The sequence below is a fragment of the Gossypium raimondii genome, chromosome 5, assembly GCF_025698545.1.
Source record: "Gossypium raimondii isolate GPD5lz chromosome 5, ASM2569854v1, whole genome shotgun sequence".
NCBI classification, from domain to species: domain Eukaryota; kingdom Viridiplantae; phylum Streptophyta; class Magnoliopsida; order Malvales; family Malvaceae; genus Gossypium; species Gossypium raimondii.
In genome coordinates, this window is record NC_068569.1 from 31,325,117 (window position 1) to 31,397,205 (window position 72,089).

Here is a 72,089-nt window from a genome sequence, read left to right on the forward strand (position 1 = left end):
CAAATGAAATGGTAAGTTAAGTTTGGTTTATATGAGCATACTAAGCATTAATTGCTTACATAGTTCCGTTCCTATGTTTTATAGATTATCAAAAGCTCGATTTGGTTGGAAGCTCGTTAGAGATCTACCACACTATATAGAAGTCAATTCGATAGTTTTTTGAGTATTTTGGCTAAGGTTTATAATGGTGTATATAGGGTGGCTTATTATGATGTTTTTGATGAACATGTAAAATGGTAACTTGATATGTTTGTACTTGGATGTTTATGGATTGTTGATGAACTTACAATGCTTGCTTAGGTAAGTCATTTTGGCCACTTATAAGTTTATGTATATATGGTTTTTTTGGAATGTTTGTAATAACTTGGTAATGGTCTCTTATGGTATAAATTGTTGGTATGAAAATGGTCAAGTTTGTGGCATGTTTTGGTAAGTTTGAATTAGAATTTGATGATTGAATTATGGTAAAATTTACATGTTTAGGTAAGAGTTATTGTGTGCATTTGAGGTGCCTTTGAATGGCATATTGGTTAGTTTGGGTTAGGACCTTGAAATGGCATTGGTATATGTTTTGGTCATGTTTAGGTTCCTTTGAAGTATGCTTAAATGAGTTGGAAGGTCATGTATGATATGGACTTGGGAAATGGCTTAATTTTAGGTAAATTTGGGTCCACAAGGTCGTGTGTCATCTAATGATTTCTTAGGTTGCTAGACAGTGAGTTACACAACCTAGCACACGGGCATGTGACATGGCCGTGTGGCCCTACTCAGAGAGTTACACGGGTGAGGACATGGGCTAGGACACGGCCGTGTATCCCTAGTTTGAAGGTTACACAGGCGAGTGTCTTATCCCTGTGAGGCATACGGCCGTGTGACCCCTATTTCCAAATTTTTGTAACTTTTTTCTATACTTTCCAAATGGTTTAAAATTAGTCCTAAATCACTTCTAAGGTATTTTTAGGGTCTCGATGGCTTGATTTAGGGACGGTATGTATGTATATGATTAGTTTATGATTTGATTAGGTTATTGGATGATATTAAGCTTAAATGTTCTTAATTGTACGATAATGTTCCGTGACCCTAATCTGGCAATGAATACGGGGTATTAGTGTTACATTTAATGGTATCAGAGTTACGATTTAGTCAGTTCTCGGACTAAACGTAGTATGTATGGAGTCTAGAAATACATGTCATTATATAACTTGTGATAGTGTGATAAATCCTTATTCAAATTGAACTATGTTTTCATATAGATAAAAATGTCATCCAACCGAGCTGATTGCGATAAAGTGGAAAGTAATGCACAAGCCTCCATTCTCAGAGTAGCTTCTAGTGATAGTAGGCCTGTGATTGAGGGCCAGGGAAGAAAGACTAAATAGCTTTCTTTCAGATGATGTACAAATGGTTTACTGAGTTCATGAGAATGAACCCGTTGGCTCAACGACCTCCACCCCTACCTGTACCCTAACCTGTCCCTGTAGTTCTTTAAGGTTTGGAACAAATTCATGCAAGCAAGCCTCTGTTTGATAAAATTTGAAAATATGAGGCTGAAAAGTTTCATGGTACAGCCGAAGATCCAGAAAAGGCCGAATTTTGGTTGGAAAATATAATTAGAGATTTCGATGAACTATCTTCTACACCAGTTGAATGTTTGAAATTTATTGTATTGTTGCTAAAAGACTTGGCATATCAGCGGTGGAATAAATTAATTGCAGTAGTGTCTAAAGACTGTGTGGATTTGGAATTCTTTCAGACAGAGTTTAGAAAGAAATATGTAAGTCATAGGTTCCTTGACAAGAAACTCAAAGAGTTTTTAAAACAGAAATAGGGTCGTATGACTATAGTTGAGTACAAACAAGAGTTTGTGCAACTTAGCAAGTACGCTTGGGAATGCATACCATCAGAGGCTATCACGTGTACACGGTTTGAAGATAGTTTAAATGAAGATATTAAGTTGTTAGTTGGGATTCTTGAGTTGAAAGAATTTTTGTTTTTAATCGATAGAGCACACAAGGCAAAAGAACTTAGCAAGGCTAAAAGAAAAATAGATTCAGAGGCTCGTGATACGATAAAATGACCTATGAGAAAATCATTCCCGTCTCCATTGAATAAATTAAAGGAATTTCACAGTCGTTTATTAGTTTCGGGAAGTTATTCTAAGAAAGATAGAGGAAAGCAGCATTCGAGCTCGAAACCTCAGGCTATGCTTGTAGCAAGCGTGGGTAGTGTTAGAAACAACAAACCCTAATGTCAACAATGAAGTAGATGACACTTCAGAGAATGCAGACTGAAAGATGGGTCATGTTTCAAATGTGGTTCCTACGATCATTTCCTTAGAGGTTTCCCAAAAAGGTCTGATAAAGAAAAGGCTCAGAATACTTATTTGAGTAATACAGCTGCGAGAGGGAGACCACCCCAAAACACTAGGAATGCGGGTAACAGTCGAAGTGGAATAAAAGATTCTAATGTTAGATCTGAGGCACGGGCATCAGCTAGGGCTTACACGATTCGTGCTCGAGAGGAAGCTTTAGAAACTGAAGTGATCATTAGTACATTTTCTATCTTTGATACTAATGTACATGCTTTGATTGACACGGGGTCAACGCACCCATATGTATGCACAACTTTAGTGTCGAAAAAGAAAATATCTTTTGATTCTACAAAATTTGTGGTTAAAATAATGAACCCTCTAGGTCAGTATGTATTAGTTGATAAAGTCTATAAAAATTGTCCTTTGACAATTCGAGGTTGCAATTTTCTAGATGATTTGATGTTTTTACCTTCTGATAAGTTTGACATGATTTGGGGTATGGACTGGCTAACTCTGCATGATGCTATTGTAAACTGCAGATGAAAGCATGTTGTTTTAAAATGTCAGAATAGTGAAAGGATCTATACTGGTTCAGATAGATTAAACGGTACCTCTAATGTAATCTCAACTATGACGGCACAGAAACATGTTAGAAAGGGTTATAAAACATATCTCACTTATATATTTGATTCTAGGATTTTGAAATTGAAGTTAGAATCGGTTTCGATTGTATGTGAGTTCACAAATATATTCTTAGCAGAATTACCAGGGTTACCGCTGATCAGAGAGGTCGAGTTTGCTGTTGAACTAGTGTCGGGAACATCTCCGACATCAATAGATCTATATAGAATGACACCTACAAAATTGAAAGAGTTGAAAGCACAGTTGCAAGAGTTGACAAATAGGGGCTTTTCTCTGCCTACCTTTTCTCCTTGGGGTGCTTCTGTGTTGTTTGTCAAGAAAAAGGACGGGTCTATGCGATTGTGTATCGACTACCGACAGCTCAATAAAGTTATGATCAAGAAAAAATATCCCTTGCCACGAACCAATGATTTGTTTGATTAGATGAAAGGTGTGATAGTTTTTTCAAAGATCGACCTCCGTTCTAGATATTATCAGCTATAGGTTAAAGATGAAGATGTCCCGAAGACAGCTTTTAGAACCAGGTACGGACATTATGAATTTCTTGTTATGTCATTTGCTTTGACCAATACACCTGTTGTGTTTATGGACTTGATAAATAGAATATTCAGACCATAATTAGATAGATTTTTTGTTGTGTTCATTGATGACATTCTGATCTATTCCCGAGATGAGACAGAACATGCCCAGCATTTGATATTGTTTTGCAAACTTTACGCGACAAATAGTTATTCGCTAAGTTTAGCAAATATAAGTTCTAGCTCCGAGAAGTTGAATTTTTGGGACATAATACCTTCTACAGAAGCACAAAAGACCTTCATCATTAAACCCACAATCCTCAATTTTGTCCTCTTCCAATTTCTTGATCAACAACAACAAGGATACATATAAGGGTTGTTTAGCTTTGATCTTATTGGCTAAAGTGGGTTTCACTTACAGTTCAGCTAGCAAGCCTCCATCATCTACTAGACTTAGCCTAGCAAACATTAATCTTAAATTGGTTACATGTTATATACTTAGAGCGTTTGTTACTACTTTGGCTTTTCTGGGGTGGTATTCAATTACACAATCATAATCTTTTAACATTTTCATCCACCTTCGTTGTCTTAGGTTCAATTCCTTTTAGGTGAGAAGATTCTTAAGACTCTTATGATTGGTATAAATGTAACACTTCTCTCCACACAAGTAGTGCCTCCAACTCTAAGTCATTAATAGGGTAGTTGCACTCATGTTGCTTCAATTGCCTCAACACATAAGCAACTACTTTAACGCTATGCATCAACACACATCCAAGTTCAGTGTAATATGCATCACCATACACCACAGACTCTTTCCACAATTTGTGTTGAATTAACACAGAAGCTTGGGCTAGCACAACCTTTACCTTTACAAAGCATCATCCGTCCACCTAAATTGTACATTCTTCCTCAACAACTTGATTAGGGGTGTGGCTATTAAGAAAATCCTTCAAAAAATCTATGATAATACCCGGCTAAACTAAGGAAACTTCAAATTTTGAAAACATTTTTGGGTTGTTTCCATTCTAGGATAGCCTCTATCTTTATTGGATCTACCTAAATAACCTCTACTAATACCACATGTCTTAAAAACATAACCTTCTTAAGTTAGAATTCACATTTACTCAGTTTGGCATACAACTTTTTTTCTCGAATGATTTGTAGAAACTTCCTAAGGTTTTTCTCATATTTAGGTTTGATTTTGGAGTAGACTAAGATATCATCGATAAACACAATAATGAACTGATCAAAAGTCGGAACACTCGATCCATTAGGTCCATGAAGGTGGTAGGAGTGTTGGTTAAACCGAAATGCATTACAAGGAATTCAAGTGGTCATATCGGGTTCAAATGCAATTTTGGGCACATCCAACTCCTTTACCTTAAGTTGATAATACCCCAATCTTAAATCTATTTTGGAAAACACAATTGCACCTCTAAATTGGTCGAGCAGATTGTTGATCCTAGGTAAATGATATTTTCTTTTGCGATTATTTTATTTAACTACTGGTAATCCATGCACAGCCTTAGGGAGCCATCTTTCATCTTGACAAAGAGGACTAGAGCTCCCTACGGAGAAACAATGGGTCTAGTAAACTTGCGATCTAAAAGCTTCTGAAGTTGGATTTTTAACACTTGTAGCTCCTTTGGTAAAATGTGGTAAGGATCATTGGACACTGAAGTCGTTCTTGGTAATAATTTGATTCTGAATTTTACCTCTCGATCAGGAGAAAACCCTGACAACTTCTTGGGAAATACATCTAGAAATTCCCTAACGATTTGAATGCTATCTAAGGCAGAGTTGTTAGGATTCTCATCAATTACATAAGCTAAATAAGCCTTACACCCTTTTAGAACTAACTTTTCGACAACCATAGCAGAAATTACATTGGATAAATAATCTCATTGCTTCCTAACCATAACAATTTCTCTACCCTCAATCATTTTCAAAGTTACTCTTTTAGAGACACAGTTTAGGTTAACTTGGTGTTCTACTAACCAATCCATACCTAGAATTAAAATAAACTCCCCAAAAGGTAACTCCATAAGATCCGTTGGAAACACTACCCTTTAAACCTCCAATGGACATCTCCTATAGATGTTATTTATAATAACTAATTGTCCTAAGGGACTTACTACAATAACATCAATAGTGGTTTCCTCTATCCCAACACCCAATTTATCAAACATACTACATGCAACATACGAATGGGTGGATCATGTGTCTATTAGGGCAAAATATGGTACTAAATGGATGGTAAAAGTGCCTGTGATAACATCAGACGCATCCGTCTCTTCACGACCCCTAACGACATCAAAAAGGTAAGTTGTCTAGTCTAGATTCGATTCGCGCCAATAGCTATGGTATTTACAATCCTATTCTACCCTTAGCCGCTCGGAGGTAATTGACTCACTCTCTAACTCTATGTCTAATTTTGGGCTGGAGCTTGTACCTTTTTATTCAAACAAGGACAATCTTTCAGCAAATGCTTCATTGACCCACATTTCAAACAAACGCCCATTTTCTTTCAACACTTGCCTGAGTGGCTCTCTCTACAATATTCACAGTGGTAGACCTCATCCCTAGAGTCAATCACTATGCCCTTTTGTTACGTCTACCCTCTCTAACTCATTTTATAGGACGAGCATTTGAACTAGTAAAATTGGAATCTCTCTTAATCGAGACTTTACTCTTCTCCTGTTTATCACGTTCCACCTATTTAATCTCTTTCATTACTTTGGCCTTCTCCACTAGGGTATCAAACACCCGTTCCTAGTATAGAGAAACCAGAATTTTGAGATCGAAATGCAGCCTATTTTTGGACCTCAGGCATTTGTCCTAATCTGTGATGACTATACCTTGAGCATAGCAGATTGGCCTTAGGAATTTAAACTCATATTCTACCACAGCCTTATCCTCTTAAATCGACTCGAGTCTGCGAGCCTTCATATATCTAGTGCCTACGTATTTCTTTTGAAGGGCCTCTTGGAAGTATTCCCAGTTTATGCGTTTAGCTTGTGTACCCCTTACAACAGACTACCACCAAAGATAGGCCTCCTCTCTAAGCAAAGACACAATGCCCATCATCTTCTATTTTAAAGTACAGTCTAAATCCTTCAGCATCTTTTTCATCGACTCCATCCAATATTCATCCACAATGGGAGTCATTCCAGCAACACCTTTAAACATTTCAGCCCTATTCAATCAGAATCTCTCCGCAACGGATCCACAACTCTTTGATCCAGTTTGGGCTCTAACAACCCTTTGTATCACTTTCAACATTGCGTATGTCACAGTGTCATCACTGTTCTCATATCCTGGACCACCATTGGTGGTGGAGTTCTCCATTTAATTTTCTTTAGGATTGGATTCTCTCCCTGGATAGTGGGCGGCTCTACAGGTGCAGCCCTACTTTGGGCTTCAACAACCCGTTGTAACACTCTCAATATTGTCTGCGTCATAGCGTCATCACATTCTCATATCCTCTGTCACCATTGGTGATAAAGTTCTCCATATAATCCTCCTCAGGGATTGGGTTCTCTCCCTAGACAGTGGGCGACTCTACAGGTGTAGCCCTACACGGCCTACCCCTACCACGCCTACCTTGAGTGTTCATAGTGTTTCTTTTAGAGTTTTAAAATCTAAAGTATATCTACTGTTTTCAAACAAAATTTCAAGCATCAAGGATTTCCCCTAAGTGTTCACATTTCAGAATTTACAATCTACTCTAGAGTAATGATAGCTAAAGTAGGACTAACATTGGAGTTCTTGATTTTAATTTCTTGTAGAAATTTAATTTTTCAAAAACACGTGGCTTAGATTTTTCCAAAATACCCCTTAAATGCATGCATGTAGACTTACACATATTTTCACGATCCGAGTTTAGAAAACATAGGCTTTGATACCACCAAATGTAACCTTCACAACTCGGCCAAGACATTAAACCAAAATTTAGAAGACTACATTAGCCACCGAAATATCCCGATAAGCTATCGAAGATTTAAAAATAGTCATTTTAAAACATCCATTTATCTTTGGAAAAAAACTTAGTTAATTACTAGTTTATTTACTACTCAAAATTCTTAAATATAATTTAGCAACGAAAAAGTGATAATTGGTTGTATTTTTAATAAAAATCGTAGTTCATGCTTGGCTGATTAATATTCATATTTTGATATCTTAAAATGAAATTAAATTCATACGCGCTAAAAGAAAACAAATCCTAAGTCCCACGCCAAAGCTCAAAATAAAATAATATAGTCTCTAAATAATTAAAAGATCAAATAATAATTTTAAAATATTTTATTAACTAAAATCTGAACTGAGACCCTCCGGATGTCGCGTCTGCATCCTAACCTGATGGGTTATCTGTAAGGATAGAAATAAATAGAAGAGTGAGCTATGACGCTCAGTGTGAGTTTAATCACAAGATAATCAGTGCAAATGATTAAGCATACGAAAATATGTCACACAGAAATAATTTACAGTGGCATTATCAGAATATACATGTTTTTATATCATTCAACAATACACACACATATATATTTTTCATGCAAGATATTCCAGTTTCGTATGCATATGTTTTTGTGGATGTCAACAGTTTCAGATTTAATAAAAAAGATCCCTACCCTATTGCTGCACACCACAATGGGTGTTCCTTTGAACTCCAACCACCAACATATTAGAGTGTAGTTTAACCACCAATGGTTTGTAGATTAACTACCAATGGTTGTGGATAGATAATAAAACACCGTAAATGGAATCTACCTATGGCTATAGATTCACAACAAAATAATGCAGCTAAAATTTGTCACTGATTGTGGATGCACAGGAAAAATGTCGTAGTTGGAATTTGCCTATGACTGTGGGTATATAGCAAAACTATCGCAGATGGGATCTGCCTATGGCTATGAGAACACAGCAAAATAATGCAGATAAATTGCCAATACTTCCTCCGTTCATGACGTCCCACCCCATGCAATGCAATATGCCATGCTCAAAACAAATAAATACAGTAGCATTTAATAGGTTATTTAACAGTTTGATATTGTGGCAAATATTATGCTTATAACAGTTTGATATAGTATCCAAAGGAATGCTTATCATGTGTTCAGTTTAACGATAACATAAGGTAGGTTGTACGTACAATCATAACTACAGATACAATATATATCATTCACAATTCATGCAAATATATATAACATTAATTCAACCAATTTGACCATGCACTCTAACATTATTTGTGTTATTAGGGATGTAATTGAATAGCTTAAACACACAAAAAAAAACAATTCGGAAAACATTCAGGAACTAAACTGAACAAATTTTAAAATTCTGGATAAAAACTATAAAATTTGAAAAATAGGGAAGACACAGTCCTGTGGCTAGGCCGTGTGGGATGCTATAGATCGTGTGGAGGGCTTACGCAACCTTGTGACTAGGTCGTGTAATAGATTATGGTTATGTGGAAATTGAAAAATCAACCTACAAGGGAGGCACAATCGTGTAGAGGGTTTTTGACCATGTAAGATTCGAACTATCCTAGGGTTTTAGAGGTACATGGCCATGCGTGGGGTAGTGTGGTCAACATGTCCATGTGGCAGACTGTGTGGCCCTATCCTAGGCACAGTTTTTCCCTGTTTCACTTGTAAAAGAACACACACCTTTTACTGGTGTCCTGAACAATGTTCCTCAGGTTCAAATTTGATCTGATGTACCTAAATCAAGTCCTTCAAATGACATTTTTACACGGGTTAATGTTTGTTTTCAAGATTATCAGGAATTTTAGTAAGTTTCGTAAAAGATTTATTAACTTAAATGAAATATTAGCATTGGAAACACGAAAATTTACACATTTTTACATAAACTTTTTAACTTAAAATCATACAATTTCGATAAAATTCTTGTCGAAAAATAATTAATTTTTACAAAATAATTAATTTTTACAAAATAATTAAAGTGCACTTAAAATATGAACATGTTTAATTTTAGTTAATTTTATAATTAATTTTGATGAATTTTGGTTATTTTCGACAAATTTGCACAAAGGGCGAAAAATGGCTTGGCAAACACTACTACAAGCACAAAATCGAGAAGCAATTTGAAGGATCGAGGCAAACTAAATTTCAACCTAAGATGGTCCAAAATTATATGAATTAATTCATGATATAATTAATTTTAATTTATATCCAATTTAATTTGGGTTAATAAATTATTACTAATTAATTATGAAAAAGTGGTCAGTTGAACTGAACCGAGTGAACTGAACTTACCAAAAATGGACAGCCCAAAAACCGTCCAAAGAGCTGACCCAAATCAGCTTATTAGCTGATAATTTAAGCATGCAAAGAGGCCCTTGAATAATTCTTCAAGTTGCATTCAAACCCCTCCACAATTGGTAGCTTTATAGATTTGCCCCAAGCCTAAATTAGCAAAGTTGAAACTATCAACCTTGCCACCTGTGTGGCCGGATAAGGGAGGCCTCTTTGGCTGATAATTTTAGATATTTTTAGCAGCCCTCCTCAGCTATAAAAACCCCCTTATGCTGGTCATTTTAGAAACACACCTCAAGCATTCACATCTTTCCTCTCTTCTCTCCACTTTCTCTCTTCTTTTCCATTCCAAAATTCCCTTTCTCTCTTGTCAATTTCTCCTCTTGGGAAAAGGGTATTCATCAGCTATTTGGAGCAGCAATTAAGTGTTCATAGAAGCCTATTAAGATTTGTTTAATTGGTTGAATTGACATAGGGATATAGTCAAGAGATAAATGGATAAACATGAGTTTAATAATTTTAAGTTAAGAAATGTAATTAATCTAACACAATAATATCATCTTGATTAAAATTGTATTTTGAAATCGTGCATTTGAGATTTATTTATTTATTTTACTTAGTTTAAAATCTTAGTTTTTAATCACCCTCTTCAAATAAAGTATTTTTCTTCACCAAAGTGTTTTAAATAGCATTCATAAATAATTCTTTTCACAGTCCCTGTGGGTACGATAACTCGGCATTTACTTGTCACTTTATTACTTGTTGCGATTGTGTACACTTGCACATTTCCATCATTCCAAGCATAGGATGTAAATACTACAATAATTTGGGATTAATTATCGAGATTGAATTGTACTTACCAATTCTTGGCAAGGATTAAGAATGTTTCCAATGGCGATTATAAAACCGGTTGGAAAATGACTTGAATCGAGAATAGATTTTGATACAGGAAGAAATAATAAATTTAGTAATAAAGAGAAAATATTTTGCAAAGAAAAAGGAGAAGAAGTAGGGAGAGAAGAGAAAATTTCTAGTTAGGGTTTGAAGGGAATACAAAATCCTTGTCTAATTGGGAAAATTTCTAGTTGTATCAATAGACCCTTAGCACCCAGATTTATGCCTAATTTAATTTGGGTTTCATGTATTTTCTAAAAAAACTTTCTCATTGAGCTGCAATATGTTATTTGCTACTTCGTGCATTCCAGCAATATACACAAGATTCTAATTTGAATTTGGGAACTTGGCAGTGGGCATTATCTAGTAGCAACTGATTTAAACAAATAGGTGGTGTAAAAAACGCACAAGAAATCATTAAAAGAACCAACATCCGAGGAAGGAGGCTGAAAATTATTTGTTGAACTAAGAGAAGTCTATAGCAAAGAGCCCAAAGTTCTACTTCGACACTAGTCACTCTAGGAATATGTTTGAAAGCCACTATAACCTAATTACCGAGATGATAGTGTAAAAGGGCACCTACTCCTGTTTTACCTGGACTACCCAAAGATGAACCATCTGTATTAAGTTTATACCACCCAAGTTTAGGAGGTTTCCAAGAAACCTAGATAAATTCAGGAAGAGCAATTCTTTTAACAGAAGGAGAATATGCTACAATTTCTTAGCACTTGATAGGACACTATGCATAAAACTCTATAATGGTCTCTGCTGGCAAAAATCACAGGATTACAGTACAACTAGATATCTCATAGAGTGAAGTTGAAGACAACTATCCAAGGTAATGGCAAGTTCTTCACCCAGACTTCAGACGAAATATGTACATCAATCCAGTTTTCTCAAGTACTAAAGGTCAGAGGTGCGTACTAGAAGTGATCAAAGATAGATGTCCATAGTTGCTTGGTTATGGGGTAGTCCCCAAGTAGATGTTGAATTGATTTCAAATCAATAAAAGAGAGAGGTCAGAGATCTAATATCTCCATACAGCAACGTGCCATGAATTGTCTAGTAGGGTAAGTTTGAAAGTCACATTTCCAAAGGAAGAAATTAAGCTTGGGAGGTCGTTTAGATTTTCACACTGAATTCCACAACCTATCATTTGATACTTGAGGAGATTCATTCCAGCCAATAAGAAAAGAATAAGCACTCACTAAAGAGAAAGACCTTGAGTTCGATGGACCTTAACATATGAAATCTGCACCTAGTAAGCTACGATAGAAAGGTGTACTTAAGAATAAGTCCATCACCTCAGTGGGTAGCAGATAGGAGATTGGAATTGAGCCAGAGTTGACCACTGTTCTCTAACATGTAAGAAGGTCCAAGATTCTTCCGATAGCATTAAGGGTCCTTGTAAAAATTTCCTAATAAGGCCTCTCCCCAACCAATTATCATTTTAAAAATTGATGAACCTTCCATCATTGATAACCCATTATAGTCTTCACTCCAGAATCAAATTGATTTTTTTGAGGGAGGACCAAATTAGAGAGACATTCTTCAGCCTGTGAGGGTGTCTAAGGTCATAAAGATATTTTTCAATAAAGGTTTTAGCTCAAAGCGTATCCTTTGCCTAAATTAAACACCAACCAAGCTTAACCAGGAGAGCTTGGTTTTTGGGTTTGGCATAAGGGTTCCCATACTGCCTATAACTTTAGGACAGACTACCCTCTCCCACTTAACAAGGTGGCCATGATTGAACTGGTTGGTGTTGCCCTATAATAAATTTTGCTTGATGCAATCCAACTGATAATGGATACTAAATGGGAGCATACAACATTGCATGTAATAATTGGGAATAGTGACCATTGTAGACTAGATGAGAATGAGTCGCCTAACGAGAGGAAGGAAGTTCGCTTTCCAAGAATTCAATTTATGCCTCACTTTATCAACAATAAAGTCATAATCACTCTTTGAAACTCACTTAGAGTGCATAGAAAACCAAGATACTTTCCAAGGCAATTTTAAAGTGTTAGCAATTTCAACCTTGGTGAAAATTAGGCATTTGGGAGAGAAAACTACTCGAGATTTGCTAACATTGATCATTTGCCATGATTCCAACATAAAAGTTTGTAGGATATGTTTTATAGAGACAACATTTTTCTTATTTTCCATGGTGAAAAGATTAGCATCATTCGCAAAAAGTAGATAGGAGAAGAGGGGACTGCTCTTTGAGGCATAGATGGGGAGCCACTCACATTGATCTACCTCTTTCATAATCATCAAACTAAGAAATTTCATGTAAAGGGTAAAAATATAAGGGGAGAGAAGGTCACCTTTCCTAATATCTCTTAATGGTTTGAAAGTAGATTCAGAAGTACTTGAAAAAGGTGAGGACTTTCCGAACGAAGCTTCATTCAATTTTTTTCAAATGCTTTTTCTAGATCTAATTTAATAATTATCGTATTTTTCCTTCTCTTCATACACATAAGAGAATGTAGGATTTCTTTGATGATTACAGCATTATCCGGAGTTTGACACCTCATGAGGAAGCTTCATTAGAATAGGGAGATTAACTTACTGAAAATAGTGCGAAGCCTCATAACAAGGATCTTCGTGATAATCTTATACAAAGTATTGCAAAGATTAATGGGTCTATACTAAGTGATAGCAGCTGCTTCTTGAATCTTGGGGATAAGGAAGATTAACCAACTTTGTTTTCACTTCTTGCCAACAACGTTGAAAGAAAAAAAAAACTTGTAACCCATTCAGTCCAAAGGCTTTAGTAGGTTTAAAAGACCAAACTAATTTGGCTATCTCCACACTAGTAACTCCCATATACAGACATTGTACATAAAGGTCAGAGAGCTTTGACCAATTAAGATCTCGATAACTAGAGTGAGAGGTGGAAGGAAACTATGAAGTTGTAAACAAGCTAAAATTGTAGCTAAGAACAAGAGATTTCTCCTTCCTATTCATCCCAATCTACCTATGGAATCATTCAGGCCAATAATTCTGTTAAAGTTTCTACGAACCATGGTTGAGAGATGAAAGAATTAGGTATTGTGTTCTACATCAATAATCCAATTAACCTTCATCCAATTGCTATATTGATAGTTTGAACCACTCACCCCTTGGATCATTTCGTGTTTTGAACATTTTTAGGTATTATGACCGATACATCCACTGTAATAACAAAAAGTCGAGAACCTCTCATACTTAATAGCACACATGACCTCGATTCCATCCCCTCAACCAAATACACAACACGCCGTAGGGGTTTAGAGACGTCAATCTTTTTCTAGATCCTTATATATCCAATCCAACAACCCTCTCTATCTCGCCAATCGATCGCCACACCCTACCCCACCTCGCTACCAATATCAATAGCCACTTGCCTATCCATTTACTCAAAGGGGATGTTATATACCCGAATCCAAAAAGGAATGATATTAAAGTTATATTCTCCCAAAATCTATCCCTTTTATAAACGGCACCATAGTAAGGGTTAATTGAAGATTCTCGTCCTATCTTCTACAGTTCCAAATTTGACCAAAAATAGTCATTCATCCATAGTCACAAAACTCATCGATTCCTTCGTGAACCATAGGATTTCAGAACCCGATACATTGCTTTCGTATTGAATTCCTCCTTAGTGATTAATTTATCTACAACCCATGCTGCAAAACCCTGCATATAATGCCCGAAATTTGGGCCTAGAAGTATTGGGCCTTGAGCAAGGGAACTGTTTGGAAACTGTGTACAAAAGTATTCTGCTTTTGTGGTTCAGGGTCCTGAGAGGAGTTGGAAAAGTCCTGGGTTCAAACCTGGGCTTTAGCAAAAATTTTGGTTTTAAGTGGATAAAACCCTGGATGCTTGGATGTAGGCCTTTTAAATTATTGTGTTAAAAAAATGTCATAAGGGAGCATGTGGTTTAGTGGTTGTGGCGTCATTAAGGTTGCAAGGGAGCTTGGGTTCAAGTCTTGGCTTTTGCAATTTGTTTTGGTTTTTCTTTTAAAGGAACCTGGACTTTGGCCTTTAGACCTTTTAGTTAATTGAAGACAAAATGTTACATAAAAGAGCTTATAACAAGGAGGCAAGGAGTGTGTTGAGCTATTGAGGGGGGCTTGGGTTTGAATCCCATTGCAAGCATAAAGGATATTTATTTTGCTAGCTTGAGGCGGCAGGAGTTTGAGGTGGTTTCGAACTCTGTTGGGTGAGTGAGAGTTTGAATGGGTCTTGGAGGTTGTTATGGAAGATATCAAGGAGGGATATTTGGAGAGATTTGAGGAGCGAATATTGAAATTTGGGGAGGTTGTTGTGGAGAGCTATATATCACACATCTCATTTGTTCCTTGTTCTGAATGAGGGAGATCGGCGAGGCTTTCATTTGTGGAGTCTGCCTTATTTTCCTTTCTTCATTTTTTTCCTTATATCAAAAAACATATTAATAACTCAATCAAAATTATCTTCAAGAACAAAATTTTGTTATGCTTAATATCTTTAATTTGATATGTATCTGTTTTAATTCTGCCCTTTTTTCGAGTAGTTTTTTATTCGCCAAATTTCCCGAGGCCTATGCTTTTTTGAATCCAATCGTAGATTTTATGCCAGTAATACCTATTCTCTTTTTTCTCTTAGCCTTTGTTTGGCAAGTTGCTGTAAGTTTTCGATGAGATCCTTAATACTGTCCTAGAAAAATTCATGAGTGATTCAAGAAAAAAAATTCTAACAGTTGAAAAGATCAGATAAGTCTTACACTATGAACGAACCCTCAATTCAAAGATTGAAATTCTTGGATAGCCCTGATAAATCTGGATCATCCTATTTCCTCATTCTGACCCTTTTCGCCAAAGAACCTTATTTAGATTAGAGTACGCCACAATATATAATTGTTGGTATGAAAGAATTTTTTTTGTAATGAAAAACTCAACTCTTATTACAAGTGAATTTCTAAAAATTCTTTTCGATTTCTAGAAATTCTAGAAATCACTTTATTTCTTGGTGTCAAAATCAAAACAAAATAGGATATGTGGTATAAAAATAGGGAATCTATTCTCTTATTTTTCCAAAGATTAGTTTATTTGTGTTATTTATAATATTCGTGATATTATTAGTATTTTCGTAATATTATTATTAATGATATTCTTTATTTATTTTAAATTAGAATCGAAAAGTTTAATTAGAATAGAAAAGTATAATAAAAGTTTTAAAAATAAAAAATATTACATTCGCATAATCATACAATATGGGGTAGTTTGAATTCTTATTGAGGCTTTTTCTTCCTAAATTATTTATTTATTTCATATAGCATATAGAAGGAAATTGATTTCATATAGAAAGTATAGATAGATTACTATGTATCGACTGAACCAATGACTATTCATGATTCCATAATTGAATCAATGCTCCAAACTAGAGGAATGTTATGGTAAAACTTCGTTTGAAACGATGTGGTAGAAAGCAACGTGCGACTTGAAGGACATGATCAGCTGTGGATGTCAAAACCCACCACTTTCCGTTATATAGAAATGAAGGTGCTTTTTGCTCGACATCCTTTGTTCTATTATAATCTGTCTTTTTTTTTGGGTTGTAATGTAAATAGTACAGGTTGGAGCTCGAAGAGAAACATCCATTTTTCATGTTCCTTGTTCTGAATGGGGGAGATCGGCGAGGCTTTCATTTGTGGAATAAATCTGTAAATCACATCAGGTGTGTAAACTGTAGAACGACAAAAGCTGAAAAGTTAAAATACGGCGTTTGGGACCACACGAGCATGGGCGATAAACTGTAGAGGCCTCCATGAGTATTTCCATAGGCTTAGGCCATAAGGGGCCACGTTGGGCCGAAATGGGCCGTGTAGGCTCAATGGGCTTATGGGCCCCATACGGATGAAATCTACAATTTGTGGCAAATACTGGACTGGGCTATATAGATCTTATACCGTGGCAAAATCTGGGTTGAACGGGCTGCACGAGCGTATAGGTCCACTTGGGCCAAGTAATGGGCCTTGGGCCCATTTACACTATTGTGACCAATTAGGTTACCTGAGTCACTCGAGGCGACTGGAAACCTTTCGAGAGGTCGATATCTGGACCAAAATACCCCCATAGGGTAAAATGACTGTAATGCCCCTGTAGGGTAAAATGACTGAAATACCCCCATAGGGAAAAATAACCGAAATACCCTCATAGGGTAAAATGATCGTAATACCCCTGTGTGGGTTGTTCGTGATATAAATTGGGATGTTCGTGATATAAATTGAATTGTGATTTGGTCATAGCTGCTCAGACAACGAATGTGGCACCTTATAACTCAGACTCGGTGATCAGATCAAGCATGGGATGTTACAGTTGTGATGTTGATGTGATGATCCACATCATGATGCTAATATGGAAATCATCCATGAATGTTAAATTATGCTATTAGTGCATGTACAATGAGTAAGTTGTGGGTTTAGTCTGTGGACTTTAATTTGGCCATTGTTAGTTCTTATGCTTTTTGAATTTTAAAATTTCAGTCCTAGCCTCAATTGGAATCATTAAATTCATTAAGTTAAATTTTGTTATTTTCAAAATCTTATGCGACTCACATATTATCACATGTATAATATCATATCAGCTCGTTATTTGTACATAATATGAACAAAAATGCTACACCATTTTAGTAAGGGACTTAACGACTACCATTTGAGTCAGGATTGAAATTTCAAATTTCGAAAAGTATATGGACTGGAAACGATCAAATTGGAGAGCGGAAACTAAATTCACAACTTACACATGATACGAGATCACTAGCAGTCTTTGACCTAATAAATTTAATAACTATTATTTGAGTTTGGATTGAAATTTTAAAAGTTGAAAAATACAAGAAATAAAATAAATCAAATTAAAATACAAAGACTATATCTAGGACTAATAACAAAATTAGACCGATATGAATATATTCTATAACATATCCGAACCAGACGTGCCAATAATATGTTATAATATACACTATATAAAAATAATTGAATACAATTTAACCACGTGTGTATACTGATTCACTCACGCTGGCTAAAAGTACAATAAATAAGAGTAATGAGAGTGAGTGGGATAGATGTAGACACCTACCTAACTTTAAAAAGGATCCTTAACTGTTGTCCTCTAATGTTTGAAGGATTTCTCTTTTCATTTCTTAATTATAATAATATGATTTGAATTGTTCAACGATTCTAATTAAGATCGAACCATACCCATCATTCTGGTCCAGCTCCACACAAACATTAATTGTATAGTCTTCATTTTATTTTCTAACTTTCACTTCTTTAATTATACTTAAATCACATATGTGCATTAAACTTCTGATTACTTGTTTACCGTTTAAAACCTTCTTCTTCTTCTTTTTATGTTTCTTTTCTGATTTAGTTTATTTTAACATTTATATTATATAATAAAACCATATTTCCCTATTTTGTAATATTTTCAAGTTATTTAGGAATCCTTCTTTTTATTGTAATATAATTGTATAAAAAATATTTTATAATACATTCTTATTAAAATACTTGGAATATGCTATAACTATATAAAAACTTTTCAAAAACACTAATAAACTCAAAATTTATATGGAACACATTTCATGATTAACTCTATACTTCTATAGAGTGCATCCACGATGAGGAGATTAATTACTGCCACCGACGGTGGATAACTTGGTTTCGACCAAAAAAAAATCTATATGAAACCACTTCGATATTAACATGTATTATAAAATAATTATTTGACACACACAAAAGTCAATTTTTTTAATAGTTGAACATGGCTTTAAATTATATTTTTTCTTTATCTATCTTTTAATAAAGAAATGGAACATGATACATTTAATGGTAAAAGTATTATGAAGGCTTCTATGCTAAGAGTCGGATTGTATTTTGCCCCATTTACTAAAAAAATGTTTTTTTACCTGTATAATACAAATTAAAAAATTAAATACTGAAATGGTATGTCAATACAATTACTTATCAAAATGGAGTGTTTGAAATCGTTCCAATGGGTGGAGGGAAAGAGATTGGCAACACCCATGTTTTTTCTAACACAATAATTGAAACATCATTACAAAATGATGTGTTTTTTAAAAATAAAATTTTAAGGGTAGAGGGGGAGGGATGGGTGACACCAATATAAAAAAAATTTTGGATGGAGGGAGAGAGATGGGCGGCACTAGTATTTTTCTGGTGCAAAAATATAACCTAAATAGTGGAGGATGAATTTTGTACCATTTTTTTTATTTTTTTGAAGAATTACTAATAATTTTACATATATAAAAAAATCAATAACAACATAATTTGAAGAATTACTAATATTTTTACACATATTTTTTTCAAAACAATCTCTTTTTTTTTTCATTTTTATCCCAATAACAAATTTTTATTACATAGCATATGTTCAACATTGGTAAAATGTAGTTCTTTTACTACAATAATCAAAAAAAATTTAAATGTCAAAATGAATCACCATAAAATTTCAAGCAAATAATTCATTTTAGTATTTATTTTGTAAACCCATTTTGGTATTTTTTTGTGTTTTTTTAATATTTTTATGGTGATCCATTTTGTATTTAATTTTTTTAAAATTATGGTGATCATATTAAAAAATATTTCTTTTTTTAAAACACAAAATAAATACCAAAATGGGTTTATAAAATAAATACCAAAATGGATTATATGCTTGAAATTTTACGATGATCCATTTTGGTATTTAACTTTTTTTGGATTATTGTGGTAAAAGAACTAGATTTTACAAATGTTGAAGATATGTTATGTAATAAAAAAAATTGTTATTGGGTTAATAAAATAAAATAATAATAAATAAATGAGATTGTTTTGAAAAAATATGTGTAAAAATATTAGTAATTCTTCAAAAAATAACAAAAACGGTATAAAATTCACCCTCCACCTTTTAGATTGTATTTTTGCACAAAAAAATACTAGTGCCACCCATCTCTCCCCCTCCACGCTTAAAAAATATATTTTTTATACTGGTGCCGCCCATTTCTCCCTCTCTACCCTTAAAATATTATTTATATTTTGTAATGATGTTTCAATTGTTGTGTCAAAAAAACTATGAGTGTCGACTATCTCTCTCCCTCCACCTCTTGAAATTGTTTCAAGCACCCTATTTTGTTAAATAATGATATTGGCATACCATTTCAGTATTTAATTTTTTAATTTGTATTATACAGGTAAAAAAAGTCACTAAAAAAATAGGCAAAATAGTCCTTGTATGTTAGATCAAGGAGCATATTGAACTTTCTTTTAAAAATTCTATCTAATTATGTTATTAAAAATTGGTCTTTATACCTCAACATGAGGTACATATGGCACATCACATGTCATTGTCTGGTTATTCCATCAATCACAATAGTTTTTAATAATATAAATAGATGAAAGGACTAATTTATTCTTTGACTAACGATATAAACTATTTTTTTAATAGAGACAACAAAATTAAATTTAAATTTTAATATAATAACCGCACGTATATGGAATAATAATTTACTTATTAATACCAAATCACATATGACAATCTAACCGTTACGAAGAAGTTTGATTCCTTTCGGCTTCCTAGTTAGCTTCATATATCTGTCCTTGAAAGATAAGATAGATTAAAATAATTCATTTATTGGAATATCAATATAGCCATCATCATATATGTCATCAAACAATATGTGTCAATATATATATATAGTGTGTGTGTGTATAACATATTATAGAGATTGGAATCAAGAGAAATAGTTTGAGATGAAACTGAAGGGTCGTGGATCAGTGATACTGTTTCCTTTGCCATTTCAAGGCCATATAAATCCCATGCTTCAGCTTGCAAACATCCTCCATGAAAGAGGTTTTTCCATTTCCATAATCCACACTCGCTTCAATTCTCCTAACCCTTTAAACTACCCTCTTTTCAGATTCTATCCCATTCCCGATGGATTATCTGAAAACCATGTCATTTCTTCGGATCCTAATCGTATTGTGGCCTTCGTTAAGTTCCTCAACTCCAATTGCCAAACCCCATTGCGCAATTGCTTGGCTAAGTTGATCTCCACCAGTTTGGAAGATGAAGATCCCATTGCGTGCTTGGTTACTGATGCATTGTGGTACTCCACACAAGCTGTCGCTGATGACCTTAAGCTTCCTAGGATTGTGTTAAGGACCACTAACGTCTCGTCTTTTATTGTTTTGTCCTCCATGTCATTGCTGTTCGAAAAGGGTTACCTTCCGTTGCAAGGTACGCATAGATCATTTGTTGTTTACTCTCCATTTCTGCAATAAAAAGGTTTACTGAAATGCTGAATCTTATTGGTTGTCAGATTCTGTGGCAGAAATGGAAGTCCCAGAGCTTCCACAATTCAGATTCAAAGACATAGCAATGCTGGAAGCAAGTGATAGGGAAAGCTTTCTTCAATTCATTGAGATACTAGTTCAAGAAACCAAGGCTTCTTCGGGGATTATATTGAACTCATGTGAAGATCTTGAACAAGAATTTCTATCAAAACTTTCGTTGTTATTTCCCATCCCAGTTTTTCTCATAGGTCCTTTCCACAAGTATTTTCCAGCTTCATCCAGTAGTTTACTGCCTCAAGACAGGACCTGCATATCATGGCTAGACAAACAACAACCCAACTCAGTGATTTATGTTAGCTTTGGAAGCGTAGCGGCTATAGAAGAGGCTGACTTCTTGGAGGTAGCTTGGGGACTGGCCAACAGCATGCAGGCCTTTTTGTGGGTCGTTCGACCGGGGTTGGTCCAGGGCTCCGAATGGCTTGAACTATTACCAAATGGGTTCCTGGAAATGGTAGGGGAAAGAGCCCACATAGTGAAATGGGCTCCCCAACAGGAAGTTCTAGCTCACCCTTCAACGGGAGCATTTTGGACACACTGTGGGTGGAATTCAACACTGGAGAGCTTATGTGAAGGGGTCCCCATGATCTGTCAGCCATCTTTTGGTGACCAGAAGATAGACTCAAGATTTGTAAGCCATGTATGGAGGGTTGGGGTTCATTTGGAATTCAAGATAGAGAGAGGGGAAATTGAGAGGGCAATCAGGAGATTAATGGTGGAACCTGAGGGACAGGAAATGAGAGAGAGGATCAAGTTAATCAAAGACAAGATCAATCTTTGTCTAAAACTTGGAGGTTCATCTTACAAATCTTTGGACAATTTGGTTAGTTACATACTTTCTATGTAGTCCATTAAGTCTCTTATGTAATATTTTAATAAAATATTTAAACCCTTATATTTTTTAGAGTTATATAAACTAAAGGTTTATCTACTTTTGTCCAATATGTCTACTTCAATGAAATTAATTATTGTACGGGTACTCATAAGTCGGTTTTAGGGGGGAAATGAAAAAGGTAAGCAACAAAGAGAATGACGTAACGTAACAAATCTACTAGGGTTAGGGCTTCCAAATTCATTACTGCAGATGTAGATGAATGTGATAAATCCTTTGATCATCATTTGAAATGTCAAATTATGAGTATATAAAGACAAAGGGGTATATTTCATATTTAAAGGATGTCTATCCATATCCAAATGTATAAAACAAACTACTTTTTTTTTTAAATAAATAAATAAAAAGTCCAAATAATAGAAGCTGTGAACTCAAACTATCAACTTAAATTGCTTATCACATTCAAGAAGAGGTCAAGAGGAACCAATCATACGGGCTAAGAAGATTGCAGTGTTGTACAGATGCTGCAATTCAGATGAGAATTACAAGTGTCTGATAAACTTTTCTTCTTGTGTGAATCAATTCCTAACAATAACAAAACATAATGGTACTAATATAGACACCATGCTACATATATCTGTTGCTACCAGTGAGTTGGAGTTTGCGTTGGCACGGAGATTGTAACTGCAAGGGGTGCTAGGAAGGTGGACACTAGTTGAGTCCGGTTCATGACCGGAAACTATCACCACGAGCTTTGTTGCAGCATATTTTCAAGAGGGTACATTGAAGTGAAAGAGCCAGGAGATTACAAAGGCAAAGACCATACAGGCTAGCAGGAAATTTAGAAACCGATGGCCCTGCCAAAAGTTTCGAGTCTCTGCAGCATGAATTGCGACTGGAGCCGCTGTTGCTGTGGAATCATTTGCCTCATTCCACAGCTCCACCGTATCCGTCTCGTTTGTGGCAGCAACATTCCGAGCAATCGATCCGCAAATCTCACAAGTCCTGGTAACAGTAGAAACAAACAGAAAGCATAAATAGGATAGTAAAGCATACTTGATTCAGAAATTTCATCTTGGCAATGTATATTGCAGAATATAGTAAATATTAAAACCCTTTAGTTTCAGAACAAAAACAGTCAGTGTACTAAAGCATCTAAATTACTAAGATCAACACCCAAAATAAGTACCATCACAGCATTTCTACCTCAAAAAAAACAGCTTGGATCCACTAATGCTGACCAATTCCACAATCTTACGTAGTAATAGTACACAGTTTAGATAAGCATTGCATTTCCAGGGGCATTTCAGTCCCCAAATCACTAGGATTTCAACAAATATGTTCTATAAACTTCTATTGCAAGAACAAAGTGGGGATAATGATCCAATAAACAAAATGCCAAAGGGACTGAAATTAGTTACCTGTTACCCTTAATCTTGAACCATGCCTCAGCACAGTGTTTATGTGCAGCGGCCAAATCATCCTTACAAGAACAACCCAACTCTATAGGCACACCAGATTCTTGATTATTTGGATCCAAGCTGAGATGGCAAATCCTGCAATCTGTCTCCATTTTTGCCAAATGTAGCTTGGTCTCAGTCACCCCAGACTCCAGATCCAGTTCATGAGACATGGAAGATTCCCTCTCTTTGATGATCTCAGTTGTCCCAGATTCTTCATCTGTTGATGAACAAGAAGATGAACACCTTCCTTCTTGTTCTCTGTTATCTGTTTGGTTTGCTTGCTCTTCTTCTTCTCCATCAATGTCAATAACAACTCCTTGGGATTGTTTTGGTAAACCTTCCATGTTTAAGACCTTGATGATGAATCTTCATGTAAATGTTCTTACAGATAAAGATTATCAATGTCTGAATGCCCACCTTAGAGTTTTTTTAACAATGTGTTAATAACAGAGTTAGCTGTCTCAAAGTCACACCTGAAGTGAATGAACAGACAAGTAGAAGAGAACAGCAGGTGTAAAACAAGTTAAGCGACTTTTGGTAGAGAAGTTGAAAGAGAAGGTCCATCATCCATGGTTGCAGTGTTTTAAGTGGGGTTGTTGATCTCTCCTTGTCCCGGTTGTCCCTCTTCCTGTCTTGTTTGTCAGCTCAGCACAGGACTTGTAACAGAGAGAGGTAAAGAAACATTACCAATACAGAGAAAGAAGCTCGCAGCCCCACCAACCCCCCAATACAAAGAAAGATCTCACCAAAAAAAATCTGTTAAATTAAAATGAAAAAATATTTTAGGTGGTCGTTAATCGTTATTTTAAGAGGTAGTTTTACATAGGATAAAATAATTTTTGCTAATTTTACAATTATATTTATTTAAATATTTTTATTTTCTTTATTCATTTCAATAATATTTAAATTTGGTAACTAGTTATTATTAAACTTGAAGAATATAAAATTTGATGGCATGACAAGACAAAATTGTATCATATCATCACTTAAAAAGTATCAAATTTATATAAATTTTAAGGTAATAACACGGTACAATCTTAGGGTGTCAGATACAATATTCTAATAACTGAACAAGCTGTTAAATCGATCAGGTCATTGATTTCTGATTCAATCAGTTTGATTGGTTCAACTTCTAAGCCAACAATAATTAAAAATTCATAAAAAAAAATTATTAAGTCAATTCAACATGTTCAACTATTGGTCTTTGCCTCAGTTTTTTATTTTTATCGATTTCAAGCAATTTTCAATTCAAATGGTTCAACCCTTTTATTTGGACTAGTATATTGGTAAGTTCTTAGTTCAAACAACCCAATCATGTTTCAAGAACATTGGACAGATCATCAAATCTTGACAGAATTCAAGTTTAAGGACCAAAATTGATCTCATTGTCAAATTCAAATACCAAAATAAACTTAGTTGCTGAGTTTATGAGCCAAAAGTTATATTAAACCTTATTAAAATTTAAAAGTTTCAAACCCTACTCATTTTTTACTATAGTAATTTTACTTTGGGTTTTTTTCAATCACACCCTTTATATATACTAAAAATTATTTCACATGCACTACACTCTTAGAACATTTAATAAATAACAAAATGTATTGTTTGAAATTAATTAATAGTGACACATAAAATATGTTTGATATTAAAACAAAAATAGATAAAATTGTGAGCAAAACAAAATTTAAACACGTGTATACATAAGATTAAGAATACTAAATGTACTACAATTGCTTAACCTAGTGTTATCATCAATCTTTGGTTGGTGTCGAGTTAACTTATAACATCAACTCAATAAAAAATTTATCATTATATACAATTAATAGATGTAATAAAATATGCATAATAGAATTAAAATGTACAAAAAATATTGAAATAAAACTTTGGTTAAATGGTAAATTTAAAGTTTTTCTAATGCAATTGGCATGAATTCAAATTTCATCATATGTATAATTTTTATTGTTTGTTTTAAAATAAAAATATTGTACCCTCCAATAATACAACTTATTTTAAATACGAAAAGATATTTTAATAATTTTCTTAACCGAGTTAATGTCCGATTAATTCGTGATACAAACTCAATTAATAATTTAAATAATAGTATAAATATATGCTTATATATATAATTATTGCATATCCATGAATTTTTTTACAAAATAATCATATAAATCAATTACATGTAATTGATTTCATTTAATTTTCCATATATTATATAATTACACAAAAAATAATTTCACACTAAAATGTTGATCAATAAATAAATCAAAATATTCTAAAATATTTAGGTTAAATAGTGTTTAATTACTTAAGTTTACTCTTCTATAATTAATTTGTAAACTTATATAATCATAACAATTTTTTTAAAAATATTGTATTTAATTTTTTCAATATATTTAATTATTTTAATATAAGCTTAATTTTTATTAGTAATTACTAAAATTCATATTGCTAAAATTTTTGTTACATATTATATTTTAATATGAACTTTTCATTTTTTAATTCAGCCAAATATATATATATTATTTTCATATCTAAAACTAAGAAAAAAAGCATAAAATACAACACAACGTAAAAAAGAATAATATATTATTAACAAAATTTTCAAATAATTTAAAAACACTTAAAAATATGAATATGCTTAATACTAAACTATTTTAACTCTTAATTATCAATTCAATCAAAAATCTTATTTTAATAAACCATAAATATAATTTTCCAGAAAATATTGTCTTTTCATTATAATTTAGAAAAATAGATACCCGGATTCAAACTCAAAACATTATTATTATTATGATTTTAATATTTTAACTTTACCTTTTCAATTGAAATCATTTTTTTATTATATCATTTTAAAAAATGCTATGTACATTTTTTTATCCACATCGTGGGTGTGATAAAATCTAGTAAGAACTAAATTGATTTGTGTATTTCGAAAAGACCTGAATTGCTAAGACCCAACCTTTTAGCCCTTAAACTTATGTTATTTGTTCAATCATCCCAAAATGGATAGAAAATTTTAATTTTTAAATTAAAAATGATTAAATTTATTAAAATAATAAAATAATATTTTGTTAATTTTAAAAATTAAATAATTACTAACGTGGCATACACATGACAATCCACATCAACAAAGTTAGCAAACAATACAAATTCAATGATTGAAAGAGGTGAAAAATTAAATAGAAAACTAAAATTATCTTTTTTTGTAATGTTGGAGAGTCGAAAAAGTCATTATGCCATAATTTTTAATGAAAATAGTTAACATTGTCTTAAATTATCTATATTTGCTCAATATTGAATAATATAATAATTAATTTTTTTTGAAATTGATTAAATTAGTCATGACCTTATAATAAAAGAATTTAGAATCGGATTGATGGTCGAACTGGTCAGACTACGAGTTCGACAGTTTGACCAGTTCGATTTAAAACAATGATTAAAATTTTAAAAATATATTAAAAATAAAAACTCAGTTGAACTAATTAAACATATTTTTTAGTCAATTCAATTGGCCCATATCAATTCTCAATTCAACCAATTCATATCGACTATCAATCCAATTGATCCATATCGGTTCTCAACCCAACTAATCAATAACGGAGCCACTCAAGGAAATGTGCAGTCAATTGACCTTGCAAAGAAAAAGAAAAGAAAATTTTTACTTATATACACATATAGTATATATTAATTTATATAATTGACCTCACAAAAAATTGAAAATATCCTGCTAAAACGATTGATTCTACAAAATTTTGAAATAATCCACTAATTTTTAAAAAATAAATGAATCTCTCGCTAAAACTAAAAAAAAAAAATCCTAACTCTTTTATTTTCTTTCAATACCTAACACTTTTTCTCAAATTTCTTTTTTTTTCTCTTTCACTCTCTCTTCAAGTGTCTCCTAATTTGGTTTTTCTTTTCTTTTCAAACTTTATTGATTGATTTCCATGACACTAAAAATATTTAATTGATTTTTACTTTTTGAAAGAAAATTATTATTTGTATGTTAGCTTTATGAAAATCTTTGTGTATTTAAAGTTTAAATTTATTTATTTTAAATGTTTAACATGAATGAAAAATATTTTAAAGTCGAGGAAGAACCATAAGAAAAAAAAGTGAATAGTCAAAATGAGATAAAACTAATTTAAAAAAATCAAAAGTATCAAGTTGAGTTTATTCATATAAGTATTAATATTATGTATAAATTTACATAATTTTTAAAAGATATGTCACCTTTACAATCGATTCAATATTATTCTTCTTTTATTGATTTCTCGATAAATATCTCTCGAGTTTATATTCCATCTATTTATTATGTGGTACTTTAATTTTAAAAAATATTGGCGATTAGATGGACGAGTCAAAGATGTGGGATAATGATATGGAAATTGAATAGTAAATAATATCTTCAAAACAAATTATACAAGTCACTGCTTTTCATAAGAGAGAAAATATTTTATCTTTTCTTTGACTGTTATTGCGCCATGGATTCAGACATGACAGTCCAAGACTTCACACTAATATGGAATCTCTAAATTAGCCCCTTTATATTTTTATCATTTGAGCAATTTGAAAATTTTTGTTTGAAATGATTTAATTATTTGGAGGTTTTATTTAAATTATTGAGTTTTAGGTTTTTCTTTTTTAAAAAAATTAGTTAACAAGTTCTAAGAAATCATTTGACGATCAGTATGTAGATTAGTATCTATCGATAAGTAGAAGAATATATATTAGATTCAAGTCGATCTGACGGTCAGTGTCAGAGATTGGAGAAGAAAGCTATTTAAATTTTTATTAGCAAATTTATAACGTTCAAAGATGTTTCATGAAAAAAGAAATTGAACTATAGAAGAGAAGAGGAAGCAAAGCTTTCAATTGGTGTAAACAGTGTGAATAGAGAATTGTAACACCCTATAACCCGAATCCATCACCGGAACAGGGTTACAGAGCATTACCAGAGTTTACAGAACAAATAGACAGAAATTTCAAACATTTCACATCATATAATATTCATATCATAAACCAACCAAAAACAAACAGATTGTCCCTTATATAAGCCTTCGAGGCCCAAAATACGCATTAGAAATAAGTCAGGACTAAATCAGATGCTCAAAAAAATTTTGGAAAACATTGAAAATTTTCAAAGTTGCAGGGGACACACGCCCGTGTCTCAGGCCGTGTGGGCATTCGAAATAGGGGCACACGGCCATGTTCGTGCCCGTGTAACTCTCTAACTTGGGTCACACAGCCAAGCCACACGCCCGTGTGCTAGGCCTTCTTGAGCATACTGACTTGCAATTTTAAAGATACATAGGACACACGGTCGTGTCACCTAGCCGTGTGTCACACACAGCTAAGACACGTCTGTGTCTCTACCCGTGTGGATAAAAATAGGTCATTTCTAAGCCACATTTCTCACCCAATTTGGTACCAACCTAAACACAAAAATTTGCATATCAACAAGCCATAACAAGACATTCAAATTAAGCTAAAATCAAGTCTTAAACATGTATTATCACAATATACAGCCAATATGCCCTTAGGCACCTCAAGTGACAAATTAATAACATGTCAACCAAATATCCATATTTACTTAGATAACCAAATGCATGTATGCATAATTATACCAAATATACCATTTCAAACCAATCATCAATATACCTATAATTTTTCCATCATTCAACCATATCAAACACACATTAAATATTTTAAGGCCACATATATAAACACATCAAAATACATCAAACACAAGCCATTCAAATGGCTTGTTTCAACAAAATATTTATATACCAATATTGGCCAAAATATCCTATACATGCAATTATAATCAAAATTAATTTACTGAAAGTACCAAAAGAGCCGATGAATATTGTGAAATAGCTCCGAACAGCTTCCAACCAGCTTCCAACCCAAATGAGCTTCCGAATTACTATAAAACATGAAAAATAACACAGAGTAAGCACTTAAGCTTAGTAAGTTCGTAAAATACAGAATTTAACTTACCATATTTCCACAAAATAGGTAAGTAAACATAGCATATCTCAATCAATTTGGCCAAAAGCCTAAACATATGATCACCAACATATTAGCCATGAAAATCACATATAAAATCCAACACACATGGTTGAATTCATCAAATAATCATATTTCATGTATATACCGGTAATAGTTCATATCAAACTCATATGATTTCATAACAGAACTGTGCCCATTGAACCATTTAGAATATTGTTGGATACACGGGTAATACACACGAGGTGTACTGAACTATAATCCATCAATTTATATTCATGTATGCTCATACAAGATGTAAACGAGAAGCTCCTCCAAGTTGAATAACGGAAAGCTCATGCGAGCTAAATAACGGGAAGCTCATGCGAGCTAAATAATGGGAAGCTCATGCGAGTTAAATAACAGGAAGCTCATGCGAGCTTTATAACTGGAAGATATGCAAGCTGTGGTGTGTCCGCAACACATGCAGGACCCCAACCAAATCGGTAACCCTAATGACATGTCATTTGTATCCTACGAATTTCATAAGGTTCACATAAGACTCGGTAATCGTCCAATATACAACCAGTATTTATTCATGGCAATTGTACAATTCACAAACAATAATTCAATTTAACACATATTAATGTACAATTTAATTACACAAACTTACCTCAACGAGTTTATGTAGATACGAAGGCGACTAATCTGATATTTTTCCTTTACCTCGATCTAACTCCGAACTAGGTCTAACCCAATCTATACGAATGAATTTAACTCAATTCAATATAATTCATATTAAATATAGTCCAACACACATTTTTTAGAAAATTTACTATTTTGCCCCTATATTTTTAATTTATTACAATTTAGTCCCTATGCTCAGAAAATGACTTTCATGCAATTTAATCCTTACTCAAGCCTATTCAATTTTTATACATATTAATAGCAGCCCACATAATTCACAATTTCACAATTTCACAATTTTACCATAAATTTATCATCTTTTACAATTTAATCCCTAATTGATAATTTCATCAAAATTCTTTTTACAAAAGTTGCTTATCTAACAACAACTTTTCATTTTTTTATCATAAAGCTTCAAAATTCAAGCATACTCATTGTAGGGCCCAATTTCTACCCGGCCCGTTAAATAAATAAAAACCAAATAGAAACAAAGGCTAATGTTTCAGTCCAATTTTGTTACAAACCCAATAACGGGCCCAATAGCTAATTCCTAACACAGGCCCGAAATTAATGGAAAAGGAAGGGTTTGGAAACCTAGCAAGACCTCCCGCTTCAAAGAAGCCTCCAGCCTACACAGACGTCCTCGACCGACTCTCCACGTCGCTCCACAAACACTGCAAGCACGAACTCAAAGAGTCCGAAAGAGAAGAAACAGCCAAAAATAGCAATTATATTCGATTTCTTTTTCTTTTTCGGGCTATATAAAGCCGTTTTATTTTGTAAAATGGGGAGACCAATATTGTATTGAGGATATACTGAAAAATGGGGATACCGAAAGAAAATAAAATACAAATACAAAATTTTCTTTTTGAAATAGAAAGGTGTTTTTTTCCTCTCTACTTTACCTTGTTGATTATTGTTCTTTTATTTTTCATTTATATATTTTTCATTTATATATTTTTTTATTTTTTCTCTAATTTTTTATTTATTTTTGAATAAATAAAAAGAAGAAAAGGAAGAGAAAACTTACCTTTCGCCGGAATAAAAGTAATATTCAAAAGTTTGGGATTTTCAAGGGAAATTGATCCCTAACGTATTGGGTTCTGATTTTCTTTGATGATCTTAAATAACCGAGAATATTCTTTATTCAAAATGCATGAGTATAAAAATCATTTTTGGGAACTTAACTTGTTGTGTCCTAACGTATTGGGTGTAGCATGTTATTTTCTCTAAATGAAGATTTTCACATAAAATAAAGTGATATTCAAAGTTCGGGAATTATGAAGAATTGTACCCTAACGTATTGGTAGTCGATTTCTTTACATGCCTTGAGCAATTGATTATCTCTTTTTTCAAACTCCATCGTTTGAGTTGATTTTTAATTTTTTTTAAAACCTTCGACACTAAGACATCAAATAATCAATTTGATACCGATTTTGGGCGTTACGAGGGTGCTAACCCTTCCTCGTGCGTAACTGACTCCCCAACTCGTTTTCTCAAAATTCGTAGACCAAAATAATTTTTAAAGGTGAGCCGATCACACCTTAATAAAAGGATCGGTGGCGACTCCAGTTTTATTTTTAAAAGTCGACTACTAAATTTTTGTTTTCAAAAAGATGGTTTTGACACTCATAAATGGAAAAATCCTAATACTTTATTGGTTTTGTAAATTAATCCCCGAGCTAGCTAGATTAAGTTACTATAAACTCGAAAACATAGAAATCATCAAAAAGGGGACAAGAATACATATCTAATTAAGCAAAACAAGCTTGCTAATATCTCAAGCTTCCGTGACTAGGTTTTCTCTCTCTTTTTTTGTGGTAGATGATGATAGTAGATTTTTTTATTTTATTTAATATCACTTTAATTGATAATTTCCAAAATTAACCTTAATGTTTCATGAAATTTCCAATTATGACTATTCATGGTTAACCACTAAGCATTTTAATGGTCTATTTACTATATAAGGACCTCCAATTTAAAATTCTATAGCTATTTAATACCTTTAGCTATTAGAACTCAACTTTTGCACTTAATGCAATTTAGTCTTTTTCATCAAATTAGGTATGTAAACAGTAAAATTTCTTAACGAAATTTTTATATTGTATTTCTATCATACAGTAGAACATAAAATAATAATAAAAATTTCTAACTTCAGATTTTTGGTCCTGAAACCATTATTCCGATTTTACTGAAAATGGGTTGTTACAACTCTCCCCCTAAAAGAATTTTCGTCCTCGAAAATCTTACCAAAAAAGAGATCCAGATATTTCTTTCTCATCATTTCCTCGGGTTCCCAGGTAGCTTCTTCTATTCTATGCCTCTGCCAAAGAACTTTTACTAAAACTACATTTTTATTTCTCAATTCTTTCACCTCTCATGCTAGAATTCTAATTAGTTTTTCATTATATGTCATGTCAGGTTGAATTTCTACATTCGTAGGAGAGATAACATGTGAAGGGTTAGACCGATACCGTTGTAACATAGACACATGAAAGACATTGTGAATCTTTTCTAGTTCTGATAGTAAAGCAAATCAATATGCAACAGGTGTGATTCTCTCAGTAATCTCATACGGCTTGATAAATTGCGGACTCAGCTTTCCTTTACGATCTAACCGAAGAATTTTCTTCCGAGGTGATACTTTCAAAAATACTTTGTCTCCGACTTGAAACTCTATATCTTTACATTTCAAATCTGCATACAATTTTTTACGATCAAAAGTTGCTTTTAAGCTATCTCAGATTACTTTTACTTTTTCCTCAGTCTCGAGAATCAAATCAACCCCATGTATCTTTTTCTCACTAAGCTCAATCCACTACAACGGAGTTTGGCATTTGCGACCATACAGAGCCTCATACAATGTCATTTTTATGTTTGATTGAAAACTATTATTATATACGAATTTGACTAACGGCAATTTTTTCACCCAATTACCTTCAAATTCTAAAACACAACACTGAAGCATATTTCCAATAATCTAAATCACACGCTCAGACTGACCATCAGTCTGAGGGTGAAATGCAGTGCTAAAATGCAATCATGTACCCAAAGCTTCCTGTAACTTTTTCTAGAATCGCGATGTAAACCGCGGATCTCTATCCGAAATAATGGAGACTGGCACTTCGTGTAATCTAACAATCTCTGAAACATATAACTCAGCTAATCTGTCAAGTGAAAAATCTATATGTACTGGAATAAAATGTGTCGACTTTGTCAAACGATCGACAATAATTCAGATGACATCTTTCTTTTTCGGAGATAGGGATAACCTTAATACAAAATCTATAGTAACTTTATCCTATTTTCATTCCGGTATCATCACTAGCTGTAACAGTCTTAAAGGTACCTGATGTTCAGCTTTAACTTGCTGACATACCAAATATTTTGATACAAAATCAGAAATATCATATTTCATTCCCGACTACTAGTACATCTATCTCAAATCATTGTACATTTTATTACTCCCCGGATGAACAGACAAGTTACCATTATGAGCTTCGTGCAAAATTTTCTATATAAGCTCTGGATTCTTTGGTACACAAACTCTACCTCTGAATAATAAACAATCATCGAGTCCTATCTGAAATTCCGAATTAGAAGTCGACTCACATTGTACCCATTTAGCTAACATCTCACTATCACGTTTTCGAGCTTTACAGATCTATTGTAAAAACATCGGTCTTGCTTTTAACTCAGCTAAGATCGAGTCATCATCAGATATTGACAATTGGGTATTCATCGCTCGCAGAACAAACAAGGATTTTCTACTCAAAGTATCAACAACTACATTTTCTTTTCCCGGATGATAATTAATAACTAACTCATAATATTTCAATATTTCGAGCCATCATGTTGTCTTAGATTCAGATATTTCTGTTACATCAGATACTATAAACTCTTGTGATCGGTAAATACATGACATTTTTCACCGAACAAATAGTGTAGCCAAATTTTTAACGCAAAAGCAATAGTTGCCAACTCTAAGTCATGTGTCGGATAGTTCTTTTCGTGTGGCTTTAACTGTCTAGAAGCATAAGCTATTACTTTACCTTCTTGCATCAAAACACAGCCTAAACGATTCAATGACGCATCACTGAAAATCACAAATTCCTTACCCGATTCAGACTAAATCAGAACTGATGCTTCAATCAATAGGGCTTTCAACTGATTAAAACTTTGCTGACATTTATCAGACCATTCAAATTTCACATCTTTCTTTAATAATTGTGTCATCGGTGTAGCTATCATCGAAAACCATTTTACAAATCTCTGGTAATAACCAGCTAATCCCAGAAAGCTTCTGACTTCAGATACGTTTCTCGGTGGTTTCTAGTTAACAATCGCTGAAATTTTATTCGGATCAACTTTGTTGCCTTCCACCGATACTATGTGTCCTAGAAAACCAACTTCCCGAAGCCAAAACTCACATTTGCTAAATTTAGCAAACAATTATTTATCTCGTAAAGTTTGCAGAACAATTCTCAGATGCTCGGCATGTTCAATCTCATCTCCTGAATGTATCAGAATATCATCAATAAATACCACAACAAATCTATCTAAATATGGTCTGAAAATTCTATTCATCAAATCCATAAATACTGTAGAGGCGTTATTTAAACCAAACGGCATCATAAGAAATTCATAATGTCCGTACCTAATTAAGCAAAACAAGCTTGCTAATATAAGCATCCATGACTAGGTGTTCTCTTATTTATTTATTTGGTGGTAGATGATGATAATAGATTTTTTTTATTTTATTTAATATCATTTTAATTGATAATTTCCAATAACCTTAATGTTTCATGAAATTTTCAATGATGACTATTCATGGTTAACCACTAAGCATTTTAATGGTCTATTTACTACATAAGGACCTCCAATTTAAAATTCTATAGCTATTTAATACCTTTAGCTATTAGAACTCAACTTTTGCACTTAATGCAATTTAGTCATTTTCATCAAATTAGGTATGTAAACGGTAAAATTTCTTAACGAAACTTTTATACTGTATTTCTATCATACAATAGAACATAAAATAAAAATAAAAATAATTTTTCCAACTTCGAATTTGTGGTCCCAAAACCACTATTTCGATTTTACTGAAAACGGGTTGTTACAAGAATGCCATACAATAACGATTTTTAAAGTTCAAACTTTTGAATAGTTAGGTTACCACTTTGTAGCTTTCTGAAGTTGAGTGACTAAAACGTAAACTTAATAATAGTTTAGTGGCCTTGGGTGTAATTTACCCATATAAAATTTCTAATTATTTTTGGCATAATTATAACTTTAACCTATAACATTTATCCATTTTATATCACTTTGGTCCTAATTATTTTCTTAGATCACTTTGTCTATGAAGCTTCAAAATTTATGGAGAAATTTAGTCAAATAGTTTTTTATGGAGAAATTTACTTCAACTATTAAAATATTTAAATTTTAACACCGTTAACATAGTAGTTCATGTGAACTTTGTAAAAATACATAAAAATATTAAATATTCAAAAAAATCATACATTTAAAAAATATCATTCATGTCAACAATAAAGTCTATATAAACTCTCATGCAAGTTATCACGTTAGTGTTATTTAAAATTTAACAATTTAGTCAACTTTTCTTTAAAAATTAGTTTAGTTAAAATTTAAATATTGATGGTTAAAAGTAATATAAAAAAGATTAAGATTAAAGTATAAAATAATGTAGGGTACAATAGACCCGAGTTCATTAAACTCTTATTAAATTTATGTTTTGGTCATTAATTTTAAAAAATTACAAAAATGTCATTGAAATATTCAAAGATTTTTATTTAAGTCATTGGGCTATTAAAATCAATGTTGTATAACCTTCTCTACTCGCACCATCTACACTAACACTATGTTTGGTTGGGTGTATTGGCTATGCCAATACACCCCTAATCGGTGGCCCCAACCAATCCCCCCTCATTCTTATGTTTGGTTCATGGTATTGCTAATACCATTTTAATCGGTTACTGATTTAATCGGTGGATTTCACCGATTTGTAATCCGTCCATTTTGCCCAGATTAGGCGCCGCATAGGTTTACCATCCCTGTTATACCCTCCCATCTGCTTCCCCTTTGTTTCTCTTTTGTTCTTTCTAGCCTCTGCCGATTTGCTCCCTCCGTTTCTTTTCTTTTATTTTCTGCCCTCTGTTTATTTTCTTTTCTTTTCTACCGATTTGCTCCCTTTGTTTCTTCTCATTTTCTTTTCTGCCGATTTCCGAGTTAGTGCAACTGAAAGGTAGGTTTCTAACTCTCTGTCAACCTTGTTACTGTCTTTTGTTTTTTCTGCATGTAAGCAGATTCGAAACATGTTAAATCTACTGTCTATAAACTTTAGCCTTTATTCTTAACTACTTTGAGTGGATTAAACATGTTTTGTTTGGTTTAAGATTGATTCGTATCGATTTGTTCTGTAATTATCGATCTTTGATATTCATTCATGGATGATTTAATAAATTGCATGTGGTTGTTAACATTTCATGTTAGAATTGTGGTAATTTTTTCTGTAATCTGTTGTTTAAAAGCTTCAGCCTTTGTTATTGACTGCTTTGACTTTGATATAACGTATTTTATTTTGGTTTAAGATTTCCTTATATCAATTTATTGGGTAATTTTTAAGCTTTGATAGCGATTTGTTGGTAATTTTCGAGCTCTGATATTCGTTCAAGACTGATTTAGTAAAATCCATGCGTTTGATTTGGTAATGTTTTCCATAGTCTGCTGTTTAAAAGCTTCAGCCTTCATTCTTGACTTGCTTTGACCCGATAAAACTTGTTTGATTTTGGTTTAAGATTGGCTTGTATTGATTCATGGGGTAGTTTTTACATATCGATATTTCATTCACGAGTGATATTGTAAATTCCATATGAATAAGAGAGTTGCGATTGGAAGTTCTTTTAAATGTTTTCCGCCTTCTGCAGTTTGAAAGCTTCTGTTTTTATTTTCATTCTGTTGATCTGATCAACATGTTTGATTTTATTCTATGGTCAATTGATATTGGTTCCTTATATGGCCCTTGTTTTATGATTATTAACATATAACTATCTTTAAATTTCAAAGGTATATTAACAATGTTTTTTCTGCTAGAAGCATTCTATGTGCCAATGCCTTAAGAACAAAAAAACACTTTATATCTTCCGTTGTTTTTCTGATTTATTTTTGTTGGGTCTCATTCAACAGCCTATATCAGTTACAGATGAAGAAATTACCGAGATGGTATTGTTTCCAACGATTAACGAAGCATGTCGTGTTTTGGATGAGGGTGTCGTTGCTCGAGCATCAGACCTTGATGTTGCATCTGTACTCGGAATGAGCTTCCCATCCTACTGGTAACTACTTCGCCACCAATTTTTGTCTCTGCAACTTGAACTCAAGAATAGTCTCTAAAGTTTGGAGAATTTAATGGTTCCATTGTTAACTACTATAGGATCTGCTATTAAGAATCAGTATTTGCTAATAGATTGCCTGCCAAATTCAGTCACTATTTGCTATAAGAAAATGAATTTGGTTTCTTGCACTCTCTATGTTATAGTTAGTTACATGATCTCTTATTTTCACCATGTCTTATAAAACAATAGCTTTGGTTGCAGTGGTGGTATCATGTTCTGGGCAGATATAGTTGGGTCGAAGCATATCTATTTGAGCCTCAAGAAATGGTCAGAAAGGTACGGTAGCTACTTTAAACCATCGAGATATTTGGAAGAAAGAGCCATGAAAGGCATGCCACTGGTAAGAACTAAGAACTCTTATCCTTATTTTAAAGCTTGTTTGAATGGTTCAACAATGTAATTGCATTCATAATGCACATTAAGTTTCAACTCAATCCAATGTTTATATCATATTGACAAAAAATATGGATCAATCTTCATGATTTGCATGAATAGAGTATGGAATATAACTGTCAGATTAAATACACAAATCGTGAAGAAAAAATTACAAAAGCATCAAATTAAATTAGTTTTATACTAATGTGATATCTACATTCCAACTCTTTTTTTTCTTTTGCAGAGTGTTGCAGTAGAAGCAAAATCATCTCTAAAATGGAACTCAAAGTTGTAGTCCGACAAAATAATGGTGATGATTGGATGAAAAGCAGTGTAATACATAAGTCTACTTATTGCACGCAAAACTTAAAAAAGGAAAAAGAAATTGGTGTCTGTCCTAGTTTCTGCTAGGATTCAGTTAATTTTTGTAAGGCTAGTTTCTGCTTAGTTTATTTTGTAAGGTTATATATATAGCTAAGAATGTTTCAATTTCTATGCATCAAATTTCTCCCATACTTCAGTTTTTATAAGCTTTCTTTTATTTAAAGCATTTTGGTATGAAGAGGGTTGTTTTGCTTTCTTTTATTCCAAATGTCATACCAAAATATGACTTTTAAAATATCTGATGAAGACAAAAGTTATATGCAAAGTTGCAAAGTTGCAAAGTTGCGGTTTCTACTTGTGCGTTTGGTGGTGGAGATGATCTTTATCAACCTATAGGAATGTCAGAGGCATCATTTAAAAAGGTGAGATCGTAAATGATGCTGAAGACTTACTTTCGGGATTAGATGTTCAAGATTTTGAATCTTTGCTTAACTTGTGCTCTTTGTTGATGTAGGTTTGCTATGTTCAAGATTTTCTGCTTCTACAGAATGGAAGAAACGATTATGGTGAATTTGTTGCCATGGTACTAATTTTCAGTTTGTTGGCAGATTGTACAGCAGATCCAGAATATGATGACTCATGACAAAAGCGATCGGGAAACGGTTTTGGTTCGTCGCATGCTCCAGGACGGGTTACTTGATGTTGTTTGTTTGAAGCATTAGAGAGATGCTGTTGGTTTATGGAATGCCGTAGGTTTTGTAAAACTTTGAGGAGTGTGGAAGTGTTAAAGTTATTCAAAATTAACAAGCTCACTATAAAGCAGCAAATTTATATTAGATTCCCATAATATACTTGCTGCATAAATGCCTTTGATTTCCATAAGTTCATATTTAAAGTTGGAATTTATAAATGTTTCAATGAGTATATGCTGCCACAGTTTATAGTATCATATATTATGATTTGAGTAAATTCATATAAGAATATTAATTATTAAGAATTTTATTAAATTATATATTTTAATTATAATATATTTAATAATAATTATGTTTAAATATGATTAAATTATTTATTATTGATATTAATAATCTTATTAAAATTTAAATAACAATAACAATAATAATTTACCAAAACAAATTTCGCTAATTATTAAGAATTTTATTAAATTATATATTTTAATTATAATATATTTAATATATTTAATAATAATTATGTTTAAATATGATTAAATTATTTATTATTGATAATAATAATCTTATTAAAATTTAAATAACAATAACAATAATCATTTACCAAAACAAATTTATGCTAAGGGTATTCTAGTCATTTTAGTTTTTTCCATTATGCTATTACACCTCTATTCCATTCAACCAAACACAAGATTACTATTACGCCTCTATTCCATTACATTCAACCAAACAGTTGATTTGCTATTACACCTCTATTTCATTACACCTCTAATCCAATACAGCGAACCAAACGTGGCCTAATTGAATTATTTTTATGAAATAGCTTTAAATGCTACGAATCTACGAATCAAAATTCATACAGCTTTCTTTCTTGATTTTTGTCAATATCAACTTGAATCTAAAATATTTTCTTCTACTCATCGTTAAGTGCTGATTCACCTTACCAATCATATTAAAATTATTATTTAAAAAAAGTAATATTCATTAAAAATGTTTATTAATTAATATTATATCTAATATAGGACCCTCTTCTTAAAAAAAACTGAGGAAAGAAGTTGTAAAAGAAAGGGAGACAAGGCAGCGGCAGACAAGGAGCTGCAGACACATCAGGAAAAGAAAAAGCGAAGACATCTAATCCATTTGAATGCTTCCAAAGTCAACACAATGAATCACAGCAGTTACTTTCCTTTTTTTATTATTTATTAAAATATTTATTTATTTTTAAATTAAAATACTTAGATTCAGTTCCCCCCTAGATCCCTATATATTACTTAATTTTTTTTAAATTTTTTTATATAAAATAATTTAATTTTTACCCACGTCCTCGATGTGACCAAATTCTAGTTCAATAACATCTCGACTAACTTAATGTTATTTGACTCAATGAAATTACCAATTAAGAAAAAACATTAAATGTTTAAAATAAAAATTTATAAATATCTTTTCACTTAAAAAGCCTTATTTATTTTCAAATTCAATTTTACGTGTATATTTTAGTCAAATATTAATTATTGATTTTTATTTCATAATATATAATAATTAGTATTTGGTACTTGATAATATATATTATTCTACAAGTCGCTTTAAAATTTGTCATATGAATTTTTAAAATATTTATTTTTAATATTTTATTATATTTGTCAATATCTTAATTCTACTTGTAAGGTCTAAAATTTTCTTGACAATATATCAAATATTTTCTCAATATACAATTATTTAACTTTCTTTTGAAAAGAATTATTTAACTTTTTATTCATTATTTTTCAAATATTTTGTGTATCTATATATTTATTATGAACTTTTAATTAAATTGATGTCACGAGTTAATCGAATATCAACTTAATAAAAAATAAAAAATTCACTTTACAAAATAAATTGAATTATTTTGAGGACCTTTTTGTCATTTTATATATTTTATTTAGAAAATCAGAAATATATATAATTAGATGTATGTAGAAATAAAGAAAGGGCCGAAAAGGATATTATTTTGGACAAAATAGATGGGTTTTATCCTTAGACTTGGCCCTCAAGAGCTTCGGCTTATAACCACTCTCCAGCATCTTCTCCACCTCCTCAATCGGCAACCCTTTGGTTTCAGGCACAAGCCAATAAATGAAACTAAACCCAATCACGCAAACCCCACCAAATAAGAAGAATGTGCCAGCCGAACCAAGAGCTTTGGTGAGGCTTAGGAATGTCAAACTAACCATGAGATTGGATATCCAGTTAGAAACAGCCGCCAAATCCCCACCAATGCCTCTGTACCTCAGTGGATATATCTCCGAGTTCACAATCCATGGAACAGTTCCCATTCCTGGTGAGTAGGAAAGGATGTAAAATCCTAGGAAAACAACCGCCAGGAACCCGAATTCGCTTGGACAACCGTCTTTGAACCATGTCCCACGGCACCAATCTCTTTGTTTCGTGGTGAGTTCCAGGCATGTTCCAGGCGAGTACTGCGCAATGAAATGAATAAATCAATCACTGATGTAAAATGGATCATGTCAATGACTGAAAATGGAATCTATGCTTGCCTCGTTTGCTGTATTCGAGCAGAATCCGCAACCGGCTTTCAAGCAAGACATGCAGTTCCCTGATGAAGGCTTCGGGGTTGATATATAGCTACAACATGTAGTGTTGGGTATGGAATTGGTGTCAAGTTGGTTGACTTTCGGAGCATGACTGGCAGCTTCGAGGAATATTATCGATAACGACACGAGGCAAAGGATGATACCAACCATGGAAACAAGCATCAACCTTCTCCTACCATATCTGTCAAAGAAAACCATACTGACGATTGAGCCAACGGCATTAAGACCGGAGGTGATCAACGAAAGTGCCAATGCTGTCTCGTTTGAAGCAAATCCTGCAAACTGATGAGCCACTTGAACCGTTATACCAGCATAGAGTCCTCTTCGGACTACAACATTGCTTAAAGCACCCTTCAGCTTCTGTATCAGGTTGTCACCAATGGCATGCTCATCGGCTTTTTCCGCTTCGACGGAGAGTTTCAAGGCATTCATCTCATCATCAACTTCGTTAGCCGGAAATATTTTCTCTAAGATGGATCTGGCCTCTTCCTCCTTGTTCTGAACAACAACAAAATGTTATAATGTGAATCGAAACATACCAACAATGCATACAACATAAGTTTCAAGATTGCATATAAGAGCAACGTTGTAACTTGTCTGTAAAGCCATCTAGGGGACTCGGGAAGTGACAGCATCAAGATCAATTGAAAGAGTGCTGGAACCGCTGCGATCCCGAGCATCCAACGCCAGGTCCAACTTGTCTGGAACAAAGATTGCATGTTGCTCATCAAACCTTCCAATGTACCTGAACTTCAATTGACAAGGAAATATAATTTTCTGATTCTAGTGATTGTAACATTTACCTTAGTGAAGGCCAGATTGATGAGGTAAGACAGAAACTGTCCTCCTGTAATGAGCAAACCGTTAGTACTAACTAATGCGCCTCGAATACGAGCAGGAGAAGCTTCGGAAATATAAAGAGGTGCGGTCATTGAAGTCATTCCGACCCCTAAACCCACTAAAATCCTTCCAAGAATAATCATTACTGGTGCTGGAGCAAATGCCATAACTAAGGCGCCCACAGCAAATAGTACATCGGCAAGCAAAATTGATCTTTTCCGGCCAAACCTGTCGCTTATCCATCCTCCAATTGCTGCACCACCGATAGCACCAGCTACAGCCATACTCAGTATGAGCTCCTGATAATCGGCACATAATAGAACACTTAATCAGCAAGTAAACCAGCAATGCTTTTGTTTTTTCAGGTAAGTGAAGCAATGAAGAGTATGTAACCTGTAACCATGTTTTTCGGTCGACTTGTTCGAAGTCCTCACGGATATAAAGCAGGGCACCCGAAATCACTCCTGAAATTCAACAACATTTACAAATTAAACTGACATTTTGCTGAAAAATATTCATCAATTTAACTGACCAAGAACACGAGTTGAATAGCTTGATATGTATTAAACACTGTATATTTTGCCATATAGCGTATCTCTTAGGATTAAACAAACTTTTTTGTTAGCCGATAGAAGAACAGGGAACAAAAAAGAACAAACCAGTTAAATACTCAACTTAAATCATAGAAAGAAACTTTTGAAAAATCAAAGAACGTTAGAAAAAGAAGTTTTTGAGAAACCAAAGAAGAGCATTTGAAAGAAAAGCTTTTGAAAAACCAGAGAGCGTTTAAAAGAGAAGCTTTTGAGAAACTGAAGAGCATTTGAAAGACAAGCTTTTGAGAGAAGTAAAACCGAACCGCACTTATCATCACGGCAGGGAAGATAATCGATCCGTTTGAACTAAACTGAGCTTTCGGGTTCAGGCTCGTGCGCCCATACTCATCCTCCTATTTTAGCTTTTTAAAATCCAAAGTAAAACAATAATATATAAACATCATCTTGGTAGGTTTATGTGAAGAATGTGTGTGACTTGCATAATTTTTTGAAATACATAAAACTTCGAACGCATTTATCATTCATCATATGGAAGAAGACCTCATCTTACCTGTGTCATAACCAAATAAGAGGCCTCCAATACCAGCTGACAATGCAAGCCTCATAATTTATGGAGTTTTCCATCATGTTTTCCAACACTGAGTGAACTCTGTCTTGTCCGGTTTTGATATATTACCACCTTCTACCATTTTTTTTTCACAATTTCTGCAAACTGGAAAGTTCCTCTGCTGTGAAAGTTGATGATATGTTCAAAAGAAGCACCTGCAGAGAAACAACAACAACAACAACGACAACAAAGTTGGATGTTCTTTTTAGTTGCCAAAATATCAGCAGCATAAATTGTATATGGAGCATGAACGTTTTTCGTATTAATATATATTTCTTTCAACTCAGTGATTTATATATATTCATTTCACTTGAGCAAAATTAGATTAATCATATGATTGAAGCATTTATTTTGGTGCTGAAAATTATGGACCGCAATGAAAAAGCATTAGTCAATAATACAATTATAGTATTAGGGAGCATAATTATTTTCCCGAATAGCAACTTTAGGTAGTGGAGCAAAACGAAACCCTGAAAATTCTAGTGTTTGGTTCCATGGTTCCTTTACGTCTTCGCTTTGATTGGATACTCTTCTCAAAGTGAAATGCAGATATATGCAAATCCATCGGACCCGATGCTCACCTATGGGGCGAAAAGTTTGGCGCTATGGCTACTGAATAATCATTCTTTTTTATTCTGTTCATCACAAAAGGATGCTTCTAAGGGATAACCTTATTATTTTAATTATTAAGTTTTTTTATTGGATGCTTTTCTAAGTAAGTTTCTCGATTAAAGATGATCACATTAGGGTTTGTTTGATTCGTTGGATTTTTTATATTTTTATTATGTGGATAATTTTGGTTAAGTTTTTTTTATATGATGGATTTTAAAATATATATTGGTATAAAAATATGGTTTACAATTGTAAGTATTAATCAATTTAATGAATCAAGAATAATAGTAGAATAGTTTAAGGTATGTTAGACACTGTTTTTAAGGATATTTTGTTGTATAATGTATCCCTAAGATTTGACAAGCTCTTTTATTATAAGACTGGAAACAATAATCTAACAATAGATTGTAACAAAAATATTCAACAAAATCAAAATGGGGAGAAAAGGAGTGAGATGAGAATGATAGATTTTTTGAGGTGCTTGAAAGTGAAAATGAGTCATGATATATATAGGAGTTTTACCGACTAAAATGCAAAGTTAAATAGATTAGATTAGTTAAAAATAATTTGAAAATGATTCAATGAATTTGGACTTAATTAAAATAGCTTCAGTTAAAGTGTTACAAGTTTTCTTTGGCTCTAAAAATTAATAAAAATAATTTCAAAAACAAAAAGTTGGTTAACCTTTTGAGTCCAATAAATGAGTTCACCCTCACAACTTGGTTTTATTACTCTAATCAAATATAATGATTTTTAAACAAGCATTTCAAATTGTTTCTTTAAGAAGGTGGGATTTTGTTCCTTGAGATATGTCAAATTTTCTAAGGTTACTTAGAAGTTTTAGCCATTAGTGTATATTGATCTCTATCGTATATATAAATAAAGTTTCCTAAACCTCATTTGTATCATCAGCTATCATACCATAAATTGAGCATTTACAAAAAAAAAAGAAATTGTAAGAAGACTTGTTTAATGTGTAAATTTCTTCAAATTATATATATATATATATATATATATATATATATATATTGTAGATGGGAAAAATCGGATAAAATTGATTTGAAATAAAATTTTTAGTTTCAGAAGCATTAGTAAATTTCAATAATGGTATCAAAGTCTGACCTGAGAGGTTTTTAACCAAAATTGGCCTATAGGGTTATGGATTTTTTATAAAATATCCTTTTGTTATCTATACAAATTAATTAGTTATAAGTTCTTATTTTATTAATTTATTTAGAGTTGAATAGCGGCTAAATAATATTGTAAACAGCAGACCACATGCACTAAAATTAACTTCTTCTTTTACCTTTTTCTTGAGCAATTTTTGGTTTTAGATGAATCCAAAATTATTCTTAATTTCTTCATAAAGCATTTAAATAAAATATTATTCCAAAAATGAGGTAAAAAAATGGGAGCAAAGTGAACAAAAAGTTGTTGTACATGTTGTCCATACATGTTATAGTTAGAGGTGAGTAAAATTCGATTCGATTCGAAAAATTTGAATTTTTTTTTTAAATTTCGAGTTAAACAAATCAAGTTATTTGAGTCAACTCAAAATTCTTTTTCAAATTTCAAGTTCGAATTGAGTCGAGTTTTCGAATTCGAATTTGAATAACTTGAATAATTCAAATGAACCGAATATCAAACTATAATATTTTACATTTTTACTCGAAACCTTTTTACTTTTTCCCCAAAACTTTTACTTCTTCCCACTTTTCTCCAAAACTTTTACTCCCCTCCCATCTTATCCCCATCTACCCCAAATCCATTTCCCCCCAAATTTTTTTTTGAATATTTTCCCTCCAAAATTTTACTTCCTAATTTACTTTCTCCCAAAACTTTACTTCTTAAAAACCGTCAAAACTTTTTATTTTTCTCCAAAACTTTTAATCCCTCTCATTTTCCCCCCAAAACTTTTACTCCCCTCCCATCCTAGCCCCATCTACCCCAAAACTTTTACTCCCCTCCCATCCTAGCCCCATCTACCCCAAAACTTTTTTATTTCTCCCCTAAATTTTTACTTCTCATCCTTTGCCCCAAACAAAAATCAAAATCATCTAAAAAAAATCTCTAAACCTAAATAGTAATAATTTTACTTATACCTACTATTTATATTATTAAATTAAATTCACATTTTTACTATTTATATTATTGAATTGTTTAATCATATTGATTCTTTATATTAAAATTGAATTATTAATGATGCCATAAAATATTTATGTTAAAATTTTATGTTGATATCAATTTCACATTTTCATCTTTAAAATAACTTTTATTAAAAAAATCACAATTTTACCTTTAATATGTTTTTAATTTCAAATTATATAGTGATAAGAGTCGGAAGATAATTGAAGCAACTAAGCAAGCAAAGAAGCTAACTCGTGTATAAAAGATTAATAAATAAATAAATTATGAGGTGATGAAAGTTAATAACAAATTTGATTACGACAGACAAATTTGATTACGACGGGTGACAGTAGTTACAAGGACTCAAAGTTATTTTTTAAAATTTAACTCGAATAAATATATTCAATTTGAATTTCATCTCACTCGACTCGATTCGAGAAAATTTCAAATCGAATTAGGATGATAAAATAGGATTCGTCAACTCAATTAACTCAATTTTTTTCATTCAATTCAATCGAACGCTCACCCCTAATTATAGTAATGTGGCATGTAAGGTAGCTTTAAAATGATTAAAGATAGACTAAAAGCCGCATTCGACAGACAGAAATCTTATGCAGATTTGAAACGACGAGATATTGAATATTCAGTTGGTGATAAAGTATTCCTCAAAGTATAGCCCTGGACGAAAATTTTAAGATTTGGCCGAAAAGGTAAATTGAGTCCACGTTTTATTGGGCCGTATGAAATAGTTGAAAGAATCGGACCGGTTGCCTATCGATTGGCTTTACCTCTGGAATTACAAAGGATTCACGACGTTTTTCATGTTTCGATGCTTCGGAGATATAGATCGGATCCTTCTCATTTATTCCCACTGAAGATGTTGAAATTCAATCTAATTTGACTTATGAAGAAGAGCCGGTTCAGATATTAACTCGAGAAGTGAAAGAATTAAGAAACAAAAGGGTTTCCTTAGTAAAAGTTTTATGGAGAAGTCATAGTGTAGAAGAAGTGACTTGGGAACCGGAAGAGACGATGAGAACACAATATCCGCATCTTTTCTCAGGTAAATTTCGAGGACGAAATTTATTAAGGGGGGAGAAATGTAATGACCCAAAATTCACAAGCATCGGAAAAGTACATTATCGGGCCTTCGTCTTAGTAAACTAAGTCATATTAGGGGTAAAAGTTGAATTATAGATTAAGGGTCCGTTTGATTGCCAGTAAAATGTTTTCCGTAAAATGATTTCTGGAAAATGTTTTACTTTTCTGTAAAATGATTTCTTGGAAAATATTTTCGGTGTTTGATTGAATCATGTAAAATATTTTCTCTGCATTTGGCGATTTCAAAAATATTTTCGGAAAAGTTGTTTTACATATATTAATATATATTAATAAATTTTATATTTTAAATTGTTTTTACATATATTGCAATGATTTATTTATAATAATACTCAATTATTAAGCTACAATATTAATCGTTATAAATTAAAAAAACTAATATCAAATAAATTATTTGTAATTGTGTTAAAAAAACAAGTATTGAATAATTATAAATTGCTTCAAAACCACAATGCGTACTAGAAATTAATAATATTATCCACATACATAATTAGTAGTACACCACATAGTAACAAAATTGTCCCAGTGCATAATATTACACCACATAAAAGTATCAATATCTTCAACCTTGAGAAAATTTTTGAAGCCAAATTTTTTTATGCTTCTTACTTTTAACTAAAAAAGCTTTGGCCTCAGATTCATGACTCACTAGATAATCAAACACAGAACACAAGAAGTCATCATCAAATCCTTCTTCCTCCATCGACATCACTTGTTTGTAAAGCTGTGATGTCTTATCGGCAGTAAATTGTTCCAAAGCATTAGCAACTTTGCCAAGTTGTTCACCCACAAATTTAATTTGTTCATCAATGAGACTTTCTTGAACACTTTTTCTTTTTGAACACTTTTTCTTTTACGTTTGGATGTGCCAGATGAAGATACATTTGTTCTTACCTCTTCAACCTCTTCATTGTCGCAGTCTACAGGCATTGAATCTTCATTACCATCATCCAAATCTATGTCAGCAAATGTTCTGGCAAAACTCCCTGTTGCCATATCTTTGCCAACAACCAAAGCCATTTCATCATAATGATCAATGCTTTTATTCAAAAATGGCTCATACTTCTTGTGTGCCTGTTGGATATTATACACAATTAGAATAACAAGTAAAAAATAATTGAAATATACTTAACATATATATACATATATTACCATCACTGCTGCATCATATGTCGCTCTATCACATGTGATCATTTTCATGTTATCATCCCATCCAAAACCACTTTCACCTCGAATTTTGCATATAATCTGCCACTAGTTTTTTACTGTCCTCAAATGATTTTCCACATGCTTCGCATCGCATTGGACTTGGAATCTTTCTGAAATGGCATCGACAACTCGATTAATAGAAACTGCTTTGAAAGTATTAGAAGGCTTATTTCCTTTTCGAGCCTTCTCTGCTAGAATTTCAAGGAAAACATGTTCCATCGGTTTTGTCCACCTGAATTGCTTGGAGGTCCCTTCTTTGTTTCCCTTACCCATTCTACATTAAATAATTATCATTGTCAATCATTTCAATATCCAACAAGCTTAAAACATAATAATAAATTCAATATCCAACAAGGTTAAAACATAATCAATATCTAACAAATTCAAGACATATATCAAAACCCAACAATCTAAATTTCAATATCATTATCCAACCAACATTTACAAAAAAAAAAACAATTTTAATACTAAAACATAATAACATAGAAACAATAACCCTAAGCCCTAAATCTACTTAATATTTCTAGCGATATAATCAGTCCACATAGTTTCTGCAATTTCATCTCTCTTAGCAGACCATTCTCTTGCTTCTTGTCTTTCTTCTCGCTCCGTGAGAGTTTGTATTATCGAATCAGACTCAGACGCCTCGTATAATCCTTAATTAAGTAAATCACTAGGATCAACTCCCATTATATGATTATGAATGATACAACAAGCCAAAACTATATCTACTTGAGTTTTAAAATTCCAAAATGGTTCAGCATCTAATACACGAAACTGTTTCTTCAAAATCCCAAAAACACGTTCAACTGTGATCCGTAATGATGAATGCTGAAGATTAAAGAGTTCCTTTGCATTTTCAGGCCCTTCAACACCAAACTCTTTTAAATGATATCAGACACCACTATATGGGGTAATACATCTAATTCGGATGCCATATCCAGCATCAGCAAGATAATATTTACTTACAATTTTATAATACATAATTAATACTAATAAACTATGAGCTCACTAGAACTATTTGTGATAAATATTACCTTTCGGAATTCTTAATCCTCTTGGGCGTGAAAGTGCATCACTTAAAATACGAGAATCATGTGCACTACCTTCCCAACCAGCTAGAACATAGGAAAATTTCAAATCAAATGTAATGGCAGCCAATACATTTTGTGTCGTCCCCCCTTTACGGCTACGAAATCTTCTTTGCATGCTAAGTGGAACGGATGCACGAATATGAGTTTCATCTAATGCTCTAATACAATCTTTAAAATAAAGATAAAACCTTGGATTGTTTCTAATTTCACTAGGAGTTGACTCATCAGGTAATCTAATAACTAGTCTATACAATTTCAAAATAGCTTTCAATACAACCCTAAAGTAATGGTGAACTGTCTGAGTTGATCTATAATATCTAGATCCAATCACTCGAAACCTTACATTGTGTCCAATTATATGTAAAAATATAACTACTTGCTCCTTAATATTGACAGATTTAGATGATTGTAACAAATTATTCCTACTAAGAATATCACATAAATTAAAAAAGGCGATCGGTCTCATCCTTATCACATCAATACAATGTTGGTCACCACTATATAAAATACTATTAATATAATTTTCTCTTTCATAATCTCGATTCACACGAGGGCGAGAAGCAATTTCATTCCTAGTTTCTAATTTTTAAATCCAAAGAGCCCTAAAAGCTAAAACTGAAGCCACGACTCCGAAAATTGCCATTTGATGTTGATTACTATCCATCTACACAAAATTATGCCACACAAATATATGATCACTACAAAAAAGATGCAAGATTTTCATAAGATCACATAAAGTTACCATGACTATGCATACATATATATCAAGCTAATTGTCATAATTAATACAATACTTCAATAAATGATTTGGTTAATACAATACTTCAATATATTTGATAAGCATATGAAAATGAAAGCATGACCAATGAGTTTTCTTATAGGAAATTGCAATTCTTTGCAAGACATTGTTATATATTATTAGGTTATCTTTTATGTATAATTAATTAATTAATCCTCATTATATATTTAATCAAGAATTTGAATGGGAAATTTGAATGAAATTCATTTAAAAATCAATATATTATTAGGTGCAATACTTTAATATTTAACATATTATTTATAAAAATATACATTAACAGTAAGTATTATTTTTGATTGCAAAAACATTATTAAAAATGGTGATGCCTCTTTTTTAAAATATAAAAAATTAAATTATAAATTGCTATCAAGTGTGTTTTCTTTTTTTATTTCGAAATTTAAACAAAAAATGGAACAATGTTATAATTTTTTATTTCTATTTTTATAATTTTTAAATTAAAATTGATTAATTTTATAAAAAATAAATAATGTTTAAGTGCACTGCTATAATTGCCATAATCTCAAATGTCCAGCATAAGTTTGTTTGCTCCATTTTCAGCATGAAAAAAGCATTCAAATGTTTATAACAATATCAACGAAAAGAACAATCCAAGACCTTTTTAATGTGCGTAAAACATCTGATTAACTGAAACCAAACTTTAGCATTCAAATGTTTAATTAAGAATATTCTCAAAAAACTGAAACAGATTGAATAAAGGAAGTTGGCAAAAGCCATGTGGGGATGGCAAACTCAAATTCCAGATATCGAATGAACATTCTAATGAAACACAAGCGAAAGAGCTCATTCTGACGAAACAGAGGCATCGATGTTACTTAAGGACCTTCCTTTGTAGTCAAACATGCTAGATATACGTAATGAATATTCATCACCCCTTTTCTCTAGCATCAAATACTAATAGATCATTAAGTGCTAACAAATACTAACAAATACTAACAGATCAGTAAGTGCTAACCAGAGAAAGGCACATATGCCAATTCATACATTAATCATACATTGCTCACTTGACAATCAGTTCACATTCGGATGCTAAATCATGCCAAAATTACCAAAATTCATGACATAGGCACATATGTATTTACCTACCATCAACCAAATATAACAGTTCATCATTGCCATTTTGCAAATAATTTATAACAACCACAAATGCATATTATACCAAATCATATATCAAGCACACTACAAACATATAACAACTACAAATTCCATGCCATTAGCAGACCAGAATCAAGAAATAAAACATTCCAAAGACACTCAACACTAACCTCTTATGAAAATATCAACCAAGGCCACTAACAGGAGTAAGAATGCTGAGGTAGAGGCTAGGGCAGCAAGAACTGTATAGCTGGAGGTTAAGCATAGAAAGAAATTAGAACCTTGTCAGCAAGAACATTAGCTGCAACGGTTGATGCAACCATTTAAAATCTTAGAAATATTTGATGTATCATGCCAGGGCATATATGTTCAAATTGTAACCAAACATTGGTAGTTGATATTTCAAACTGGTAATTTTCAGTATGCATTATTGACTATGAATCTTATTTGTGCTTGCTTGAATTTCGACAACACAACGTGTAAAGAAAAGCAGAGATCCGAGATGGGAAGAAGAATTTCAGTTTATGGTGGATGAACCACCCACGAATGATAAAATTCACATCGAAGCGTTCAAGACATCCTCCGGATAGGGCTCTCTGCATCCCAAGGTGCATAACAGGCTTATTTTCTCATTATCTGTTTGAAATATAAATACATGTTTTGTGTACTCGAATAATAATACTTGTTTACATGTATGACCAGGAATATTTGCGTTATGTTACTATAAGCCTAGCTGATGTTGTGAATAACAGAAGAATCAATGAAAGGTATCATCCGATCGACTCTAAGAACGGTCAGATTCAAATCGAGATGCAGTGGAGAACTTCTTAGATATACCAGCAATTTGTTTATGAGGAAATGAAGGTAGTCGTGTTACTTGAGACTACAACACTGTCACTATGTTTCTTTCTTCCCTTCCCTTCTCTTATTGATCAAGCTTCTTGACTCTCTTTTTTAGTGTGTTATTAATTAGTATGTCAATAAATATCAACTTCCTTGCAAATCTCCTATGCTAAATAAACTAATTAGTATGTCAATATATATCTGTTGAAATGTAGATGGTAGGGGCGTAGTTTTAGATTAAATTGATGAAACCTTTTCATTTTTACATGAAGTTGATGGAAATATACAAAGAAATCTCAGTAAAACTCAAATTACAGCACCTCGCTCTTTAACAGAGAGTGTTCTATTATTCAGGCTATTAATTTCTACCCTCTAAGAACATTTTGAGGCTATTAATTTCTAGTCTTAAAAACCAATTCTTTAGTCAATTGAATATGGTTAGCATACGAGAAAATGAACGAACAAAATGGATCAATATCAGTGAAAACAAGCAACACATTTTCAAACAAACGAACAAACAAACGAATCAATATCAGTGAAAGAAAGTGGAACAAAAACATAATTCAACAAAGATCTTATCACTGTTTCATTTATCCTTCAAATTCCTTACAATTTGAAGGATTTGAAGGATCATAATCTCGTATCTATATGTGTGGGGTAAAGGAAAACCACAAAAACACCTACATTTGAAAAGGGAAATTCAGACAGAATGATACTAGGCATTCGAAAATGGTGTAAGAGGAAAATCAATTTCAGTCCATGTCTTGTAATTTAAAACTGTAAAATAACAAAACCAGGATAGCACATGTCAAAATGAAGAAATTTCCTTCCTAAACAAAAATGGATCGGTGGCAAAAAAATGGATCTGACCCCATACAGAGAAAATACTAAGCAAAAAATGGATCAAACCGCAAATGAAGAAATTCGAAACAGATCTGTTACCTATCGCTCCGATAAAGGCTTGCACTGCAGCAGCTGCGATATCTGTTCGTCCAGGTTCCAATACAAGGTCGAGCCCACAGAAAACCACGGTGATAATCGACAGAGAGGAATGAAGGAATGAAGGAGGAGAGTGGGGGATTACTGGAAAAAGATGAGGATGAAGTTTTCTAACAGAAATGAAGGAATGAAGAAGGAGGGACCGAAAAAATCGATAGAGAGGAAAGCCAGTAAAACATCTTACGGAAATTGAAAGGGGAAGACATTTTCCCTAAATTGTAAGGCATTTTACCTGTGTTTTGGAGTTGATTTTCCAAATGGAAAATCTTTTCCGCAAAACAAACACCGGAAAAGTTGGAAATGATTTTCTGGAAAATCATTTTCGTCAATCAAATAGACCCTAATAGAAAATAAAAAGGATTAAAATGGCAATTAAGCCAGTAACAAGAAATGAGGCAGCATAAGTGATAAAAATCTTAGATTTTTATGTTTTATAACATTTTTCATCTATTTAGTTTATTTAATATAATATAATATAATATAATATAATATAATATAATATAATATAATATAATATAATATATTATAATATACTATATTATATTATATTATATTATATTATATTATATTATATTATATTATATTATATTATATTATATTATATTAAATAAACTAAATAGATGAAAAATGTATGGTAAAGATTAAAGACAAGTGTAATAGTAATAATTATATAGGTACACTTGTAACAAAAATAAATATATGCTTAAATAATAAGTAAAAGATTTTTTATAATAATATATTATTAATATTATTAGTTAAAATAAAAGAAATAAAGTAAAGTAAGTAAAATAAAAGAAAAAGAAACAAAGGAAGAACAGAAAAGAAATAGAGAAAGAGACGAAAATAGGGAAGAAAAGGGAAAGAAAAGAAAAGGAAAATTCAGATTTTAAAGCTTCAAGTTTAATTGGTAAGCTAAATTTAGCACTTTTCTCTTAATTTTGATATTTTAGAAGCTTTAAAAAAGTTTTGTTGAAATTAAGTGGAGGTTATGAAAGTTCATAGGTTTTTGAACATGATTCATTTTGAACAAGTTGTTAAATTAGGGTTTAGTTGATAGAATTTCTAGTTAGAATAGATAAAATGATTGAATTGTAAACTAAGTTATAAGTTTTACATAGTTGAGATTAAGTTATAAAAAGCCTTAAATTAGGGTTTAATTATGAATATTGAATAGTTGAGTTAAATATGGCAAGAAATTAAATGGAAAAGAAGTACAATTAAGTTAGAAAAGTAAGTAAGCTTAGTTAGAATTAAATTGGGAATAAGTAGGAATTGAATAAAATTTAATTATTATTATTATTATTCTTTTAATGCTATAATTAATAGTGAAAATAATTATTATTTTCGTAGCTAACAAGGAAAACGAGGCATCGGCATCCAAATGAAAAGAAAAGATCGTTTAAGAGTAAACGCGTATTCCGGGTTTGTATTACTATAACTTAAACTATTTACTAAATGCTATATTGAAATTGTAATCATGGGACATTTAAAGTAAGGTAAGTAATAACATTTTAAATTAAGTAAGAATATGTGTGAATATTGAATTATATGTGAATTGAAATAATATATGTTTTGAATTGTTTAAATATTTGAAATTGTTGTGGAAATGAATTCGAAATTGGAAAAGTAAAATAATATCCTATTAACTTATCAGACTAGATTGGATACAAATGGTATGCCATAGGATTTGTGATATGATGAGGAGATTTGTAGTTCGGTCGAGAAGATGATTCTGTTATTATATGCTTCGCTTTATCCGAAGAGGCATCTAATGCCTTACTGGTGTGTTTGGGAGGATATGATATATTGGTGTGTTATTGAGGATTTATATTATTCCGGGTGTGTTTAGGTTGGATGTTCTGGTGTGTTTAGGTGGAATCCGTGTATTTGTCAGAGTCCGAACCTTGTTAATAGGGTAAATAATTGAAATGAAAATTTAAAAATGAAATTGATTGATTTGACACTATTTAAAAGTACGAGAAAGAATGTATGAGTTAAATTATGAATTGAATTAGTATGTAAAAATATATATATGAATTTAAGACTTATGAAGTGATATATAAATATGTATATTTAGTTTAAGTGATTTATAAAGATTATGGTCGATGTTTGAAATTTTATTATTATTAAATAGTTTAATTTATTGTAATACCACTGAGTATGAAATACTCAGCGTACGGTTGTTTCCGTGCGCAGGTCATTAGAGTTCAAAGTCCAGTTCAGCTTCCAGAAAGATCTCGACTCCAACAAGAAAATATTGGTGATGTATTTCTTCCTTTTTTTTAAGTGGCATGTACTAGGTGATTGTACACGAGTCGTATATATAAATGTAAATATAAATGTTAAATGATCTTGGTTGTAAGTAAATGGTTACGATCTTTTTGATGATAAATATAGTTTAAAGTTATAAATTAGTAAACTTAGTATTAAATTTTGAAATGGAATGAAAGATATGAATTAGTTTGTTTTTTATATTAACTTAAACCTTTATAATCAAAGTAGTAAATCAATTTGCGGGGTTTTATGTAAAAATAAGCAAAAATGCTGTCGAAATTTTTCAAAAATTAAAAAAAAATTGGAATATTCGAATAAGTTCCTTTTTTTTATATATATATGTTTTGGGCTTTGAGAGTCCTTTATATGGATTTTGTTATTAAACTATACTATGAATGTTATTTTAATTGTGAATTATTCGTAAGTTGTCTGATAGGTCATAATCTAGCTTTTAACTCTACAAACAATGATCCATCCTCAGACAATGTTAATCTCGTATTCAAAGCCCTCAAAGCAAAGAGAGACTTTTTGCTCAAAGCATCAGCAACTATATTGGCTTTTCCTGGATAATAATCTATCACAAGTTCATAATTTTTCAACAATTCCAACCATCTTCATTGCCGCAAATTCAGATCTTTTTGTGTCATAACATATTTCAAACTTTTATGATCCGTATAAACACGACATTTCTCACCATATTAATAATGGCACCAAATCTTCAAAGCAAAGACAATAGCAGCCAACTCTAAATCATGAGTAGGATAATTTTGTTCATGCGGTTTCAATTGTCGAGAAGCATACGCTACCACTTTTCCTTCTTGCATCAATACACATCCGAGCCCATTCAACGACGCGTCACTGTAAACAACAAATTCTTTTCCTGACTCGGGTTACACTAACACTGGTGCCTCAGTTAAACACTTCTTTAATTTCTCAAAACTTTGTTGACACTCCTCGGTCCATTCGAACTTAACATCTTTTTGCAACAGTTTTGTTATCGGTGAAGCTATCATCGAAAAACCTTCTACGAATCGACGATAATATCCGGCTAAGCCCAAAAAACTCCTAACTTCAGATACATTTTGTAACACCCCAAATCCGGTCTAAACGTTATGACCGAATCTGGCGATGTCACATTGTAACACCCCTTACCCGTATTCGACGCTGGAATAGGGTACGAGACATTACCATAACGCATACACTTATAAACATGTTAAACCGAGTTATAATATTTCATTCAAATTTAAACTCTTCAAATTTTTAACATGCTTTTATAAATCTTCATGTTATAACTTCAAAATACTATATTTGTAACAAATAGGGTTTCTGAGACCTAATACATACTCATGCAATTCAATACTTCATTTCTATTTCATTTAATTCACGATTCTCATGTTCACGATTCAATTCAATTTCTCAATCCAATATACATTTCAATACCACAATAATTCATTTAATTCACATCATATCATTTGCAATTTCCATTTAATTCACGTACAATTCAATTTCATTAAGTTCAATACTAATACATATTTATCATTTAACTTAACGTCCCTTTTTTGTATCATTTTACACTTCAAGCATGAACCTAGTATTTCTTTTCCTTTCCACTCCCGTTTCCTATGCATATCACACAAGATATAAACATTACACTCAACCATAGTCGCAAGATAGTCTTTTTGAAGACTAACCACATGATAAACCATTTTAATAAAGATTACAAACTTTAAACTTTACCACCCTTTTATGATCACAAGTATATTTCCATCTAGACATTTACCATCTCAATGCATAATTTTATAAATTTAATGTGGTATAATCCAGCCACTTGGCCAAAGCCTAAGCATACACACCAAACATGCTAGCTAAATAAACTTATAGTATAAGCATTATAAGCATGGATAAACACCACATTTATTTATGTATCAAACTTGTCAACATGAGTTAATTCATAAACCATTTCTGACATTGCTACATACCAAATCATATACCAAGTATACCACATACATATACTATGAAACTTTATTTTCTCACATGAACTTTAACTATAACTAATAATGCACAATTATAAACATCATTTCTTTTCAATCATTTATTGATTATAATCGAGCATATGGCCAATTATACACAAATCATTCATATTTTCTTCCAATTTTCCTCCTCCTCCTCTCCATTCCACATCCTTAATGTGTATAACACACACTTAAACAACATTAACTACAATTTCATTATTCACTCACATGTATATTCACAGTTGTCTATTCGAGTCAGAGTCACTAAATTATTTTTACCTAGAGCTAAAGAACTCCTAATTAAGATTTGTAATTTTTTCCCCAAAACTAGATTCACATATACTCTTATCATAAAATTTTTAGAATTTTTAATTTAGCCAAATAGTACAGTTTATTCTTTAAATTTTCCCCTATTTCACTGCTCGACAGTTCTGACCTCTCTTCACTAAAAATTAATTATCTCATTGTACAGAATTCGGATATTACTTCCGTTTATTTCTATTGAAAATAGATTCACTGAGTATTCTAAAAATATAAACTTTATCCCATAATTGTTTTTATACAATTTTTTAAAAATTTCCAAACTCAGAACATGGGATTCCGAACTCATTCTGACTCTGTCTAACTAAACTTTAAATATCTCAAAATATATAACTCTTTTGCTTGCTCTGTTTCTTTTATGTGAAAATAGACTCATTCATCTTCAATTTCATATATTATTCAGCCTCTAATTCAATCTATAACATTTTTGGTGATTTTTCAAAGTCACACAACTGTTGTTGTCTAAACTGTTTTATTGCTAAATGTACTCTTTCATAATTTCACTTTTCACTTTCAATCACAATTCAATTCAAAATTTAGTTTTCCATTTCTAAGTCGATATTCAATTCAATTCCACACCTATATTCATTATTCAATTTCACTTAGTCAATTTCCCGATGAACACTTTGGAATAATAATAGATACTCGGTTGATTCAGCACATAACAACCACCTTATTAATCAATGACGTCCGGTGGACTCAGCACATAGCAACCACCTTACTAATCAATGATGTTCAGTTCACATAGTAGCCTGCACATATTACTACACATGTGACCATTACCATCCGATACACGTAGTAGCCTGCACATAGTACTACACACGTGATCGAAACTATCCGGTACGCATAGTAGCCTGTACATAGTATTACACATGCGACCTATCATTCCGGTACACGTAGTAGCCTGCACATAGTACTACACACGTGACCATCACTTTCACTTTTACATAGTGGCCTACACACAATTCATGCCACATGTGATCATTTCTGTCTTCATTCGTATCCCTTTTTATTCCAAAGGTTCATTCGGGAATTTTTTACTTTTTCTCACTTTTCTTTTTATCGATCAATTTCAATTTCTTGTCTTTCTTGACTTATAACAATACATTTAACTTATATAACCTTCACACTATTCATTCCAGTCCAAAAATCATACTTTAGCAAAATTATGTTTTTGCCCCTAAAGTTTCACAAAATTATGATTTTGCCCCTAGGCTCGTAAAATAATTTTTATTCAATTTCCTTGCATTTTAGGCCTAGCTGAACCATTTTCATAACTATAGCAGTCCACAATACTCACTTATCCACACACTTGTGATATATTTTATAACTTTTACAAATTAATCATTTTAGGCATTTTCATCGAAAATTACTTAATACAAATTGTTTATCACACTCCAAATATTCATATTCTTCCATAAAACATCAAAATACATGCATATCATTCATGGGTAAATTTTTAAACACAAACCCTAGTTCAAAACAGTGGTAAAAATAGGTAAATCTTATTACGAGGATTTCAAAAACGTAAAAATCATTAAAAACGGGGATAAAATGAACTTACAATCGAGCTTGAAAGCTTGAAAAACCCTAGCCATGGTTTCTCCATGCAATTTTCGGACCAAAATGCCCTTAGTGAAAAACTTTGGAAACATGCCTAACCATACCCATTTTTGTCCACCAACTTAACCAATGGTCTAATTACCATATAAAGACCTTCAATTTAAAATTTCATAACAATAGGACACCTCTAACATATAGAACTCAACTTTTTCACTTTTTACAATTTAGTCTTTTTGACTAAATTGAGTGCCCAAACGTCAAAATTTTCGAACAAATTTTCACGAAATCATTTTGTGAAATCGTAGACCATAAAAATATAATAAAAATAAATTTTTTTCTCGTCGCATTTGTGGTCCCGAAACCACTATTCTGACTATCCCTAAATTCGGGCTGCTACACATTTCTTGGAGGCTTCCATTCAACTATTGCCGATATTTTATTCGGATCCATTCGGATACCATCTCTCGTGACAATATGTCCCAAAAATCCAACTTCACTGAGCCAAAATTCACTCTTGCTAAATTTAGCAAACAATTTCTTTTCTCGCAGAGTCTGTAGCACAATTCTTAAATGTTCGGCATGCTTAGCTTCATTTCGGGAATAAATAAGTATATCATCTATAAACACCACAACAAATTTATCCAAATAGGGCCAAAAAATTCGAATCATCAAATCCATAAAAATAGCTGGAGCATTAGTCAGACCGAAAGGCATTACAAGAAACTCATAGTGGCCATACCGGGTTCTGAAAGCAGTCTTTGACACATCTGACTCTTTAACCCTCAATTGGTGATATTCGGATCTCAAATCAATTTTGGAAAACACTGTCGCATCCTTTAACTGATCAAACAAGTCATCTATTCGAGGCAATGGATACTTATTCTTCACTGTCACTTTGTTAAGTTGACGATAATCAATACACAATCTCAATGTCCCATCTTTTTTCTTCACAAATAGCACGGGAGCACCCCACGAAGAGTAACTTGGTCTCACAAATCCTTTATCAGTCAACTCTTGTAATTGCACTTTTAACTTTTTCAGATTAGTTGGTGCCATTCTGTATGGAGCATTTGATATTGGAGTGGTACCGGGCATTACTTCAATACCAAATTCCACTTCTCTAACCGGAGGCAAACCTGGCAACTCTTCCGGAAACACATCTAAATATTCACATACCACCGGCACTGATTCGATCTTCATTTAAAACACTTTTGTATTCAGCGCATAAGCAAGATATGCTTCAGAACGATTTTTTAAACATTTCTGAGCAGACATGGTAGAAATCACAATTGGCATCACATTTGACTTATTTGTTTCAACCCGAAGAACTTCACCGCTACTACACTTCAACTTAAGAATTTTCTGACCACAATCTATCTTAGCCTTATGTAATGTCAACCAATCCATTCCCAAAATAACGTCAAATTCATCAAATGGTAACAACATCAAGTTGGCAGGGAAACAATGACCTTGTATCATCAAAGGACAATATTTACATATTTTATCAACTATCACATGTTTGCCTAAAGGATTCGATACTTTAACCACATACTCAGTCAATTCAACACACAAATTCTTATCAGACGCTAAATTTATGCATACATACGAGTGAGTAGAACCAGGATCAATCAATGCAAGAACATTAGTGTCATAAAAAGAAAACATACCAGTGATCTCATTAGGGGAAGATGCTTCCTCTCTAGCTCGGATGGCATAAGCTCTCGTTGGAGCTCTCACTTCAGATCTTACGGTGGTGTCTTTTGTTACACCTTTACCACTAGTTCCAGTCCCCACATTTCTCGGTGGTCTTCCTCTAATAGTCACACTGCTCGATTTCACATTCAGAAACTTTTCTATCTCTTCTCTTTTTAGACAATCTTTCACAAAATGATCTTGAGATCCACACTTAAAACATGCTCGGCTGATTAAATAACATTCTCCCAAATGTCGTTTTCCACAATGTTGACATTCCGATTTAGTAGGTTTAACACTACCTACACTTGCCATAGAGGTCGCTTGAGCTTTAGAACTTGAACATTGTCTTCCTCAATCTCTTTGAAAATTCACACTAGAAACATTCGATTGAGTATTCATTTCTCTAAACTTCTTTGCTTGAGACTGAAATGACTTTCCCATTGATATTTTTCTTGCATCTCTCACTTCACTTTCCACCTTTTTTTTTTCTTTGCTCAATTATTCAGCCTTGATAGCTTTTTCAACTAGTACCATTAACTCTTTAATTTCAAGGATTCCCACTAACAATCTCAATAATGGGATAGCACATTTGAGACTTTCTTCTGAAGTACAAGATAATTCATCCAACACTCTAATGGTATTTTCAAGCCAGAACTCTACTCTCTCAGGATCATCATTTACATTAGCTCGAAACTCTTCGGCTCCATACTTTCAAATTTTGTCCACTGGAGGCTTTGACAATCTTAACACTTCAGTTTGTTGAGGAGCTATGGGAACAGCTTGAGGAATAGGAGGGGGTGGAGGATTTTGAGCATTAGGATTAGTTCTAACAAACTCGGTAACCAATTGCTCATCATATGGAGAAAGGCTTCCCGAGCCTCATCTCCTTGACCCTGAGTCTCGGGTTGACTTTCAATTAGCGTCATCCCTTGTGTGAAACAAGGCGCATTACTTTGAGCATCATCAGCTATAGCTCGATTAGGATCCATTACTATATAAAAGAAAACATTTTAAGATGTCAGGAGTCGTCACACTATCATTATTCAATTATGGCATGTATAGATAGTATATTACACTCGCTACTTTAGTTTGAGAATCGACTAAATCGTAGCTCTGATACCACTAAATGTAACACCCCCTTACCCGAGGCCATTTTTGGAGTAGAGCACGAGGCGTTATCTGACTTAACTTACTAGTTCGAAACACAAAAATTTGCTTTTAAAATTAATTTCACTATTCCTAACAAAACTTTCCACCTGCGCAACTATCACTAATTTAATTATAACTTAAGTTACAAAACTAAAAATTTAGATTTGTAAATTTTCTCTAAAGCTAGACTCGTATACCTTCTTACCATAAAATTTCAAGAATTTTTGGCTTAGCCAATTAGTACAGTTTATTTGTTAAATTCTCCCTATTTCACTACTCAACAGTTCTGAACTCTTGTCACTAAAAATAAAATATCTCATTGTACAAAATTAATATGATGTTATCATTTGATTCTTTTGAAAATAGACTCACTAAGGAATCTAGAAATATAAATTATGACTCATAATTATTTCTGTACAATTTTAATGAATTTCTAAAGTCAGAACAGAGGACTTTAAAACCATTCTGACCCTATCTCACTAAAATTAAAATATCTCAAAATATGAAATTATTTTGCCTACACCGTTCTTTCATGTAAAAATATAATTGATAAGATTTAATTCTATATGACATTCACTCTCTAATTCTATTTATACTATTTTTGGTGATTTTTTAAAATCACATCACTGCTGCTGTCTAAAAACTGCTTCTTTGTATTAGCTACCATTTAAACATATATAACACCAAAACATGTTCTTTACTAAGCATTTCAAAGCTAATCTTTAGCCATATCATATGAACATACTGAAAATGAATAAGTCTCTATACATGCCATAGCTTTAAACATAATACCGAGATGTCAGTTGATAGTGTGATACGAAGCTCCGACGATCTCCAATTCGAGTAAGTTCAAAACACTATAAAACAAAGAAAATGAAGAAAGGAGTAAGCTACTAATAGCTTAGTAAGTTACATGTAAACAATAAGCACTCATTTAATAATTAACATTTTTTAACATATAACTAGTCAATACATTTCTTAGCAATTTCAATCACTTATATATGCACAATCTTACCAAATTCACTTGCATATACATTTACACACTTAACCTTTATCACATATGCTCATTCTTTCAAATGTACCTGCATACACACCTCATTTCATATTCAATTTAACTCATTATTAACCCCGTTGAACACTCGAAATATACACAGATACGTAGAGAATTAGCACATAAGTGCCACACTGATATGTAACCAAAGCTACCACTGAAATGTAGCTGTAGCTACCACTGAAATGTAGCCGAAGCTACCACTGATCAATAACACTGGAAATGTCCATGGGCCTGCTCATACAAGCTGTCAGGTATCTGCAACACATGCTAGATCACCCAGCACCCAGAACTCACTGTAACACTGGTCTCTAGTGACATGTCACTTGTATATACTTCTATTCCTAAGTTCAACCGGGAATTTACACTTAACACTTTATTTTAAACACTTTATCACTTGAATAATTCATGAACAATTTTCCTTCCACATTCAATATTAATTCACATATCAAATATAATTCACAAGTTATAAAAATATATTGCTATTATTTACACGTAACTTACCTCGGATGCAAAACGACTATTTTCGTAAATTAGTCAATAACCTTCTCTTTTCCTCGATCACTTTCACTATTCCTTCTTTCTTGATCTATATTAACACAATTTAATATATTTTATCAACATTCCATTCAAATACAATCCATACACAATATTTTGGCAAACTTATATTTTTCCCATAACTTTTCAAAATTACACTTTTGCCCCAAAGCTCGTAAAATAAAATTCACTAAATTTCTTAAATTTTAAACCTCACTAAATCATATTTCATGCTCATAACAGCCCTCAATTTCACAAAATCACAACTTTATGTACACTTTACTATCTTTCACAATTTAGTCTTTTTCAACATTTTTATCGAAATTCATCTAGTAAAACTTATAATTAGCACTTCAATCATTCATTATCTATCATCACTCATCAAATAACAACTATATCATGAATGGGTAAATTTTTAAACTTTAATTTCATTTAAAATAAATGGTAGAAACATGAAATTCAAGCTTCAATAAGTATAAAAATACGAAAATAATTAAAAACAGGGCAGAAAATCACTTACAATTGAGCTTAGAAAAATCAAGAACCGTAGCTATGGTGACATGAAATTTTTGGCAGCAAGGGTCTAATTTGAAGAAGATGAACACTTGTTTTCATCTTATTTTGTCTTTTATTCAATTTTGACAAAAATGCCATTGACCCACTTACTTAGATATTTTTCTAGAATTACCCTTATGTGTCTATAACACTAATTTATGGTCTACTTGCCACATAAGCACTTCCAATTTCATGAAATAATTCAATTAAGTCCTTTAATCACTAATTAGACACACTTTGCATTTTTCTCAATTTAGTTCTAAAAATTCAATTAGGCACTAAATCATTAAAATTTCCTATCCATATTTTCACACAATATTTCAATCAATCGGTAATTAATAACAATTTATAAAATTAAACTATTTCATTTCGGATTTGTGATTACGAAACTATTGTTCCGATTAGGCCCTATTTCGGGCTATCTCATATAGCATGCTATTTTTGTCATAATTAATCAAAAACATGTTATTGTCAGGTTGTGTCTTAGATAAGTTGTATTAAGATTTTGGATGCAAAATTATACCATGGACTAGTATCTCAGCATAGGGTTTTAATTTTTGAAATAGTAACCAATTTGTGGTAAAAAAATGAACTAAGATTGTTTTTTTTTTTTTTTTGTAAAATTATCTGAAGATGAACCTCAAAGTAGAGGAATACAAATATTACATCATGGAAAGGGTTAATTTTCAAGTTTAGGGTATTTGACTCAATTCAAGATTTATTCGATGTTGGATTTAATATTTTCATGTGATCAATTTTTTAAGGATTTGAACTAAACTAAATTTTAAATATCGAGCCAAAGTGAATACAAGTCAAAATATAAAATAGGATGGATGCTACTAGATTTATTTATATTCGTGATTTTAAAAGATTGAGTGAATAAAATTGATGACCTCCATTATCTATGAATGCAAGGTATTGCCTTGGGTTTGTTCCTACTTGACTACATGGGTAAAGCCACTCAAAGGATTGTGGGACCCCACAAAGATAAAAGTGAAAAATAATTACTTATATTTTTAAATATAGTTTTTTAACAAAAATTAAAAAAATTATCCTACAAAAAATTTAAAAATGACCCATCAAAATTTTTGAACAAGAATTCCTTTTTTATAAAAATTATTTTATATAAAAATAAACCAACTTCTCTACAATATTTAAACTCAAATCTCTAATTCTTTTATTTTCCTTTTACACTCGTCACTTTTCTTTCAAATTATTCTTATTTTCTCACGAGAATCTCTCTAAATTTTAAAAGATATATGATCAGCCTAATTTAGTAGCAACTTTTTTTCAAGCTTTATTAATTAATATCCAAAAAATTAAGATTGTGATTTTTCTTGTGATAGATTTAGATTTTTATGCAAAATTTAGTTTTTATTTATTGAATGAGTTTGAGATATTTATTTTTATGAGATTCTTAACATCTTCATTGGGTAATAATTTTTAGAGGTTAATACAAATTATTGAAGAAATTAGGATTGATTGTACTTATAATCTCAAATTTCTTGAACATTGGTTAGAAATTTAACATTTTTATTTAGAAATTGTTGCTGCTTGCTTGTGTAATTACTATGAATCTTATGATTGAAAATTAACATATTGCATCCTCGTGATACCAAAGAGCATTTAGTGATTTTTATTTTTGTGAAGAAAAATTACTAATTGTATGTTGGCTTCGTGAAGACCTTTGTGTTTAATGCTTAGATTTTTTGTTCTAACTGTTTAACAAGAATGAAAAAAACAAAATAAAAGAAGGTGTACTAGTCAAGTAGAGTATTTTCTAACAGAAATTCTTAGATTTATTTGTTTTAAATGTTGGCTTGTGTTGCTTTTGTTAGTTGCTATAACAAGTGTGGAAAGAAGATCTATTGCAATGAAAATTATGAAAAATCGTTGAAGTAATGGAATTGGAGATCAATAGATGAATGGTTATTTGATGAGAATGATATTTTTAAAAATATTGAAAATAAGAAGATATATCAACGGTTTCAACACATGAGAAAGAATTGTGGACAATTGTATAACAAGTACATATTATTCAAATATTCTTTGGTTTTTAGAAAATAAGAATAAAGTCAAAAATAAAAATCCCAAATCTGTTTGGAACAAATTGAATTTTATTTATTTTTAGAACCCAAGTAAATGTTAAAATGGGCCCAAATTCTTTTTTTAAGCCCAAGTTAGTTTTTCTTTAAATCAAAAGCACAAATTATTCTGAAGCCCAGATTTGTTTAAACTCTAATTGAAAGCCCAATCCATTGCCACAAGGCCTCTTGCTTTTGAACCTTAAAACTTGAATCCATATCAGTCCTATATATTTATTATGCATAACTTAAGATTGAACTCGGTGGCTTCATATAAAGAAAAAGACAGTTTGAAGTTGGACTGTGCTGCAAATTAATTTGTGGTTTAAAATAAGGATGGACCAGTACAAGAATCCTTCCAAGCTCCGCTGGCCCCAAATGCCTCAAATTTAGACATCACATTGCCATGTACTCCATATAAAAACAAATTACTTCCCATATGACATGGTCTTAAAAAAATACACAAATGTATATACCAATATCCCCATTTTTTTTAGCACAACATAATTAATTGAATTTCATCCCAATTCAATTATTGAAAGCAGTTTACTTTGTTTAGTGGGGGTGCCAACCTCCGGGTTGGTTAGCGCCCACCTTTTTCCTCTTCCATTAATCTTTTCGATCTTTTCTTCTCATTCACTATACATGTTTTCTCTCTTTTTAGTTTGTAAATCTATTTTGTGGGTATTTTTGTTCTCTTCACAAGTTGTGATGGATAGATGACAGTGCCTGTCATTTGCTCAAATTTCACCAGCCACTAGTAGTTTTTCTTGGAAAGTGGGTAGCTCTTTATCAACTTCTTAATTTGTTTTTGTTTTGAGAGTATTTTAGAATAATAAATGATTTTACGTGTTGATTTGGACTCGTGTTGTCTTAAGTTTTATATTTTTTTATTTATTTTTTCATTGTTTAATAAGTCTTCAATTTTAAAAGTTTTTGTCTACTCTTGTAGCACGTTTTTTAGTCTTGCTTATGCTTGTAATATTAGTTTTACAAGTGATTTTAGGGATGATTTTGTTGTCATCCTCTCTAGTTTGGTGAATGCTTATTCTTTTGTCGATTTTCGCTCGCAGCTTTGGACCATCCAGAGCTGATTTTCTTATCGTATTAAGTGCTTGCAAACACTCCAGATATGTCATGCTTGAGTTGTAACAAAGCCAGTTGTCAATGTGTCATAATATTTTATTGATGCTGAGGCTAAAACCTTTGTTGTGTTGATAGAATTTGTTCTTCACTACCTACGACGAGTGTTTACTGTTTTTCTTTTTGAATTGCATGATTCCATTCAATAAATAAACTAATGAATTTACCTTTAAATTTTTTTTATTAAATTTACTTTAAAAAAATAATTATATCATTTAACAAATAGATTAAAAGATTCCACTCCTTTTAAAACCATCACTCTTTCAAAATTTATATCTTCCATTCCTTGCTTTCTTAAAAACACTATTATCAAAAAGTATCCACTATCTCTTTTTTTTTAAATACAAAATTTTCATTTAAACAAATACCCCTATAATTTCTCGTGAGTGTGCATATATCTAATCTAAAATAGGATTGCGTCATGATAACATGCACATGCATGTACCTTACACATATCCCCTATTACCAAATCTGCTTAATTTATTTCCTAAACTGACCCAATTATTGAATTAAATGTGAACCCAAAAAGGGATTCTCTCTTTTGGCTTAATTATAAAATTACCCTCCAAACTATTATCATTTTACTTAAAAAAGCACTTATTAGCTGGAATCATATTTTACGATAGAATGAAACAAAATTGATAAAAAAAACTCGACTTACATGATTTTATTTTGGAAAAAGAGTCGGATAAAATTTTATGTAATGGTCTGATGGTTAAGAGTATTCACCGTCTTAAGTATGACCTGAGTTTGAGTCGCACTAATTATATTTATTATTTGGACTTTGTCCTATTATTACAATTAAAAAAAAAGAGTGGGTAATTGCAGTGTGAGAGAGTTAGGCAGCAATTAATAGTTGTGTCTAAAGTTAAGAATATCAGTTTAGGTTGGTTAAAAGAAAATATTAAAATGATAAGAAGACAAAGTAAAAGTCGCCTGAATTCAATCTCTATCTCTTATGTTTTAATTATAAAAAAAAGAAGGAAACCGCTTAAAAGAACGGAACAGAAAAATACAAGACGAAGAAATGAAGGAAGAAAGAAAGAAAGAAAAGACAAGTATAAAACTACTCCCTTTGATTCATGATGAGTGTTCAACACTTGTTCCCCCATCAATGGGTTCCGTATTTGCCGACATCTATTAACCTTGCCTTTCTTAATCAATTTTTCTAACCAGTTTATGGCTGCTGAAAAACCTGTCAGAAGTGATTTTTGGTGTTTCGAATGTAAAAAAAAAAAATCAAAAAGGGGTGGCTGGTTGTACTATATGCTCATAAATAATTGACTATCTCAATAAGGTAATTTAATTTATATACTATTCTAAGATAAAAATAATTAAAAAGTGGTGTTACTTTCAAATTAAACAAGGCAATACAACAACTATGTTTTTAGGGTTATTTTAGTTAATCACTTATTAATTTTTTAGTTAATCACATAACTTTTAAAAATCAAATATTTTAGTTACTCTCCCATTAGTTGTCATTAGATGAGTGGAAGGAAACGGCATGGGCTCTTTTATTATTCTAATAATAAATTTAGCTTTCTAATATTTACACATTCTATCGCTTAGATCCTCAATCTAAAAATTCAATAAATTTAACTTTTAATGTTTACAAAATTAGTCATTTTTAGTTCAATTCTAAAAAATTCAAAAATCTAGTCCTCAATATTTACAAAAATTTTCAATTTAATTCTAATTCTAAAAATTAAAAATATATTTTTAAAAAAATTCATAAGAAATACAAAATCAATTTTCGGACCACTAAATCAATGCGTCTAAAACCCAAATTTTCTTTTCTCATAATATGGAGGTTCAGAGGAAGAGTTAGCAATACAAATGAGCAGAAAGCTTGGGTTTTAAAGGGTCTCAGACTTGGGAAAGTACCTTAGAGTGCCCTTTTTCATGAACGGGTTAAAAAGGATATGTATAATTTTATTGTTGAAAGAAGTATGTAATTTTCTCAATAGATGGGACACGAGGCTTCTTTGGATGGCAGGTCATATCACTTTAGCAAGACCAATGTTACTCTTAATCTCGCATTATTTTATGCAGACAACTTTGCTTCCTCTAGCTATTTGTAAAGAAACTGAAAAGATTGCTAGAAACTGTGTGCGCGGATTGACAAGTAATATCAAGAAGCTTGCCCTTGTTAATTGGGAGCAGTGTTTTCACCCTTTATCATATGGTAGCCTCGGTCTTTAGAAGCTTAAAATTAGAACATTGTTTTTTATGTTCAAATTGAGTTTTTAAATTATGATCGATATGAGTATTGGTTTGCAATGTTTGCAATCTTGTAATGCCCCAAAAATTTGAGTTTTAATTGTTAAGTTGTGTCAGTAAATCTGTGTCTGCTTCTGTGGGTATGTGTTCTGTTTGATTACTGAAGGTTCGAGTTGTATAAATTTTAGAATTTTGTTAAGTTCCTTACTTAAACCTTTAACTTAGGATTCCTTATTTAAATTGAATTCGGTGCATTTTTATGTCAAGAATGAGTCTGCTGGTTCACTGGTTAAGCATTTGTCTATTCCTTGGTTTCGTGTTCGAGTTTTTGCATGCGCAACAAGGATTATATTTTTGCACTTTTCTGTTAAAAACTGAAATTTTAAATGCTTCTTCCCTCTATTGTTACTTAACATTTATTTTATTTTATTTCTTTATTTCTTATTCTCCTAAAATTGTTTCTTCTGTTTAGTGTTCTTCCTAAAACTTTTCTTTTTGATATGTTTGCTCTGTACGATTGTTGCGTTGGGTAGTGAAATTGCTTGTTCCAGTGTGCTTAAGGTAAGTTGAGTCAATTGTTTTCGATATATTACATTATTGCGAATTGGGAGTTTTTTCCTTAAACTTGAACTTGATAATCTTGTTGGCATTGTGTTTCGATGCATTAGGGGAGACTTAAGGGACGTCTAACGCCTTCTGTTTTACTTAGGAATAGATTGTGTACCGGGAATATGCGGTAAGTTGACTTACACCATTTCGTGTTGTGAGACGAAGGTTTCAATGGAACCTAATTATCGATATTATGTGATTTGTGAATGTGTTGTTGATTTGAGTGTTTGAGGCTTGTTTTAGGCTTGGATTTTTCAATTGGGTGCTTCTATAGCGTCGGGTAATAGGTGGGTATCGAAACCCTCTTCTTTTTCTGTATATTTACCGTAAAAAATAGGGTTGTTGACAGCACAGGGGCATGTGGGTCACACGGCCATACGAGAGACCATGTAGTGGAATGTGTAACTCATTGAGTTTAAATTTGAGGTCACACGGGCGTGTGTTCAACTGTGTGTGAGAAGTGAGGTGCAGGGGTTACATGGGTGAGATATATAGGCATTTTTCAAGGTCGTGTAATTCACTGAGTTAAGATTAGAGTCACATGGGAAGGAGACACGGGCGTGTGTCGAGCCGTGTAAGGTACATGGGCTAGCACACTGGCATGTGACCAAGCTGTGTGACTCACTGATTTGATAAATAGGGTACACGGGTGACCACACGACCGTATGCTAGGCCGTGTAGAGTGAGAGGGGCCACTATTTGGGCGTGTGAGCCCAAATTGCCAACTTCGGTAATATTGTAATTACTATTCGGGCGAGTGTAGACTATCTGTAAGATATGCATCACTGTTTTGAAATGTATGATTTGCTTAATTATGACTATAAGTTGGTTCTATTATACTCTATTGTACTGGAACGTGTGATTGTATTTGTATTTGAAATACGAATTGATATCTGTTGTCTGTTCCGCATCTGCATAGGGCGAGAGTAATGATTTGAAGGAAGTATTCTGTAATGAACTAGTGGTCAAACCACCCTAATATTATCTGAACTGGCATTGAGACTGTGAACACTGTAACGTGTCATACCGATACTATGATGTGTGTAGGGATGGATGGGTATTATCATACCTATTGGTGTATAGGGTGGACAAAGATGGTGTGTAGCGGATGGGATAAGAAAATGCACCTATATCTATACTGTATGACATGTGCACCTAGTTGTATTTGTGTTATACGTGCATCTGTATTAATCTGCTACGTATAGGGACTGCTATGCCTGAATCTGTTTAATTTGTTGATATGTTTGAGGAGACCGAATTGATATCTGAACAATTATTAATATATAAGTTCTTGCATGTAGGCTAGTTCGTATATGCTGAGTTTTACAATGTAACATACTAACTGTTTGAATGAATTTCAAAAAATGCTCAGGGGTAAGTGGCCAGCGGACGTGAGACTCAGTCACCTATTGGACTTATATATGTGTGTGAACTTACGTTTTAATTCCGTAATGTTTTTATTGACTTCTAGGATTTAACTATGTTTTGAATATTAGATGTTTATAACTTTACGATGGTAAAAGGCTCGCTTTATGTATAACTGTGTTTTGGAAAGACATCGTGACATTCTAAACTTAGTCTTATCGTCTAGGCCGA

General features: G+C 32.2%; 5 protein-coding genes across 6 annotated transcripts; 2 read left to right on the top strand and 3 right to left on the bottom strand.

The window, feature by feature from the left end:
• The first annotated feature begins 20,353 nt into the window (after window positions 1-20,353).
• On the top strand, window positions 20,354-21,937 carry LOC105771169 (UDP-glycosyltransferase 76B1). The gene is made up of 2 exons (XM_012592581.2): window positions 20,354-20,893; window positions 20,976-21,937. The coding sequence occupies exons 1-2, from the start codon at window positions 20,407-20,409 to the stop codon at window positions 21,851-21,853; spliced, it is 1,365 nt and encodes a 454-aa protein (XP_012448035.1). The 5' UTR covers window positions 20,354-20,406; the 3' UTR covers window positions 21,854-21,937.
• A 327-nt stretch (window positions 21,938-22,264) lies between these two features.
• Window positions 22,265-24,020, bottom strand: LOC105771170 (uncharacterized). Its single transcript, XM_012592582.2, has 2 exons — window positions 23,260-24,020; window positions 22,265-22,843 (listed from the first exon to the last, which is right to left on the bottom strand). The coding sequence occupies exons 1-2, from the start codon at window positions 23,643-23,645 to the stop codon at window positions 22,609-22,611; spliced, it is 621 nt and encodes a 206-aa protein (XP_012448036.1). The 5' UTR covers window positions 23,646-24,020; the 3' UTR covers window positions 22,265-22,608.
• Window positions 24,021-37,183: 13,163 nt separating this feature from the next.
• On the top strand, window positions 37,184-39,023 carry LOC105767503 (peroxisomal fatty acid beta-oxidation multifunctional protein AIM1). The gene is made up of 4 exons (XM_012587059.2): window positions 37,184-37,328; window positions 37,590-37,728; window positions 38,008-38,509; window positions 38,696-39,023. The coding sequence occupies exons 1-3, from the start codon at window positions 37,213-37,215 to the stop codon at window positions 38,056-38,058; spliced, it is 306 nt and encodes a 101-aa protein (XP_012442513.1). The 5' UTR covers window positions 37,184-37,212; the 3' UTR covers window positions 38,059-38,509; window positions 38,696-39,023.
• A 1,625-nt stretch (window positions 39,024-40,648) lies between these two features.
• Window positions 40,649-43,799, bottom strand: LOC105765781 (inositol transporter 4). Of its 2 annotated transcripts, none has more exons than XM_012585031.2 (6): window positions 43,309-43,799; window positions 42,598-42,668; window positions 42,168-42,503; window positions 41,958-42,065; window positions 41,308-41,862; window positions 40,649-41,229 (listed from the first exon to the last, which is right to left on the bottom strand). In XM_012585031.2, the coding sequence occupies exons 1-6, from the start codon at window positions 43,361-43,363 to the stop codon at window positions 40,756-40,758; spliced, it is 1,599 nt and encodes a 532-aa protein (XP_012440485.1). In that variant the 5' UTR covers window positions 43,364-43,799; the 3' UTR covers window positions 40,649-40,755. The 2 variants fall into 2 exon arrangements, with proteins under 2 accessions (XP_012440485.1, XP_052486882.1); XM_052630922.1 differs by lacking the exon at window positions 43,309-43,799 and adding an exon at window positions 43,066-43,157.
• Window positions 43,800-47,760: 3,961 nt separating this feature from the next.
• LOC105766964 (uncharacterized) lies at window positions 47,761-48,708 on the bottom strand. The gene is made up of 2 exons (XM_012586503.2): window positions 48,376-48,708; window positions 47,761-48,297 (listed from the first exon to the last, which is right to left on the bottom strand). Exons 1-2 carry the CDS (start codon window positions 48,421-48,423, stop codon window positions 47,932-47,934), a joined length of 414 nt encoding a protein of 137 aa, XP_012441957.1. The 5' UTR covers window positions 48,424-48,708; the 3' UTR covers window positions 47,761-47,931.
• Window positions 48,709-72,089: the final 23,381 nt, after the last annotated feature.

Bases quoted from the DNA above. Each gene is read 5' to 3' on its own strand.
- LOC105771170 (XM_012592582.2), bottom strand. From the start codon at position 23,645: ATGGAAGGTTTACCAAAACAATCCCAAGGAGTTGTTATTGACATTGAT. The intron at 22,844-23,259 runs GTAACTAATTTC...TACTGTTACCAG, and splicing joins TTCAAGATTAAGGGTAACAG to GACTTGTGAGATTTGCGGAT.
- LOC105765781 (XM_012585031.2), bottom strand. From the start codon at position 43,363: ATGAGGCTTGCATTGTCAGCTGGTATTGGAGGCCTCTTATTTGGTTAT. The intron at 42,504-42,597 runs GTTACATACTCT...GCCGATTATCAG, and splicing joins ACCGAAAAACATGGTTACAG to GAGCTCATACTGAGTATGGC. The intron at 41,230-41,307 runs GCAAGCATAGAT...TTCATTGCGCAG, and splicing joins GCTCGAATACAGCAAACGAG to TACTCGCCTGGAACATGCCT.
- LOC105766964 (XM_012586503.2), bottom strand. From the start codon at position 48,423: ATGAAAATGATCACATGTGATAGAGCGACATATGATGCAGCAGTGATG. The intron at 48,298-48,375 runs GTAATATATGTA...AATATCCAACAG, and splicing joins CATATGATGCAGCAGTGATG to GCACACAAGAAGTATGAGCC.
- LOC105771169 (XM_012592581.2), top strand. From the start codon at position 20,407: ATGAAACTGAAGGGTCGTGGATCAGTGATACTGTTTCCTTTGCCATTT. The intron at 20,894-20,975 runs GTACGCATAGAT...ATTGGTTGTCAG, and splicing joins GGGTTACCTTCCGTTGCAAG to ATTCTGTGGCAGAAATGGAA.
- LOC105767503 (XM_012587059.2), top strand. From the start codon at position 37,213: ATGGTATTGTTTCCAACGATTAACGAAGCATGTCGTGTTTTGGATGAG. The intron at 37,329-37,589 runs GTAACTACTTCG...CTTTGGTTGCAG, and splicing joins ATGAGCTTCCCATCCTACTG to TGGTGGTATCATGTTCTGGG. The intron at 37,729-38,007 runs GTAAGAACTAAG...TTTCTTTTGCAG, and splicing joins CCATGAAAGGCATGCCACTG to AGTGTTGCAGTAGAAGCAAA.